General features: G+C 46.3%; 2 protein-coding genes and 1 non-coding gene across 4 annotated transcripts; 2 read left to right on the top strand and 1 right to left on the bottom strand.

The window, feature by feature from the left end:
* Positions 1 to 37735: 37735 nt before the first annotated feature.
* On the top strand, positions 37736 to 46268 carry LOC123070626 (nuclear pore complex protein NUP85). Its single transcript, XM_044493906.1, has 18 exons — positions 37736 to 38263; positions 38673 to 38775; positions 38882 to 38992; positions 39099 to 39182; positions 39379 to 39450; positions 39532 to 39588; positions 40379 to 40498; positions 42293 to 42493; positions 43176 to 43286; positions 43373 to 43410; positions 43507 to 43663; positions 44555 to 44656; positions 44736 to 44792; positions 44972 to 45118; positions 45253 to 45323; positions 45415 to 45502; positions 45637 to 45693; positions 45849 to 46268. Exons 1-18 carry the CDS (start codon positions 37842 to 37844, stop codon positions 46044 to 46046), a joined length of 2196 nt encoding a protein of 731 aa, XP_044349841.1. The 5' UTR covers positions 37736 to 37841; the 3' UTR covers positions 46047 to 46268.
* Positions 46269 to 46933: 665 nt separating this feature from the next.
* Positions 46934 to 53392, top strand: LOC123070627 (dolichyl-diphosphooligosaccharide--protein glycosyltransferase subunit STT3A). 2 transcript variants are annotated; one of them, XM_044493908.1, is made up of 20 exons: positions 46934 to 47253; positions 47327 to 47389; positions 47783 to 47838; positions 47926 to 48016; positions 48541 to 48627; positions 48872 to 48975; positions 49129 to 49224; positions 50308 to 50428; positions 50513 to 50593; positions 50673 to 50801; positions 50897 to 51145; positions 51222 to 51365; positions 51442 to 51628; positions 51722 to 51819; positions 51991 to 52070; positions 52153 to 52240; positions 52349 to 52441; positions 52570 to 52736; positions 52821 to 53032; positions 53156 to 53392. In XM_044493908.1, exons 1-18 carry the CDS (start codon positions 47116 to 47118, stop codon positions 52624 to 52626), a joined length of 1962 nt encoding a protein of 653 aa, XP_044349843.1. In that variant the 5' UTR covers positions 46934 to 47115; the 3' UTR covers positions 52627 to 52736; positions 52821 to 53032; positions 53156 to 53392. The 2 variants fall into 2 exon arrangements, with proteins under 2 accessions (XP_044349843.1, XP_044349842.1); XM_044493907.1 differs by having other exon boundaries at positions 52570 to 53032.
* LOC123072965 (U2 spliceosomal RNA) lies at positions 53278 to 53473 on the bottom strand. Its single transcript, XR_006435503.1, has one exon. It is a non-coding gene; the product is annotated as a U2 spliceosomal RNA (small nuclear RNA).
* Between the last annotated feature and the right edge of the window lie 18107 nt (positions 53474 to 71580).

The following is a 71580-nucleotide window of genomic DNA, read 5'->3' as shown; positions in this document are numbered from 1 at the left end:
CTTTAGTGCGGCGCACTTTGACAGGCCATCAGCAATGTCATTCTGAGCTCTTGGGATATGTTCCATTTGCAGGCCGTCAAAGTGCTCTTCTAGCTTCCTCACTTCATCAACATATGCTTCCATCAACGGACTCTGGTAGTTCTTGTTCACTTGGCGGACGACAAGCTGTGAGTCACCCCTGACAATGAGCTTCTTGATCCCAAGGTCTACTGCGATTCTGAGTCCGGCAAGCAATCCTTCATACTCTGCAGTATTGTTGGTTGCTTGCTCCTTGGGAAAGTGCATCTAGACTACGTACCTGAGGTGCTCTCCGGTGGGTGCGACAAGCAGCACGCCTGCACCGACGCCTCGCAACGAGAAGGCACCATCAAAGTACATCAGCCACTCTTTGCTTGCCTCTTTGACGGGGATGGTTGTTTCTGGAATTTCTTCATCTGGGGTTGGCATCCATTCTACTATGAACTCTGCCAATGCTCTGATTTGGATAGTTGAAGTGCTCTCAAACTTGAGGCCAAAGCTTGACAGTTCCAGCGCCCACTCGACAATCCTGCCCGTTGCTTCTGGATTTTGCAGTATCCTCTTCAGTGGAAAGCGAGTGACGACTGTGATCTCATGTGCTTGGAAGTAATGGCGCAGCTTTCTCGAGGCCATGAGGAGGCCGAAAAGCAACTTCTGCACACCAGACTACCTTGATCTAGCCCCCTGCAGAAGAGAACTGACAAAGTAAACTGGGCGCTGCACCATTCTCCTTGGCATCTTATCATGTTCCTGCGCAAACCCATGTTTGTCGGGACCAGAGCTTGTCGGCGAAGCCCCCTGCTTGTCGCTGGATGGATCTGTCGTGGTTGCTGGCTCATCATCCGCCTCCCTCTCCGCCACTAACGCAGCACTAACCACTTGATTGGTTGCCGCTATATACAGCAGCAACTTCTCTTGCGGCTTAGGTGCGACAAGCGTTGCAGTGGAGGACAGGTATCTCTTCAAGTCCTGCAGCGCAGCCTCCGCTTCCGGAGTCCATTTCATTGGACCTGCCTTTTTCAAAATTTTGAAAAATGGCAGGGCGCGCTCAGCAGATCTAGAGATAAACCTGCTGAGAGCAGCCACGCAACCGGCAAGTCTTCGTACATCCTTGACGTGCTTTGGTGCTTCGATCTGCTCAATGGCTTTGATCTTGTCGGGATTGGCTTCAATTCCCCGCTGAGACACGAAGAACCCGAGAAGCTTGCCGGAAGGGACTCCAAACACGCACTTCTCGGGGTTAAGCTTGAGGTTGATCTTGCGCAGATTTGCAAATGTCTCGTCTAAATCTTGAATCAAGGTCGCTTTGTTCTTGCTCTTGACCACTATGTCATCCATGTAAGCTTCCACATTTCTGTGCATTTGCGGCTCAAAAGCATGGTGGACTACCCTTGCGAATGTTGAACCAGCATTCTTCAAACCGAAAGGCATCCGTACGAAGTAGTACATGCCACACGGGGTGATAAATGCGGTTTTCTCTTCATCTTCTTATGCCATGAAGATTTGATGGTATCCTGAGTATGCATCAAGAAATGAAAGCAAATCACATCCGGTTGTGGAGTCAACAATCTGGTCAATACGCGGCAAGGGAAATGGGTCTTTGGGACAAGCTTTATTAACATCAGTGAAGTCAATACAAAGTCTCCATTTCCCGTTAGCCTTGCGCACAACAACAGGATTGGCCAACCACGTGGGATGGAGTACTCCTCTGACAAGGCCTGCTGCTTCCAACTTCTTGATTTCTTCTGCGATGAATTCTTGGCGCTCTACTGCCTGCTTCCTGACTCTCTGCTTGACGGGCCGCGCATGAGGACAGACGGCAAGGTGGTGCTCAATTACTTTCCTGGGAACACCGGGGATATCAGACGGTTGCCACGCAAACACGTCGACATTCGCCCGCAGGAAAGCAACGAGCGCGCTTTCCTATTTGGGGTCAAGAGTGGCGCTGATGGTGAAGGTACCACCAGCGCCATCCTCCTTGGCGGACACCTTCTTGGTCTCAGGTGGAGCTGCCATTGCCTTCTTACGCTTGCCGGTGGAGCTCGATGGTGCGTCCTCGATGGTAGAGCAGCACTCCGAAGAGGTGCGCTTGCCGGAGTGGGCATCAGAGCTCTTGCCGGACTTGGTCTTCTTCTTCCCCCCGGGAGCTTCAGCGGCAAGTATCTTGCGTTCTGCTGCAGCTGCTGCTTCCCGGTAGATCTTGTCGGCACAGATAAGAGCATCCTTCTTGTCGCCAAGGACAGAGATGACACTTATTGGGCCTGGCATTTTCAGTACGTTGTACACATAGTGAGAGGCTGCCATGAACTTGGCGAGTGCCGGACGGCCAAGGATTCCATTGTAAGGTAATGGAAAGTCGGCAACGTCAAACGTGACCCTCTCAGTCCTGAAGTTCAGCTCGCTGCCAAATGTCACCGGCAACGTGATTCTTTCCCTTTGGCTTGCTCCTTCCCGGGTTGATTCCTTGAAATGTGCCGGTCTCTTCGAGCTCGCTGTCAGGGATCTGGAGTTTCTGGAGCACCGCGGAGGAGATCAGGTTCAAGCCGGCCCCGCCGTCAACTAGCATCTTAGTGACCTTGAGGTTGCGGATTGTTGGTGAAACCAACATCGGCAAGCACCCGACCGCAATTATGCGATCCGGGTGGTCCTCAATATCAAAGATGATAGGCGTGACGGACCATTTCAGAGGCTTGCGTGACTCGACGGGTGGTTCTGCTGCATTAACTTCTCGCACCCACTGCTTGAGCTGGTGGTGCGAGGCATGCAGAGAAGCACCACCGTCAACGCACAGGACCTCTGTGGCTTTCTGGAACTCCTGCTCATCAGTCTCCTCATCATCCATATCTTCATCGACGTCGTCATCCTCATCCTTGTCGCGGCCGCGAGGAGGTCTGTCTCCTTGCCGCTGCTTGGCCTTGCCGCGGCGTCCTCCTCGGCCGGGACGTTTCTTGTCGGATCCACCAGCTCCTTCCTGGGCCTTCTCCTTGTTGCGCCGCTCGTATTCAGCTTTTTGTTGCTCAACAAGCTGTTCGACTTTCTTACAGTTCTGGAGATCATGGCCCTTGGTGCGGTGGATCTTGCAATATTGCTTGTTGGGGCCGTCCTGCTTGTCGGCGACCGCTGCTTCCGCGGCAACCTCCTTACCGGAGTCACCAGCCTTGGCTTCCTTGGCACCGCCACCGTTGCCGGACTGCTCAACAACTAGCACTTCTTTGCCTTTCCTCCTTCTGTTGTTCCGCCGCCGGTTTTTCCTTGTCGGGGCAGCATCTTCACTGTCAGATCCTCCCGCTCCTATATTTTCTCCGGGGAGTCTCCTCCCTTCCTCAGCACGCGCACACTTGTCGGCCAGTGCATATAACTCACTGACGTCCCTGATCTTGCACATCGCCATTTCCTCCCGCATCCTGCGGTTCCGCACGTTCTGATGGAACGCGCTGATCACCGCGGCAGGGTGGACATCTGGGATGTTGTGCTGCACACTACTGAATCTCTGAATGTACTTGCGCAGGGGCTCTCCTTCCTTCTGGGCGAGCAGATGAAGATCACTCTCCTGGCCATGAGGCTTGTGTCCGCCTGTAAAGGCGCCGACAAACTGATGGCACAGATCAGCCCAAGAGGATATGGAGTTGTCCGGCAAGTGCATGAGCCAAGATCTGACATTGGGCTTGAGCACCGGCGGGAAGTAGTTGGCAAGGATCTTGTCATCTCGTCCCCCGGCAGCTTGCACCGCAATGGTGTAGATGCTGAGGAACTCTGACGGATGCGTCTTGCCGTCGTACTTCTCCGGTATGTCTGGCTTGAAGTTCTTTGTGCTGGGCCACTGGACTTGCCGCAGCTCACGAGTGAACGCAGGACAACCTACCGCGTACGGCAGATCGCCTGGTTCCCCTGGCGCATGCATGTCAATAGAGGGCCCAGCGCGCTTGTCGGATTGACGTCGCGCTTCTCTTTGGCGCTCGATGCGGGTTCGAGCGTCTTCTTGTTGTCGATCATGAAGAACTTGGCGCTGATCGCGACGAGCTCGTGGATCCGACGATGCAGTGGAGTCACTGTCGAGGTGGATCCGGCGAGTTGGCGATCTTGGCCTTCGGGGCGTTGATTGCATGGTAGTTGCACCTCCGCCCGTTTCGTCGCCACCGGCTCGCGTCCGGCGGCCCTGCCGCGGCGGCGATGCGCTCGGCCGCCGTGGAGTGTCGCCGTTGGCGTAGCCGATGAGACTCTGAATGGTGGCTCTCCATTCGTCGATCTTGTCCGACGTCGGAGGGTAATCTAGGAGAAGTTGAGCTCGTGCCAAAGCCTCTGCTGGAGTGGTGGGTAGCAGTGGCGGACGGCGCGAGGAGCGGGACGTGCTCGAACTTCTAACTATGTTAGAAGGAGCAGTATCCCGTCCAGGCGACCGTGCCCCGCTTGTGCCAGCACGCTGGCGTGCATGCTGGTCTTGAGCGCCCCGAGATCCACCAGCTTGGTCTTGGCCTATCATGCGAATGGCACTGCTAGTGCCATGACGCTGTTGATCTTGCGCCTCCTGAGAGTGGCGCGGAACATGTACAGTTGCCGAGGTTTGTGCAGCCTTGTTCTTGGACCTGGCGGCATCATGAGCTTCTTCGTCGACGTCCTTTCTTCCGCCAGCGTCCATCCCACCACTCGTTTGCTCCAACGGTGGCGGAAGTGACGTGGACGGAGCGGCTGCCGCTGAAGTCTTCTTCTTCAGTGGCATGTTGATGAAGGGAATAAAGATCTAGCTCGTGTGAACGCTGGATCAGGTTCACACAATCTCGACGCCCCCTACCTGGCGCGCCAAAGATGTCGGGGAAACTGATCCACGAACACCTATGGGGCCGGCGGACCGGGCCCCTTTCGGTTCGGCGGGGGGCGGAGATCACACGAAGAGCAGATCGAGGCGAGGCACACGAGCAGTTTACCCAGCTTCGGAGCTCTCCGGAGAGATAACACTCCTACTGCTGCTTGTCTGGTTGTATTATCTGGTGTTCTTACTCTCGAGCCAGAGAGTGTGATGTTTTCTGGGCTACGAATGAATTGAAGCAAACTGTCTGAACCCCCTCTACGTTGCGCATGGGCCTCCTTTTATATGCTAAAGGGGTCACCGACAGGTGGCAACGCAGAGGAGGGTAAAAACGTAAAAAGCGAGGTAGTTGATACAGTTACTTGTACAGTGCACCCTACCTAACTCTGACGGCAGGGGACAAGGGCATTAAATGCCCGTCTGAGTCGCCTGAACAGTGCAGAAAAGGACCGTTAGGGGTGCCACCGTTCGCCACGATGGCGATCTTGTCAGCTTCGCATGCCACTGCGCACCGCTGGCTGCACAGCCTCCCGCCACGTGCGCCCGGAGAAGCCCCCAGAGCGACACGTTGGTGGATGCGCTGGAGCGTGGGCGTAGAGTGGCTGCCTGCCGTGGCAAGCGCCTTGCCGCTGCTGTTATCTTGTCGGGTCCAGAAGCTCGTCGCTCACCGGGCCTCGGGGTGCCTTGTTTAGTCTTCCCGGCAAGCTCCTCTTGCCGGGGCCTTGTTGCCTTGCCGGAGCGCGTGGCGCGTCGCGGCAAGTTCCTTGGAGCGCCTTGGTTGGCCTTCCCGGCAAGCTCCTCTTGCCGGGGCCTTATCTCCTTAGCTTAAATACTTTATTCTTGGATGGCTCCAAGGGAACCTTGGGGGATCTTGGCGTTCGCCCGGCGAGCCTTTGCCGCGGGGTGCTGCAACTGCCCGTGCACAAGTTTGGGGTACTAGGGTACCCCTATTCTAGTACACCGACACTGAGCATCCCTGATGGCAAACATATTGAAGAAGTGTGATTAGAATAATAGTACTGGCACTAGTTCATGAGACATAAACTCATCACAAGTTGAAGCCGGTAGAAGTAGAGAAAGATCAACATGGAGATGGAGGTACGTGGGGAGCTGCGGCAGTGGAGCAAGTCGGCTCCAAAAGGAAGATGGATTACCTGGGTTTTCTCCCTCGTCGATGTCGACCGCGTCTACGTAGAACATTGTTCCCTTCCCCCAGCTATGGGATCAGGCCGGATATGTGACCAACGGTGTGGCCACCGTTGTTCTATGCTTGTGAAGAGAGCAACCCAAGCAAGCAGGCTTGTAGCTTAGGCTCCTGCTAGTGTATATATAGTGGTTTTCTTTTTCTCTCCATGTCAACCATTTTATACTGTGTACGTGTCATTGAAGAGTGAAATGATGGTTGCTTCTTCCGACTAACTTACTGTGTGATTTGACTGCTCCTTAGTGGCCCCTACACGTACTCCCCCTACGTGTATGCAACAATCCCACGTACAAATGGACGCAAAAACGCGCGCGACGCCCTAATGCATGCATGTCCGAGCACACGACGGAACACACACGGTCACGCTCAAGTGCTCAACCTACACGTGCATGCACACACATACTCAGCCAGGGTGAGCTAGTGACCATATAAACACCGGAAAATGTATATAGTGAGCGCAATAAGCGTATTATGAAGTTCACTGACCGTATTTTTACAAATATACAGTGATAGACAGTGTATTTATCTCGTTTAAAATTAAGCCATATTAACCGGAGAGGAGGCAGTATGGACTAGCATTACTTTGTTGTGTCCCGTCAACTTGCCGAACGAGGAGAAGCTTGCAGGACGGGAGAATATTGCGCGCGGTGGCTCACAGGACAAGAAGAAACTTTTGACTAATGCAAGCTCTCCCTCGCTCAGGCGATGGACGTGCAACAGTTAATTCGGTGTCAGATTGCGAGAAGCATGCACTATACTAGTACTATTATTGTTCGACTTCCCGAAGAGGCGAACAGCCAAGCGCAAAGTTTACTAGTACTAATACTACTACTATAGTCTATAGAGGTATGTACTATACTAGTACTAGGAACCAGATGGAGGAGCGTCTGCACTCTTATTATATTTTTAAAATGTGATAAAGCAATCTTCAACACATTTGGTTCTCTTCGAGGGTTCTCGCATATGATGATGGAAGTTGATTGCATGGAACACTCGCCACAATTCTCGCTTAATTCTGGCTCATATCCTGTTACAAATAGGAGTGCTCGGTAATATTTCCTCTTTTTTTGTTATTCAGCATGTAAACATGTCAACAAACCTTGTGGCGCATCTTTGTGCGAACCGTGCTTGCTGCACTTTGAATGTGGCCGAGAGTTGGCTTGATGAAACACCTCGCTTCCTACTTCTTTTTTTGCGGGGTACCTCGCTTCCTAGTGACCAGTGTCTTGGCTGATCGTCCTAAGAATGCTTATATATGAATAAAGCTCTCTCATTTACCCGCAAAAAGATTAAGCCATATTAACCAGAAAGGAGGGAGTATGGACTAGTACTACTTTTTGGTGTGTCCCGTCAACTCGCAGAACGACGAGAAGCTTGCAGGACAAGGTGAAGCTCTCTTACGCCTTTTGACAAATGCAACCTACCCTCGCCCAGGCGGTGGACATGCATCAGTCCATTTGGTGTCAGATTGTCAGAGGCATACACTGTAGTACCCAACATGCGGAGTACCATCATTGTTCGACTTCATGAAGAGGCAAAGAGCCAAGCGCAAGGTTGAGTAGTACGAGTAGTACTACTACTAGAACCGCATGGTGGAGCATTTGTACTCTTATTTTTTTAATCTATGATAAAGTACACGTTTATTCCGGAGAAGGGCGGAAAACGGCAGCCCAACATGTAATGATGATATCGATCAACCATGCTCGAATATATCTTCGCCTCCGTGCGAGCCCGTCTGTGTGTTCTCGCTCCTCACCTCTCTCAAGGAATGGCGGGTTGGCCATTTTGCCGTCAATTGAGATCGGTTTGCTCACACTCCGGTCCCACATGTCAGTGATATGCTAAGAGGAGGTGCATTGACCGACTGTCCATACGTGTACTTGGTTTTGCACCTTCATACTACTCCTCCCTCCATCATAGTTTAAAGGGCACGCTTCATTATGATGCATTTCTCTCAATGCATTTCCACCACCAGAGAGACTTTAGACGTGTTTGGTTTAATGCTCTATTAATTAGGGCGTGGTAACCGCAACCAAGTCCACAATTTTCTCTCGATGTACTACGGAGTGGAGTAAGTGCATGCATGTGTGTACCCGGGGTGGAAGCACTGCATGCATGTGTGTACGCATTATTTCCTCTAGTAATAGATGTCGTGCTATAACTACCAATGCTATTTTTCAGGCCGATCGCTAGTCGCCTTGGTCCCACAGATTTTTTCTTTTTCTGAAGCGTGCTCTATAAACAGTGACGGATGGAGTAGTATGAGCGGATTCAAAGAAGAGTGTATTGATGGTTGCTTCTTCCGAGCAACTTACAGTGGGAAATGTGGGGCTTATGATTTGATTGCTCATTACTCACTATTAATGCGGCACAACGACCAGGCTGAGTCTCCCATGCGGTTGTGCACTACCCCCTCGGTTCTTAAATATACTCTGGATTATTTGTCTTTCTAGATATTTCAACGAGTGACTACTCAAATATTTGTCTTTTTAGAGATTCAAATGGACTACTACATACGGATGTATATAGACATATTTTAGAGTGTAGATTCACTCATTTTTCTCCGTATGTAGTCACTTGTTGAAATCTCTAGAAAGACAAATAGATTATTTAGGAATCGAGGAAGTACACATACAAAGCAAAATGAGTGAATCTACACTCTAAAATATGCCCATTTGAAATTTGTAAAAAGACAAATATTTAGGAACGAAGGAGTATAATTTTGTGCATGGCACATGGACCCGGATGCTGAAGAGGCTTCTGGCAATGCTATCAAGCTTCCATCATTTGTTTACATAATTGACGTACTATACAAATAATTTTCCAGCGACATGAAATTGTACAATGGTGTGAGCTTTCAGCTTTTGTTTCGTGTGTCTTGCCATCGATGCTCTTTCGGAAACAATAAAAAACTAACTTCTGTGCTAATGCATCTCAATTATTAGCAAATCAGAGCTAATATTTACATCACAACTGAAGACAAAGTTGTGAGAAGGTGTTAAATTAAAATTGATCCATGCTTTCATTGGCAGCAACGTCCCCCTAGCTTTGTCTAAATCAACAAGGCATGTTGGGGAAAAAGTAGCTGTCTGGAGCATGCAACATTCCGATCATTTTGTGCAGTTCCACTAAAATAGAGTTGAGCGTCCCTGTTCCAAAGATATTAAGTGTGATTACGATAATAGAGGACCGCTGATGAAACAATAAACACACAAATAGAAGCCGGTCACCTTTGCAGTCTCTCTTAAGACTAACTAGTTGGAGAAGATTAGGCTCGGAGTTGGATGAGGAGGATAGAGCAAAACAATCTCCCTTTGTGCAGTCGCACTGAAATGTAGAGACGTTACCCGTGTGACATTTTAGTACAACTGCACAAAACACTCTTAAGAAAAAAAGTGATTTGTGTAGTTCACCAAAAGGTCGCAATAGCAACGAGGTGAAATGGATAGCCCTGTTTGCAAAAAAGAGGTAGAAAGGAAACAATTATTGGCCAATAATAGTTGATGACACATGTGACGACAAAAAAGAAGCATATTCCTTGTCCTAAGGGAAGATAACAACACGGTTGTGTTTGTCTAAAACGGTGTGAGGACGATTGCTATATGGAAAGTACGCCAGACGAGCTACGTTTTGGGAAAAGAACTATGGAAGATCCACATGCAGCGACATGGGAAGACGAGCAGTGGAGCAAGCCCCGAGGGGATACCTGGAGGTCGTCGGGATGTAACTAGGTGAGCGGCGGCGGGCGGAATCTGCCCATACCGCGGCAGCGAGCAGGTGGCATAGGCCCTACCGCGCTGGAGCTTGGTCAAAGAGAACGACATGTACCGCAAATCGGGACGTGCTGCCTCGGCGCCGTCGAACAGAGAAACGATGCACATCCTCCCTTTCCGCCGGCGAACGGGATGCGGCCGGATCAGTGACCAACGGTGAGAGAGAGAGGCCACCGCAGCCTTGTGTGAGATACTCTAAAGAGAGACAAACCAGGCAGGCAGGCTCCATTGTATATAGTGGAGCGGACTACTTTTTTCTCCATAAAAATCGTTTTATATTCTATGTACGTGCCATTGAGCGATATAACTTTATTTAAAAATAACGCGCCAACGCATCAAGTAGAACTTTGTTTCGTGCACGCGTGGTACACGACCTCCGTAGGTAAACAACCGCTACACGCGTTCAAATTAGCACATGGGCTGCCATTTCGTACAGAAATGAGCTCCACCGTGTACCCGCACGGGTGTGGCTGGGCACAAAGCGTGAGTACGTGCACGGTGCACCTATTCTCTTCTTGTATACGCACACCACCTACGTGGGGTTGTGTTAAAGAGATACAAACATAGAGAGATATAGTGTGTGGGTTCGTGAGAGTTTTTTTTGGGGGGGTCAATCAAAAAATGTAACATATGCAATGTGTGTGAAATAGAATCCTGAATATATCATATAGAGAGAGAGGCGGCAATCCACGAGAAGAGAGTGGAGGTATCATCGGCTTGAGGTGTCCATAGAATCGAAGAGAGGGATAATGTGTGTGTGTGCGCACGTGATTGATAAAGAGTGCCATCAAATTTGTGTGTGCCCACGTCAAAGATATAAAGTGGTTGGCCTACTGGAACGTGAGAGGGGACATGTGCAGTTTGTCTCTGTTGCATGGATACCTACCTACAGCGCTCGACTATCGGTGTGTGGTGGGGGGAGGCCTAATTAACTATAAAGGTACAATGGCTGGTATATGTGTGGAGGAGGAGAGAGGCCTACCTCATGTATTAAGGGAGATCGATCTACCTCATGTATTAAGGGAGATCGATCAGCATCCATGCATATGTGTAGGAGAGGAATAAGGTTGGGAGAGAGACAGGGCTATTGTGTTGGAGGGGCTGGTAGTGGACTTGCTTCTAACAAATGGTGGGATAGGCTTGCTAGACAAACGAAGGGCACACCTGCAATATCAATAAGAGAGGGGATGGCTGCCTGTCTGTGCACGTGCGTGTGAGAGACGACAGGAGGCATGCACGAATGATGAGGGGGACGATATGGTTGTGGTAAGCAGACGTAACTACATAGGAAGATCAATCGTCCTTTGTCAGAGAAATGAGAGACATAACTTGTGAGGTACGTTGATCGATGGGGAGGAATAGTTAAAGTCGACCTAGGTATATGTTGGGAGATTGATTGGTATGCATGCATGTGTGTGTTAGAAGCAAATGAGGCACGGGGAGAAGGATAGAGAGAGAGGGATGCATCTAGGAGGTGGTGCGAGAGGCATACTATATCAAGTGGGAAGGAGTGTGCGAGTACGAGATCGATGAAAGAGTGGTGGGAGTGAGGCATGGACGGTGATAAGAGAAGAGGGGAAGCTTGTGTTTGTGCTAGGCACACCTGGCTTGAGAGGCATATCGATCGATGTGTGCCATAAAGGAGCTGGGGGCCTACACACACCGTGGGTGAATGACCTAAAGTGAAAAGATGAATTTGCACGATGGAGCTAGAGAATGATGAGGGAGGGTGAGAGGGATGCGGGCGTGTGCATGCATGAGAGAAAGTTAGTGCTAGCTACAAAAATAAGAGGATTGTGTGGGTGTAAAAGACGAATAGAGATCATACTTCATTATAAAAAGCAAATTCAGATATTTGAAGAATTTATCATAGTGTTTTAAATCGACGCATGTGTGAATATATATAATGGTGATACACATGGTGTGGTTATGAACATGTTATACTACATATAATATATTTTATCTCTACTCTTATAAAAAAATGGAGTTGTTGATGATGGTGTGCCTGCCATCCTGCAATATAGGCCGTCCGATTTATATCTGACGGATAGGAAGGAAACTATGGCAATTTTGAAAAAAGATACCCACACCCCTCTCCATATTTGCAAATTAGGCCTCCCCTTGATCATGTTGATGTTCTGTGGAACGCATGGGCATCTTGCTAGTACTACGTATAATATATAGAACATTGATTATAATTTGGGCTAATGTGTGGCTTTTGCAGCTTGGGTCTAAATACTTGTCATAATGTAGGGGGCGGGGCACTATACTTTGTGTGATAAACACGGTGTACGTATGGAACATGGTTTAGAATATGAATATATAGTTAGTACATCAAATATACTATTATTTGGAATCAACATCAAGTGTATTCAAAAAATAGAATTCGAGTTCATGTAGTACACATAGTTCATATCTATCTCTATAGTAATCATGTGGTATGTTATTAAGGTAATACACGAATGATGGTTGAAGTTGGCAACAATCATGATTGTAGATTCTTATTGAAATAGAGAAACGAATTCAAATTTGGTTCAAATTGCAGCGGTAGTATAGACATTTGGAATGCACTAAAATGTTGGTATGAGTAGGTTACATGCATTATACAGCAAGCGAAAAAAATTAATTGGACATAACATGTATTAATACTCCCTCCTTCCATCTATATAGGGCGTAATGAGTTTTTTAAGACCGCCTTTGACTATTGACAAGATTAATAGTACATGACATGCACAATGTGAAAATTATATCATTGAAAGAACCTTTCACAAACGAATTTAACGGCGTGCTTTGTGTAAGTTGCATGTCAAATATTATTACTCTAATATTTGGTCAAAGTTAGCATCGCAAAATGCATTAGGCTCTATATAGATGGAAGGAGGGAGTAGCTTTGAATAGCATTTGTATAGTAAAACGGGGCAAGACTCTCTCTTTGTGTGGTGTGAATAGTTTTTTTTCATTTTCTTTTTGGTTGAGGGAAGTGTGAATTGATTTGGTACGTACAAGTACAATATTACTACACGTTAGGCTTGTCCCTAAAATTCAACCTGCGCCTTGTTATATCCCGAAAATTCAGATATCGTCCTCCCAAAACTGGCGCCTTCACAACTCGCGCCTTGCTATCCCGAAATTACAACGCGCGTGAAAGCTCCCTCCAACTGCCAAATCCCGACACACGAAATCCCCCTTCTAACCCTGAGCTGAAAGGGCCGCTAGTTCAAATCGGTGGGGGGTACTTTTGTAACACACCCTACATTTTGGATAAGCGCGTCCCTAAGTCATGGTTCACCCCCTCCCATCGCCCCCTTTTCGCCATTTGAAATCCCAGGCCGCCATAACCTCTCCGCTCCAGTCACGAAACCCCACCCTCCTCCGTCAGCCACCTCACCGCTGCCTAGTCGGAGCCTCTTCCCCGACGATGTCGTCCATCGCAACAGCTCGACGTCCCTCGTCCACCTCCCCGGATGAGGATCCGTCGTCCATCTCGTCGTCCCGCCGGTTAAGACGCCTCGTCCCCCACCTCCAAGGAGCTGCTCCGACGATTGCCTCGTCTATCGCGGCTGCTCCATCCCCACAGTGCCGCCTTAACCTGCTCCACCGGAACCGCAGCATCCTCACCAACTCCTCGGACGAAGCTGAGGCCTACTCGACGCCACCAAAGAGGTTGTACACTCATCGCATCACACCTTCTCTTTAACTCGACCTCCCGGCGTCGACGGTGCTCCATCCCACACCCCCATGAAGCGACTACCTTGAAGCCGGCGCCGCATGTGACATCTCCATGACGGCTCTCCCCCAGTGCGAGGCCCCTTCGGTGGTGGCGTCCATACCAGCCGGATCTGCTGCTGCTGCTCCGGCTCTCGCTCGCTTGCTCACGCTGCTGCTGCTGCTCCGGCTCTCGCTCGATCGCTCGCTCGCCCAGCTGCTGCTGCTCCAGCTCTCGCTCGCGCTGCTGCTGTTGCTCCCCCCCTCGCTCATGCTGCTGCTCTGCTCTGATTTAGCTACACTTCAGTCGACTGAATCGACTGTTGGGTCAGTTGATTTTCGGGGGGGGGGGCACACCAGAGTTAAGGAAGAACCACCCGCAGCGGGGACGGGGGCTCGTCGGAGAGGTGCCCCACTGTCTATCTTAGGGTTCAGGGTGGGGGCAGGGGACCTAGAGGGCTGGCCGGGGCGGCGGCGGACCGGCGGTGGGGAGTTGTTTCGTGGCAGCGAGGCGGCGCTGAGGCCAGCGGTTCGGCCGATTGTGGCTGGCGGCTCAGGGGGGTGCAGGTTGAAAATGAACTGAAGGCCCTCCCTAAACTACATGTCAAGTGCCTCTCTGCTACCATTGCATTCAGTTTCGACAGTAACATTCAGATTCCACAGTAAATTTCAGTTTCGACAGTTAAGTTCAGAGTCAACAGTTTTTACCTCATCTGTGTTAGTCAGGTGGTTTTTGGTGATGTAAATTTTACATCTATTTTACATCATCTATTGGAGATGCTATTAGAATCCCACTTGAGATTGACGATGTTTGTCTTGTGCTGCTTCAGCCTTGACGTCTTACGGCTCACCGGAGCTGCTCCAACGACAGAACGATCCATCACAACAGAGCAGTGCCCTGGACTCCGTCTACAGATTCCTCAGATCTTCCTCCACACCTCCGACAGCCACCTCTGCCTCAACTGCTTCAGCGACCAACCCAATGATGTTGAGGTCATCACGGCTACGACAAAGAGGTTGTACACTTGTTGCATCACTTATTACTATACATTCATGTTGGTCCATTAGGCTATTTTGGTTCAACGGAAAAACATAGCAATAGGGAATTTTCCAATGGCACTCTACTATTCAATTATTCATGCATTTTGTTGAAAGGAATTAAGCAAAACATCCACCTGGACCTAATTTTCAAAATCCTATGCATGAAAACAAGACCAAGTGCATTAGTGACAAAATAACATTCTAACTGTACACGCTTTCATATGGTTTCACTTTATTTTGGCCATGTTTCTTTGCATTCCTATGCTCTTCCAATTCCTATAAACCAAACATCCAAGTTGACAGAAATCCTGTGTTTACAAATGCTCAGTTTACCATGTGCATTCCTATCCTATTCTGATGTTTTTACTATCCCTGGGTTTTTAGAATCATGCAAGCCAAATGAGCCCTTACAGAATTACTTCAGTTACAGGTAGGTGTCGAAGGGAACTTTGTGTGGTTTGTCCTACTCCTGCCGCGATGTCGTCCACCTCACCTGAGTTGCTCCATCAACAGAAGCATCCACCAAACTAGACATCACGACTCTTGGCCGTCTTTCGCCGCCTCAGATCTCCTTCCCTGCGCCCGGCACCCACCGCAACGGCATCACCATCATCGACTCAGCAGATGAACCTGAGGAATAGACGGGTCCACAAGAGAGGTTGCACTCATTTGTTTCTGCTTATGTTATGCATTGCTTAAAATTACCTGCTACTTTATCGTCCTGTTCACCTCTTGGACTCCAAGTCAGGTCCAAATTAATGTTCAAACTTGAGTTCTAAATTATTTGTGGGGCACATATCGAGGCAGCAATGAATAGTATGTCTGTCTAATATCTGGTTCACCTAGGGTATGCCTATGTTGTTCATCTTGGGTGGGAAACAAATAGAAAAGCAATCATCATCTCTCTTTTTATTAAATTAAAGCAATCATCAGCCTACTATCATTATTTTTGGATCCATCCACTGGTTGTTACCATCACTCTAAATTTTTGCATGCTCTCCTTATATAATCTCACCATTTTTTTGTATGCATGTCAGATATTGTACACAGTCATGCTGAACATGTAGAGAAAAAGAGAAGAGTTTTGCGTGGCAATACAATGTCATGCACACATCGCTCCATGGTGGGTTCAATGGCAAACCCTCCCCACCCCTCTCCAGATTGTAATCCAGAGGAAGATATCTATTCTGAGGCGGATTCAAACGCCGTTGACCACTCCTATTTACCCCCAAGGTGTTTGATCTACCTTGCCATGATGATGTTAGTCATATGATGCATATGTTGCCTTGTAGTGCCTACTTTTGACATCATATATGTCATCTGCTTAGTTTAGACATGTTCTGTAATGCCACCTGTTTAGTTTTTGTATCATATATGGGAATTATGCAGTCTCATGTCTTTTAGCCAGCCATAATATATGTGAAATGTGCAATGCCATCTTGTTTAACCAGGCATCATATATTTGAATGATATCTTGCCCATCCATTTCTTCATTACATTTCCATTTGTCGACAATGTTTGTACATTAAACTACTCTTCCTGTGAATCAGCCATTTGGGTGGGAGATGGAAAAATCTGGAGTGAAAACAAGGCCTTCAGAGCAGACAGTGTTACCTGTCGAAGCAGTTCTCTTGTTGGGTCCCGATAGCTCCTTAGAGATGGATTCAAAGACATATGACCAGTCATATTCCCCCACCGAGGTGTATGATTTAACTTGGCACAATTATACTGCTCATATCATGCATATGGTGTCTTGCATTGCATAGTTTAGACATCATATACACAATATTCAACACCATGTTCTTAGTTCAGACATCATATCGAATGCCCTCTGTTTAGCATATAAATCACATATGTGAATTAAATGATGTGGTCCTGATTACTTGGATAACATGTAGGTGAATTATGTCATGCGATCCTGTTTAGTTATTCATCATATCTTTGAATTATGTTATGCTATGCTATCCAGTTTAGATAGACATCATATATGTGAAATTATGTTATGCTATATGTTTTAGTTAAACCATATACATGTCAACTATTTCATGCCCTTTTTTTCCACACTATCTATTGCACCTGTCTCTCATACAACGTCTGTACATTCAACTATGTTTCCTGTTTATCAGCCATTTGAATTGGAGCGGGTGATGCTAGTATCTAGCGGACTAAAAACATGGTCTTCAAATAAAACAGTGCTACCTCTTGGTGGAGATAGCACCCCGGTTATACATGCACAAGAACCAGCCCTACCACACATAACCCAAACTCTCGCAGATTGTACCCCTACTGCGATGGACAGAGAACCAGCTTCACCCAATCTAACCCCAACCCCAGCAGATAGTAACCCAGTTCCTGTTAACACAACACCATCTCCACCACAGAGCTCCCAAACAAGAGCAGTTAGTAAGGCAGCTCTAGTGCCCAAAGGGCCACTACTACCACGGCGAACCCCAACTCCACCAGTTAGTATGCCTATTCTTGTGGAGGAAGCACAACCAGCTAGTCGTAGTTTAGCATCTATTGCATTTTATGTTGTTAAATCGTATGTGCGTATCTTCCCATCTTGGAAATATTATATTGAAGATGAAGGAAAATGCCAGTTGCAGGTGTTTGTCTAGGAGTTATGTGTAAGTAATGTTATTCATGGCAATTACTTTGCTTTGTCCCATACATCCTACCTCCATGATGGTTATAATACAACAAATTTTCCCATTTTTCTCTATAGAGAAGGACCGATTTGGAAACTCGGGATGAGGTAACCTGTGCTAATACCTCTGCTATCATCAAGAATGCTTGGTGGCAGTATCGGAATTACCTGAAGAAAACGTACTTCACCGGCAAAGAAACTCATCAAATTCCCTTACGTTCTCCTGAGACACATTTACTGGACGATGACTGGGAACGCCTTGTTCTGTACTGGTCCTGAACCAAGAATGTGGTAAGGTCTATGAGCTCATTTCCTATTTTTAAGTACTATATTCTTGCATCTTACTATACTCTGTTCATCTAGAACAAGTGCCTAAACTTGAAGAACAACTATTCTAATTTAAGATTCCATTGCTATCATAGTTCAAAAAAGCGCTAGGCGTTAATTGTGCGTTTTGCCACCACCTTGCACTTTACTGACCAAAGCGCATGCTTATGCACAGTTATGCACAGATTAAGCGTAGTTATGCGCAATGCGTTTTGCCAACGCCTAGAGCCTAGGCGCGCCTTTTTTAACTATGTTTGATTTGCTCTTGTATCACTGTATTTACTCATACAAACTTATTTTTAAATTGAAGGATCCAATCGAAACTCCAATGGCACAACAGGTATGTTCACACATGTTTCTTTAACAGGTTGGCTCTTATCAATAGCTATGTTGATTTATATAGTTGACTTCTCATATCATGCACATTACTAGCATCACAACAGAGCCAATAGTGTTGTTGTACATGTAGACCCGTGGTACCCATCTGAAATCTTGCTGTGCCGTGTAGTTTCCCACACTTTGTATTCTTTCACTGCTGCTTTATCTTGAACTGATATGATTTGAACCGTGTCTCTATTTTGATTTGGCAAGACAATGTAGTGACCATAGGACATAGATATATGTTTATTTGATGCTTTTATTATGTACTAGTACTTGGCAATAGAAGACGTGGTAGTTTAATCATGTCCACCTTACTAATGAACTGGTTCACCGAAATGAGTTTCATATACTAGTACATGCTAAACTTGTTATGTGTCTGCTTGTTTCTTCTTTTAGAATGCTGATAGAATATTGGGGAAGAGTGGCTTATTAAGCAATCGTAAAGGAAGTAATGCAGATAAGGTTCAGGATAGTGACACAGCCTTGTTGGTCTCCAACAAAGCTGATACAATAGCTAAGGAAGACTATCTTGAAGACAGTGAGACAACCCCAAAGTCCTGTCTTGGTTTAGTGTTCGAGTTACTGGCCACTACCTCTTGCACAAGCTATTCAAACTCACTGTCTGAATCAGTTCGGTTTCTTGAGTCTTAACTACAAGCTGAAAGACATCGATCAGCTATGCTGCGATAAGAAGCGGAAGGACTGCGGAAGTCCCTGGAGCATTCAGATGCATACTTTCTGGTGCAACAACAAGCGTTGGAGGATTTTAGCGCCAAACAAGACAAAGCTGATAAGCTTGCTAAGCTTATTGTCAGCATGGTGGATACCCAGGATAACGTTTCTTGAGCTCTTCTGAAGTTGTTTTAGTTATGCTCTTGTTTTGCTGCCGCATTTATTTGCACTGGTGGCCATGTTTGACGGCTAGTGTATGTAATATGCTGCTTTGTTCCCTATATTTGCACTGGTGGCGAACTTTGATGCCCAGTGGATGTAATATGTGTAATAGCGGTAATAGGCTAGCGTTAATTGCTTGCTTATTTATTTCCTTATTGTCTTGTTTAGTTGTTTGCTTGTAGTCATTACAGTTCTTTTTCTGTATTTTTCTAGTGGCCACAGTAACCTATTTTTGGTAACTAGGCCAAAATAATCATGGCAACACACGGACTGTTGTAACCATGGGCCTACTGCGGGTTGTATGATCCATGGGCCTTCTACGGGTCGTAGGATCCATTGGCCTTCTATACGGGCCGTAGGATCCATGGGGCTTCTACGGGTCGTAGGATCCATGGGGCTTCTACGGGCCGTACGATCCATGGGCCTTCTACCGGCCATATGATCCATGGGCCTTCTACGGGCCGTACGATCCATGGGCCTTCTATGGGCCGTACGGTCCATGGGCCTTCTACGGGGCGTATCATTATTTCGCCAATCATGGGTCGTACTATTCGTGGACCATAACGGGCCGTTAATAGGCCGTATTTGATAACTCTATGAAAACAGCCCAACGGTTTTTTTACATGAAAACGGCCCAATGTATTAACGGGCCACAAACGGGCCAACTGTAACGACGGGCTGAATTGGCCCGCGAGCAGAAAATGACAGTAACGGGTCGGAAGTAACCGAATGCTGGAAATGAGCCCAAGAATAAATGGGCCGTGAGAAGGCCGGAAGATAACTTGGGCTGGAAACGGCCCAATGGAATAATGGGCCATTAATGGGTATAAAGTGATACACTGTTCATTACGGGCTAGTTTCACCACGGGCCGTTAATGGGCCAAGAGTTACAAAGGGCCTCATATGGGCCGAAAGTCGTCATGGGCCATACATGGGCCGGAAGTTAAAATGGGCTAGAATCATATTGGACGGCCCAAATGACGCTACTGGGCCTGATTCGGATAGGTCCTAACGGGCCCTGGGTTAGTGGGCTGTAAATGGGCTATATGCGAACATGCCGTTAACAGGCTTTCCGTGGGCCGGCTCGCCACCTTTTGACCAAGTCAAACGGGCTGGCCTTTTCACATGAATGGGCCTCTATTGGGCTGTGCCACGTGTCGACGTATCATAGGCGCCTTGTGTCCAATGAGTGGACGACATCTGTCCCAGTAGTGAGCCGACACATGTTTCTTCCAGCCAATGATGATTTTACACATGGAAAATCCCCATTGGTCGGGGCTGTTAACGGGTTATCGGATTCAAAACTAGACCCGATAGCTTAACGGCGTTCCGTTATGGTGGATGCCACATGTCGGTCACCCTTGATGAAAGCACTTCTGTGACGCGCGATTTATCGTCATGGAAGTGGACACTTCCGTGATGATAATTTTGGTAATGTCATGGAACACTTCTACGACAGCACATGTATGACTATCTTGATTCTGTCATAAAATTGTCATGGATGTACATGCATGACAGAAAATGCGACCTACTGTGACAAACATGTATCATCACAAAAGTGTATTTTTTTTGTAGTGATAATCCTCAGATCACGTACCTAGTCCGCATCATTGCTACTATCATCTTTCAACTTATTTTTCTCTATGAACATATCAAAAATAGGGAAGCTACATTGCGAGCTATTGATCTACGACATAGATTTGCAAATACTATCAGGACTAAGTTCAATTAATCAAATTACTAATGAACTCCCACTTAAATAAGCAACCCTCAAGTTATCTAAGTGATACGTGATCCAAATCAACTAACCCATGTCCGATCATCACGTGAGATGGGGTAGTCATTAATGGTGAACATCTCTATGTTGATCATATCTACTATATGACTCATGTTCGACCTTTCGGTCTCCAGTGTTCCGAGACCATGTCTGTACATGCTAGGCTCTTCAAGTTTAACCAAAGTATTCTGCATGTGCAAAACTGTCTTACACCCGTTGTATGTGAACGTAGAGTCTATCACACCCGATCATCAAGTGGTGTCTCGAAACGACGAACTGTAGCAATGGTGCATAATCAGGGAGAACACTTTTACCTTGAAATTTAATGAAGGGATCATCTTATAATGCTACTGTCGTACTAAGCAAAATAAGATGCATAAAAGATAAACATCACATGCAATCAACATATGCGACATGATATGGCCATCATCATCTCGTGCTTTTGATCTCCATCTCCAAAGCATCATCATGATATCCATCATCACTGGCTCGACACCTTGATCTCCATTGTTGCGTCGTGTTCGTCTCGCCAACTATTGCTTCTACAACTATTGCTAACGCATAGCGATAAAGTAAAGCAATTACATGGCGTTTGCATTTCATACAATAAAGAGACAAGCATAAGGCTCCTGACGGTTGCCGATAACTTACAAAACATGATCATCTCATACAATAACATATATCACATCATGTATTGACCATACCACATCACACCATACCCTGCAAAAACAAGTTAGACGTCCTCTACTTTGTTGTTGAAGTTTTACGTGTCTGCTACGGGTTTCTAGCAAGAACCATTCTTACCTACGCAAAAACCACAACGGTGATTCATCAAGTTTGTTGTTTTAACCTTCTTCAAGGACCGACCGTAGTCAAATTTGATTCAACTAAAGTAGGAGAAACAGACACCCGCCAGCCACCTTTATGCAAAACTAGTTGCATGTCAGTCAGTGGAACCGGTCTCATGTGCGTGGACATGTAAGGTTGGTCCGGACCGCTTCATCCCACAATACCACCGAATCAAAATAAGATGTTGGTGGTAAGAAGTATGACTATCACCGCCCACAACTTCTTTGTGTTCTACTCGTGCATATCATCTACGCATAGACCTAGCTCATGATGCCACTATTGGGGAACGTTGCATGAAAACAAAAAAAATCCTATGCTCACGCAAGATCTATAAAGGAGATGCATAGCAACGAGAGGGGAGAGTGTGTCTGCGTACCCTCGTAGATCGTAAGCAGAAGCGTTTCGTAACGCGGTTGATGTAGTTGAACTTTCTTCGCGATCCAATCGACCGAGTACCGAACGTACGACACCTCCGCGTTCAGCACACGTTCAGCTCGGTGACGTCCGTGCCTTGTTAATACAACAAGATGGCGAGGTAGTGGATGAGTTCCGGTAGCACGACGGCATGGTGACGGTGATGGTGAAGTTATCTCTGCAGGGCTTCGCCCAACCACTACGAAAATATGACCGGGGGTGTAAATGGTGGAGGGGGCGCCACACACGGCTAAGCAATTGTCTCTTGTGTGCTAGGATCCCCCTCCCACATATAATATAGGTGTGAGAGAGGGAGGAGCAGCCAAAGGAGGCACCCAAGTAGGAGGAATCCTACTTGGAGTCCCTCCCAAGCCGCGCCCCCTGCCTTATATAGGTGCGGCGAAAGGCATGGGAGGGTGGCGCCCCCCCCCTCTTTCCTTTCTCCCATGAGAGGGAAAGGCAGGAGGGGCTAGCCCTCCCCTTTTCGTTCCCTTAGGGCCTGGTGTCCAAAGAAGGGGCGCACCAGGGGCTGGCATGTTCCCCCTTTGGCCCATTAGCCCCATATCTTTGCCGCGGGTGCCCGAAATCCTTTCCGATGACCCGATAAGTACCATGTACCCTGCCGAAACACTTCCGGTGTACGAATACCATCGTACTATATATATCAATCTTTACCTCTCGACCATTTCGAGACTCCTTGTCATGTCCGTGATCTTATCCGGGACTCCGAACAAGATTCGGTCACCAAATCACATAACTTATATACTACTATATCATCATCGAACGTTAAGCGTGCAGACCTACTAGTTCGAGAACTATGTAGACATGACCGAGACACCTCTCTGGTCAATAATCAATAGAGAAACCTGGATGCCCATATTGGTTCCTCATTATACGGAGATCTTTATTGGTCGAACCGTTATGACAACATACATAATTCCCTTTGCCCATCGGTATGTTACTTGCCCGAGATTCGGTCGTTGGTATGTCTATACCTAGTTCAATCTCATTACCGGCAAGTCTCTTTACTCGTTCCGTAATACATCACCTCATAACTAACTCCTAAGTCATTTGCTTGCAAGCTTATGATGTGTATTACCGAGAGGGCCCAGAGATACCTCTTTGATACTTGGAGTGACAAACCCTAATCTCGATCTATGCCAACTCAACAAACACCTTTGGAGATACCTGTAGAGCATCTTTATGATCACCCAGTTACGTTGTGATGTTTGATATCACACAAGGTATTCCTCCGGTATCCGGGAGTTGCATAATCTCATAGTCAAAGGAATATGTATTTGACATGAAGAAAACAAGAGCAATAAAATTGCACAATCATTATGCTAAGCTAACAGGTGGGTCTTGTCCATCACATTATTCTCCTAATGATGTGACCCCGTTATCAAATGACAACACATGTCCATGGTTAGGAAACCTTAACCATCTTTGATCAACGAGCTAGTCTAGTAGAGGCTTACTAGGGACACGGTTTTTGTTTATGTATTCACACATGTATTTAAGTTTTCAATCAATACAATTCTAGAATGAATAATAAACCTTTTTCATGAATAAGGAAATATAAGATAACGACTTTATTATTGCCTCTAGGGCATATTTCCTTCACAACCAAGTGTCATGTGGTATGGCATGCAGAGTACGCAAGAACCGCCAACTGTGGTGTCTATCTTTGACACGGGGCGTTCCGTAAAAACTAGCAAATCTCCAATAGGAGAGTTTTGAACTTTGTTACGAACCAAAACATCAATGTGACAAGGATTGAAATTTTTGAGTTCAACAGAAAAATCCTGAGACCAAAAAAGACCAATGTCGCCACTAAGGCCGACACTGTCTACAGCAAAACAACCACCAAAACCTAAGTTATTCTTTAAATCCTATACTCTTTTTGCTTTGATTTTTGTTTCCATTAGGAAGAACAGAGAGCAGGACCTTCCAGCTTCACAATGTTGCGAAGGTCTCGAACTGCCTCGGGGTTCCGAAGCCCCCGGTAGTTCCAACTGATACAACTCATTGGGACGGGTAGGACCGCGTCGCGGTCTCTCCCAAATTTTCAAGAGTAGGTTTCTTCTTCTTAGGATCACGGACAAACTCATCGTCCTCTTCTGTGCTTGATGTTGTTGTACCAATCTTAGTCAGACTAGTCCCACCATCAATAGCCCTTGGTCCTCCATCCGTAAACAGCAAGGTAGACTTTGCCACATGCCGATAGACTTGATTAGGTGCATCCTTCCGCTACTTTGTTGTTTATTTTTGACAGGAGAACCAACTTCCTCAGCAGTATCTTTATTAGTGCTCGAGTTCCTGGTAGCACGCTTGGTACTGGCACTTGAGTTTTGTTCTCTGGAGGAATTTTCTAATTACACAGCCTTTCTGAATTCATCCGGCGCGCACAGTTTAGGTCCAAAAGGGAGCTCTCCTTTCTCATCCCAAGACCCCAACGTTGGATAGTACAATTCAGAGTGTTCCAATCCGCCAGAGGAGAAACAAAAACATGGAACCTGCTCATACTGAATATCATACATGTCTACTTTCTTCCTCCTGGCAAAGTCAATTAGGATCCACCGTCGTAATGGTTTATCAACCTCGACAGTGATCTGAGCTCGCAAGAAACCACCATTATGGTAAAAACCTACAGACTAGGCATTCTTGTCCATCTGTTTATCTATTGGGATCCACCAAGATCCATCCCTCAGGTTGTAGGGTAGATCCACTAGCCTGGCCCAGATTTGGAGCCGGTCGAACTTGAGTTCATCCGGCCACATACATTCATCAAACTCCGCTAACACCATGTCATTCTTACTAACATGCCATGGATATCCATCCCATACTCGATCTCTGCCCCGCTGATTTTCATATTATGCCACAAACTTATTACGACCAGCTAGTCTGAATTTCAGTCCTCGTGGGTTTCCCCATGCGGGCCAGAGGGCATTGGTGATAGTCTAGATATGGAATTGATTTTGATGAAGAATTTTACCAGCCAGTAGCCACTTCATTGGCCCTCCCTTGACGCGATCGTCGATCACCAGGGGGCAGTGGCGGAGCTGGACAGGACATTAGGGGGGGCAAACACGAAATAGGCATGTTTGGGGGGGGGGGGCAAATGCTATACTTTTTCCAAATCTAAGCAGCCTCCAAAAAAATTCTTCATTACTTTTACCAAGGACGGGGGGGCATGCTGTTGGAAATATGCCCTAGAGGCAATAATAAAAAAATTATTATTATATTTCCTTGTTCATGATAATTGTCTTTATTCATGCTATAATTGTATTATCCGAAAATCGTAATACACGTGTGAATACATATACCATAATATGTCCCTAGTAAGCCTCTAGTTGACTAGCTCGTTGGTCAACAGATAGTCAGGGTTTCCTGACTATGGACATTGGATGTCATTGACAACGGGATCACATCATTAGGAGAATGATGTGATGGACAAGACCCAATCCTAAGCATAGCACAAGATCGTGTAGTTCGTTTTGCTAGAGCTTTTCCAATGTCAAGTATCTCTTCCTTAGACCATGAGATCGTGTAACTCCCGGATACCGTAGGAGTGCTTTGGGTGTACCAAACGTCACAACGTAACTGGGTGACTATAAAGGTGCACTACAGGTATCTCCGAAAGTGTTTGTTGTGTTGACACGGATCGAGACTGGGATTTGTCACTCCGTATTACGGAGAGGTATCACTGGGCCCACTCGGTAGTGCATCATCATAATGAGCTCAAAGTGACCAAGTGTCTGGTCACGGGATCATGCATTACGGTACGAGTAAAGTGACTTGCCGGTAACGAGACTGAACAAGGTATTGGGATACCGACGATCGAGTCTCGGGCAAGTAACATACCGTCTGACAAAGGGAATAGTATACGGGGTTGCTTGAATCCTCGACATCGTGGTTCATCCGATGAGATCATCGAGGAGTATGTGGGAGCCAACATGGGTATCCAGATCCCGCTGTTGGTTATTGACCGGAGAGCCGTCTCGGTCATGTCTACATGTCTCCCGAACCCGTAGGGTCTACACACTTAAGGTTCGGTGACGCTAGGGTTGTATGAATATGAGTATGCAGCAAACCGAATGTTGTTCGGAGTCCCGGATGAGATCCCGGACGTCACGAGGAGTTCCGGAATGGTCCGGAGGTAAAGAATTATATATAGGAAGTGCTGTTTCGGCCATCGGGAAAGTTTCGGGGTCACCCGGTATTGTACCGGGACCACCGGAAGGGTCCCGGGGGTCCACCGGGTGGGGCCACCTATCCCGGAGGGCCCCGTGGGCTGAAGTGGGAGGGGAACCAGCCCCTAGTGGTCTGGTGCGCCCCCCTGGGCCCCCTCTGCGCCTAGGGTTGGAAACCGTAGGTGGGGGGGGGGCACTTGCCTTGGGGGGCACTCCACCCCCTGGCCGCCGCCCCCTTGGGAGATTGGATCTCCCAGGGCCGGCGCCCCCCCTGGGGGCCTATATAATGAGGGCAGGGGGGAGGGCAGCCGCACCCTGTGTCTTGGCGCCTCCCTCCCCCTGCTACACCTCGTCCTCCTCCCGCAGCAGCTTGGCGAAGCCCTGCCGGAGTTCTGCTGCATCCACCACCACGCCGTCGTGCTGCTGGATCATCATCAACCTCTCCTTCCCCCTTGCTGGATCAAGAAGGAGGAGACGTCATCCGCTCCGTACGTGTGTTGAACGCGGAGGTGCTGTCCGTTCGGCACTTGGTCATCGGTGATTTGGAATCACGGCGAGTACGACTCCATCATCACCGTTCTCTTGAACGCTTCCGCACGCGATCTACAAGTGGTATGTAGATGCAATCTCTCTCCCATGACTCGTTGCTTAGATGAACTCATAGATGGATCTTGGTGAAACCGTAGGAAATTTTTAATTTTCTGCAACGTTCCCCAACAGTGGCATCATGAGCTAGGTCTATGCGTAGTTCTCTATTGCACGAGTAGAACACAATTTTGTTGTGGGCGTAGATCTTGTCAACTTGCTTGCCGCTACTAGTCTTTTCTTGCTTCAGCGGTATTGTGGGATGAAGCGGCCCGGACCGACCTTACACGTACGCTTACGTGAGACAGGTTCCACCGACTGACATGCACTAGTTGCATAAGGTGGCTAGCGGGTGTCTGTCTCTCCTACTTTAGTTGGAGCGGATTCGATGAAAAGGGTCCTTATGAAGGGTAAATAGAAGTTGACAAAATCACGTTGTGGTTATTTGTAGGTAAGAAAACGTTCTTGCTAGAACCCAATTGCAGCCACGTAAAAGATGCAACAACAATTAGAGGACGTCTAACTTGTTTTTGCAGCAATTGTCATGTGATGTGATATGGCGAGAAGTTGTGATGAATGATGAATGATATATTGTGATGTATGAGATCATGTTCTTGTAATAGGAATCACGACTTGCATGTCGATGAGTATGACAACCGGCAGGAGCCATAGGAGTTGTCTTTATTTTTTGTATGACCTGCGTGTCATTGAAGAACGCCATGTAAATTACTTTACTTTATTGCTAAAAGTGTTAGCCATAGAAGTAGAAGTAGTCGTTGGCGTGACAACCTCATGAAGACACAATGATGGAGATCATGATGATGGAGATCATGGTGTCATGTCGGTGACGAAGATGATCATGGAGCCCCGAAGATGGAGATCGAAGGAGCTATATGATATTGGCCATATCATGTCACTACTTTATATAATTGCATGTGATGTTTATTATGTATTATGCATCTTGTTTACTTAGAACGGAGGTAGTAAATAAGATGATCCCTTATAATAATTTCAAGAAAGTGTTCCCCCTAATTGTGCACCGTTGCTAAAGTTCGTCGTTTCGAAGCACCACGTGATGATCGGGTGTGATAGATCCTTACGTTCACATACAACGGGTGTAAGACAGTTTTACACATGCAGAACACTTAGGGTTAACTTGACGAGCCTAGCATGTACAGACATGGCCTCGGAACACAAGAGACCGAAAGGTCGAACATGAGTCGTATGGAAGATACGATCAACATGGAGATGTTCACCGATGATGACTAGTCCGTCTCACATGATGATCGAACACGGCCTAGTCGACTCGGATCGTGTAACACTTAGATGACTAGATGGATGTCAAATCTGAGTGGGAGTTCATTCAATAATTTGATTAGATGAACTTAATTATCATGAACTTAGTCTAAAACTTTTGCAAAATATGTCTTGTAGATCAAATGGCCAACGCTCATGTCAACATGAACTTCAACGCGTTCCTAGAGAAAACCAAGCTGAAAGATGATGGCAACAACTATTCAGACTGGGTCCGGAACCTGAGGATCATCCTCATAGCAGCCAAGAAAGCATATGTCCTAGATGAACCGCTAGGTGAAGCACCCATCCCAGAGAACCAAGACGTTATGAACGTTTGGCAGTCACGTGCTGATGATTACTCCCTCGTTCAGTGCGGCATGCTTTACAGCTTAGAACCGGGGCTCCAAAAGCGTTTTGAGAAACACGGAGCATATGAGATGTTCGAGGAGCTGAAAATGGTTTTCCAAGCTCATGCCCGGGTCGAGAGATATGAAGTCTCCGACAAGTTCTATAGTTGTAAGATGGAGGAAAACAGTTCTGTCAGTGAGCACATACTCAAAATGTCTGGGTTGCACAACCGCCTGTCCCAGCTGGAGATCAACCTCCCGGACGAGGCGGTCATTGACAGAATCCTTCAGTCGCTCCCACCAAGCTACAAGAGCTTTGTGTTGAACTACAATATGCAGGGGATGGTGAAGACCATTCCTGAAGTATTCTCAATGCTGAAGTCAGCAGAGGTTGAAATCAAGAAAGAACATCAAGTGTTGATGGTCAATAAGACCACTAAGTTCAAGAAGGGCAAGGGTAAGAAGAACTTCAAGAAGGACGGCAAAGATGTTGCCGCGCCCGGTAAGCCAGTTGCCGGGAAGAAGTCAAAGAATGGACCCAAGCCTGAGACTGAGTGCTTTTATTGCAAGGGGAAGGGTCACTGGAAGCGGAACTGCCCCAAATACTTAGCGGACAAGAAGGCCGGCAACACTAAAGGTATATTTGATATACATGTAATTGATGTGTACCTTACCAGTACTCGTAGTAACTCCTGGGTATTTGATACCGGTGCCGTTGCTCATATTTGTAACTCACAGCAGGAGCTGCGGAATAAGCGGAGACTGGCGAAGGACGAGGTGACGATGCGCGTCGGGAATGGTTCCAAGGTCGATGTGATCGCCGTCGGCACGCTACCTCTACATTTACCCACGGGATTAGTTATGAACCTCAATAATTGTTATTTAGTGCCAAGTTTGAGCATGAACATTGTATCTGGATCTCGTTTAATACGAGATGGCTACTCATTTAAATCCGAGAATAATGGTTGTTCTATTTATATGAGAGATATGTTTTATGGTCATGCCCGATGGTCAATGGTTTATTCTTAATGAATCTCGAACGTAATGTTACACATATTCATAGCGTGAATACCAAAAGATGTAAAGTTGATAACGATAGTCCCACATACTTGTGGCACTGCCGCCTTGGTCACATTGGTGTCAAGCGCATGAAGAAGCTCCATGCTGATGGACTTTTAGAGTCTCTCGATTATGAATCATTTGACACATGCGAACCATGCCTCATGGGCAAAATGACCAAGACTCCGTTCTCCGGAACAATGGAGCGAGCAACCAACTTATTGGAAATCATACATACCGATGTGTGCGGTCCAATGAGCGTTGAGGCTCGCGGAGGATATCGTTATGTTCTCACTCTCACTGATGACTTGAGTAGATATGGGTATGTCTACTTGATGAAACACAAGTCTGAGACCTTTGAAAAGTTCAAGGAATTTCAGAATGAGGTAGAGAATCAACGTGACCGAAAGATAAAGTTCCTACGATCAGATCGTGGAGGAGAATACTTAAGTCACGAATTTGGTACACACTTAAGGAAATGTGGAATCGTTTCACAACTCACGCCGCCTGGAACACCTCAGCGTAATGGTGTGTCCGAACGTCGTAATCGCACTCTATTGGATATGGTGCGGTCTATGATGTCTCTTACCGATTTACCGCTATCACTTTGGGGATACGCTCTAGAGACAGCTACATTCACTTTAAATAGGGCACCGTCTAAATCCGTTGAGACGACACCGTATGAATTATGGTTTGGGAAGAAACCTAAGCTGTCGTTTCTAAAAGTTTGGGGATGCGATGCTTATGTCAAGAAATTACAACCTGAAAAGCTCGAACCCAAGTCGGAAAAATGCGTCTTCATAGGATACCCTAAGGAAACCATTGGGTATACCTTCTACTTAAGATCCGAGGGCAAGACCTTTGTTGCCAAGAACGGATCCTTTCTGGAAAAAGAGTTTCTCTCGAAAGAAGTAAGTGGGAGGAAAGTAGAACTCGATGAAGTACTACCTCTTGAACCGGAAAGTAGTGCAGCTCAGGAAAATGTTCCTGTGGTGCCTACACCAACTGGAGAGGAAATTAATGATTATGATCAAGGTACTTCGGATCAAGTTGCTACTGAACCTCGTAGGTCCACAAGGACACGTTCCACACCAGAGTGGTATGGCAACCCTGTCCTGGAAATCATGTTGTTAGACAACGGTGAACCTTCGAACTATGAAGAAGCGATGGCGGGCCCAGATTCCAACAAATGGCTTGAAGCCATGCAATCCGAGATAGAATCCATGTATGAAAACAAAGTATGGACTTTGACAGACTTGCCCGATGATCGGCGAGCGATAGAAAACAAATGGATCTTTAAGAAGAAGACGGACGCGGATGGTAATATTACCATTTATAAAGCTCGACTTGTCGCTAAGGGTTATCGACAAGTTCAAGGGGTTGACTACGATGAGACTTTCTCTCCCGTAGCGAAGCTGAAGTCCGTCCGAATCATGTTAGCAATTGCCGCATACTATGATTATGAGATATGGCAGATGGACGTCAAAACGGCATTCCTTAACGGGCATCTTAAGGAAGAACTGTATATGATGCAGCCAGAGGGTTTTGTCGATCCTAAGAATGCTAACAAAGTATGCAAGCTCCAGCGATCCATTTATGGGCTGGTGCAAGCATCTCGGAGTTGGAACATTCGCTTTGATGAGATGATCAAAGCGTTTGGGTTTATGCAGACTTATGGAGAAGCCTGCGTTTACAAGAAAGTGAGTGGGAGCTCTGTAGCATTTCTCATATTATATGTAGATGACATACTTTTGATGGGAAATGATATAGAACTTTTGGACAGCATTAAGGCCTACTTGAATAAGTGTTTTTCAATGAAGGACCTTGGAGAAGCTGCTTACATATTAGGCATCAAGATCTATAGGGATAGATCGAGACGCCTCATAGGTCTTTCACAAAGCACATACCTTGATAAGATTTTGAAGAAGTTCAAAATGGATCAGTCCAAGAAAGGGTTCTTGCCTGTATTGCAAGGTGTGAGATTGAGCTCAGCTCAATGCCCGACCACGGCAAAAGATAAAGAAGAGATGAGTGTCATCCCCTATGCTTCAGCCATAGGATCTATTATGTATGCCATGCTGTGTACCAGACCTGATGTAAACCTTGCCGTAAGTTTGGTAGGAAGGTACCAAAGTAATCCCGGCAAGGAACACTGGACAGCGGTCAAGAATATCCTGAAGTACCTGAAAAGGACAAAGGACATGTTTCTCGTTTATGGAGGTGACGAAGAGCTCGCCGTAAAGGGTTACGTCGACACTAGCTTCGACACAGATCTGGATGACTCTAAGTCACAAACCGGATACGTGTATATGTTGAATGGTGGAGCAGTAAGCTGGTGCAGCTACAAGCAGAGCGTAGTGGCGGGATCTACATGTGAAGCGGAGTACATGGCAGCCTCGGAGGCAGCGCATGAAGCTATTTGGGTGAAGGAGTTCATCACCGACCTAGGAGTCATACCCAATGCGTCGGGGCCGATCAAACTCTTCTGTGACAACACTGGAGCTATTGCCCTTGCCAAGGAGCCCAGGTTTCACAAGAAGACCAGGCACATCAAGCGTCGCTTCAATTCCATCCGTGAAAATGTTCAAGATGGAGACATAGATATTTGCAAAGTACATACGGATCTGAATGTCGCAGATCCGTTGACTAAACCTCTCTCGCGAGCAAAACATGATCAACACCAGAACTCTATGGGTGTTCGATTCATCACAATGTAACTAGATTATTGACTCTAGTGCAAGTGGGAGACTGTTGGAAATATGCCCTAGAGGCAATAATAAAAGGATTATTATTATATTTCCTCGTTCATGATAATTGTCTTTATTCATGCTATAATTGTATTATCCGGAAATCGTAATACACGTGTGAATACATAAACCATAATACGTCCCTAGTAAGCCTCTAGTTGACTAGCTCGTTGGTCAACAGATATTCATGGTTTCCTGACTATGGACATTGGATGTCATTGACAACGGGATCACATCATTAGGAGAATGATGTGATGGACAAGACCCAATCCTAAGCATAGCACAAGATCGTGTAGTTCGTTTTGCTAGAGCTTTTCCAATGTCAAGTATCTCTTCCTTAGACCATGAGATAGTGTAACTCCCGAATACCGTAGGAGTGCTTTGGGTGTACCAAACGTCACAACGTAACTGGGTGACTATAAAGGTGCACTACAGGTATCTCCGAAAGTGTTTGTTGGGTTGACACGGATCGAGACTGGGATTTGTCACTCCGTATTACGGAGAGGTATCACTGGGCCCACTCGGTAGTGCATCATCATAATGAGCTCAAAGTGACCAAGTGTCTGGTCACGGGATCATGCATTACGGTACGAGTAAAGTGACTTGCCGGTAACGAGACTGAACAAGGTATTGGGATACCGACGATCGAGACTCTGGCAAGTAACATACCGTCTGACAAAGGGAATAGTATACGGGATTGCTTGAATCCTCGACATCGTGGTTCATCCGATGAGATCATCGAGGAGTATGTGGGAGCCAACATGGGTATCTAGATCCCGCTGTTGGTTATTGACCGGAGAGCCGTCTCGGTCATGTCTACATGTCTCTCGAACCCGTAGGGTCTACACACTTAAGGTTCGGTGACGCTAGGGTTGTATGAATATGAGTATGCAGCAAACCGAATGTTGTTCGGAGTCCCGGATGAGATCCCGGATGTCACGAGGAGTTCCGGAATGGTCCAGAGGTAAAGAAAACTATATAGGAAGTGCTGTTTCGGCCATCGGGGAAGTTTCGGGGTCACCCGGTATTGTACCGGGACCACCGGAAGGGTCCCGGGGGTCCACCAGGTGGGGCCACCTATCCCGAAGGGCCCCGTGGGCTGAAGTGGGAGGGAAACCAGCCCCTAGTGGGCTGGTGCTCCCCCCCTTGGGCCCCCCTTGCACCTAGGGTTGGAAACCCTAGGTGGGGGGGGGGGGCGCCCCACTTGCCTTGGGGGGCACTCCACCCCCCTGGCCGCCGCCCCCTTGGGAGATTGGATCTCCCTGGCCCCCCTTGGGGGCCTATATAAAGGAGGGGGGGAGGGAGGGCAGCCGCACCCAAGTCTTGGCGCCTCCCTCCCCCTGCTACACCACGTCCTCCTCCTGCAGCAGCTTGGTGAAGCCCTGCCGGAGTCCTGCTGCATCCACCACCACGCCGCCGTGCTGCTGGATCATCATCAACCTCTCCTTCTCCCTTGCTGGATCAAGAAGGAGGAGACGTCATCCGCTCCGTACGTGTGTTGAACGCGGAGGTGCTGTCCGTTTGGCACTTGGTCATCGGTGATTTGAATCACGGCGAGTACGACTCCATCATCACTGTTCTCTACGCTTCCTCACGCGATCTACAAGTGGTATGTAGATGCAATCTCTCTCCCATGACTCATTGCTTAGATGAACTCATAGATGGATCTTGGTGAAACCGTAAGAAATTTTTTATTTTCTGCAACTTTCTCCAACACATGCATGGTTGAACGTAGCTCCGCCAGTGCCAGGGGGTAGCCTTTCTTCCAAGATCTCAAGTTTTTCCAAGGCCTCCTCCATCTTCTTCCTGGACACGCGACTCGCCTGATCATCATCTCCTCCCTCCGCTCCCACGGCAACGTTGGGAACAACCATCGGTTTCCGCCTGCAGCGTCGTTAGCTCTCAGCCCCGGCGACGAATCCCTGATGTCTACTACGCAACCTTCTTCTTGTAGACGTTGTTGGGCCTCCAAGTGCAGAGGTTTGTAGGACAGTAGCAAATTTCCCTCAAGTGGATGACCTAAGGTTTATCAATCCGTGAGAGGCGTAGGATGAAGATGGTCTCTCTTAAGCAACCCTACAACCAAATAACAAAGAGTCTCTTGTGTCCCCAACACACCCAATACAATGGTAAATTGTATAGGTGCACTAGTTCGGCGAAGAGATGGTGATACAAGTGCAATATGGATGGTAGATATAGGTTTTTGTAATATGCAAATATAAAAACAGCAAGGTAACTAATGATAAAAGTGAGCGGAAACGGTATTACAATGCTAGGAAACAAGACCTAGGGTTCATACTTTCACTAGTGCAAGTTCTCTCAACAATAATAACATTACTGGATCATATAACTATCCCTCAACATGCAACAAAGAGTCACTCCAAAGTCACTAATAGCGGAGAACAAACGAAGGGATTATCGTAGGGTATGAAACCACCTCAAAGTTATCCTTTCTGATCGATCTATTCAAGATTCCGTAGTAAAATAACACGAAGCTATTCTTTCTGTTCGATCTATCATAGAGTTCGTACTAGAATAACACCTTAAGACACAGATCAACCAAAACCCTAATGTCACCTAGATACTCCAATGTCACCTCAAGTATCCGTGGGTATGATTATACGATATGCATCATACAATCTCAGATTCATCTATTCAACCAACACAAAGTACTTCAAAGAGTGCCTCAAAGTTTCTACCGAAGAGTCAAGACGAAAACGTGTGCCAACCCTATGCAGAAGTTCACAAGGTCACTGAACCCGCAAGTTGATCACCAAAACATACATCAAGTAGATCACGTGAATATCCCATTGTCACCACAGATAAGCACATGCAAGACATACATCAAGTGTTCTCAAATCCTTAAAGACTAAATCCGATAAGATAACTTCAAAGGAAAAACTCAATCCATTACAAGAGAGTAGAGGGGGAGAAACATCATAAGATCCAACTATAATAGCAAAGCTCGCGATACATCAAGATCATGCCAAATCAAGAACACGAGAGAGAGAGTTCAAACACATAGCTACTGGTACATACCTCAGCCCCGAGGATGAACTACTCCCTCCTCGTCATGGAGAGCGTCGGGATGATGAAGATGGCCACCGGTGAGGGATCCCCCCTCTGACAGGGTGCCGGAATAGGGTCCCGATTGGTTTTTGGTGGCTACAGAGGCTTGCGGCGGCGGAACTCCCGATCTATTGTGCTCTCGGATGTTTTCAGGGTATATGAGTATATATAGGCGAAAGAAGTCGGTCAGCGGAGCCACGAGGGCCCCACGAGGGTGGGGGGCGCGCCCTCCTACCTCATGTCTGCCTCGTTGCTTTCCTAACGTCCACTCCAAGTCTCCTGGATTGCGTTTGTTCCAAAAACGATTCTCCCGAAGGTTTCATTCCGTTTGGACTTTGTTTGATATTCCTTTTCTGCGAAACACTCAAATAGGCAAAAAATAGCAAATTGCACTGGGCCTCCGGTTAATAGGTTAGTCCCAAAAATAATATATAAGTGCATAATAAAGCCCATTAAACATCCAAAACAGATAATATAATAGCATGGAATAATAAAAAATTATAGATATGTTGGAGACGTGTCAATCCCCGGGCGAAAGGCGAGTTCCACGGTCAAAACCCTAATCACCACAGGCACCGCCAGAGGTTTTAGGGTTTTGGGGAAAAAGATGCCGGTGTTGATGGTTGCGAAGATGACGAGGGCTTAGGCGCCGTTAAGCAACGTCCCTTCTTCTGATATACTCCCCCCGTTCCTAAATATTTGTCTTTTTAGATATTTTAAATGGACTACCACATATGAATGTATATAGACATATTTTAGAGTGTAGATTCACTCATTTTCCTCCATATGTAATCACTTGTTGAAATATCTAGAAAGACAAATATTTAGAAAGTACCGCAAAAGCGTAATTCGAGATCTACGTACCCATACGGACAATGCGGTAGGAGACAGTTTTTTTTCGGGCAAGAATAGGAGTCGTATTTCGTTTTGTACCACCGAATAAGATAGCAAGAAATCAGATCAAGAATGGAACCTGTGGACCCTCCGACAGTACGAGCCCTTGTTCGCTTGGTTGCTCAACCCCTATCTCCCAGGCTACGACCTATCGCCATACGGTACTTCACTTATCTATGCTTCAGGCATTCCGCTTTCATCTTGTGATACCCCAGACCTGTTTCTTTGGATCCTTAACTAAAAAAGTAAGCACCTCCCCTAACTAATTAGTTAGTATCGAGAGACTAAAAAATCATTAAAGTTGAGAAAGGTACTCTTGCCGATGGAAGAAATTCTCCTCCAGCCACTTTGACAGTAAACAAATGTTTCTGACTCTCATATCAGTGAAGCCCACACCACCATAATCTTTAGGGGTGCATAGGTGTTCCCATCTGACCGAGCTATGAAGCTGTCCCGGGTAGGAAAGAATCCCTTTGAGTTCATATTGCTGCAGGAGAAAGAGAAGGGCACAAAGCTCTTTCATTTCAAAAAAGTTATTCTTCTTAAGAAGCAAATAGCGAACATTTGTTCGCTTTATAGGTACCCCCGGATCTACTAGTCATCACCTTTGAGCTGGGAAAAGCATTTACCCTGAGTCGGCTATTCCTGATTCAGAAAGGAAAGGACTTTTCTCGCGGAATGCTATTAATGTTGGAAAAAACACAGCTCTCAAACTCACCCTCCGGGTGATAGGTAGAAGCATTAGTACCTAACGGAGCGGTATCTAACCAAAAAGGGAGGTGATGTTCTTTTTAGAAACAGGATGGAGCATGGCTTCCTTTCTTCTTAGATACATTTCATTCATTCCATTTCTCTATAGTTTACACCAGAACATATTGCTAATCCTGACAGATCTCGAAAAGGGTGGGGGCGTAGCGCAACGGCTTTCGCGCTCATCCCTTGCTCCAAAACTACAGGTTTTAGCCCTCCGTTTGCTGGTCGCCAAAGACGAGAGCTTCGCCTTTGGAAGCGCCAGGAAAGGGATTTTCTAATGCTATCCGAAGACGAATCGGAATACGGAACCGGAAGCCGTAGCCCAGAACCTTTAGCTTGAGCGGAAGGGGAGGAAACCGGCTATTCGAACTGGCGGGTGGGTGGATACCCTAGTCAAAAGTGCCGGGGTTTGGGTTTATGTCATTGCTAAACTCACGTTTCTCGTTCTTACGCCGGGTCCGTGACCTTACAAGGGCATAGAGATAAAGCATGCTCTTATATTTAGATAAGAGAGAGATTTTTCTCAGCGCTTCCCCTTATCGGCTTGATCTTCTTCTGCCCCTCGGTAGAGTGAGTCTACTTAGCGAACTGGCAGGAAAGGGCTAGTGGAATGAGGCTGGAACCCATCAATATCGCTAAACCGGGAGAGTTGCTTGTGTTGGGTTCAAAGTTTCGCTCTACCAAGGCAAGATATAATATGCATCCAGCTTTAGCCGAATATCGTGAGTGTTCAGCGAAGTCTGCTAGCCATTGGCCTTACGTTCAGGATACTCCTTTCTGTCTTTGCGATGTTTGGTTATAAGAGAATGTTGCTCTCACCATTAACCCGTCAAAAGTTAGTACACACTGCTAGATTCTGGAAATAGCTCATTATCTGATAAGCACACGAGGATGCATCACATATATATGTGACATCCGCAACCTCAGATTTGGGTTTAGCATTTACCTGCTTTTTTTTTTTTTATAACGGTAGGAGACGGAGCTTGGTTGTTTCTTCCCCACGCCGCCCCAAATCCTCCCCGCCTTGCCCCTCCCCCCAAAACCCTAGCTCCTTCTCGCCGACGATGCCGGGCATGCCGGCCGACAGCGGGGGCGCCATAGTCCCTTTCTCGGGGGAGCCAAAGCACGCGGCGTCGGCACCGCCTGTGCGGCCCATCCGCCACGGCGTGCCGCCGCCCATCTCCCGCGTCTACATCTCCTGGTCAAGCGGCAACCTCCTGCAGGTCGCCTGCCTCCGGCCTCCGGGTCCAGAGGAAGGCGCCAGACGCGGCCCGGAGGAGGTCGGTGGGAGGGTGGTGGAAGTGAACCTCGGCGTCGGCGCTGGCAATGGCAGCACGGAGGTCGAGGAGGAGGTCGATGAGGCAGAGATGCGGCGGATCGAGTACGGTTCGGTACCGGCCTTTGCGCTGCTGCAGAGCAGGAAGAACGCCCTCGCAGATGCTGCTGCTATGCAGCACATGCACTCAGTCTCAGAGCACGCAGAATGGTGAGCATTTTTGGTTTTCATTTGGTCGCTGCTTAACGCAATTTGGTTTTGATTAGGGATTGATTTGAGTACCAATTGTAACAGTGAGCTCTATTTCACATTTCTTACGGTTCAGAGGTCCAAATCGCTTGAGTTTGTTTCACAACTTATGCTTATATAGGAAATGGGCATTACATGTCTATTCAAAATCTTTAACTTTCGCAACCAATGTTACAATTGTAATGACTTTGGCAGCTATCCATGTGCTATAGGAGCTGTAGTTGTACCTCTCAGACGTCCGGTCTGAATTCCGATGCATATATTCATCATGCCTGCAAAAATAAACCTTACTGGGCAGTCGTATCACAGGTAGAACCTTACAAGTTACTGTAAAATCTGCTCATGTTCTTATTGATTCTTTTTTTATTAGGTGGCAATATGTGCTCGAATACAGCAAAACCATCGGTAATCTTCTTGGCAACCAAGATTGTCTTCCTGCTCTCATGATTGAAAATCCGAGGGCAATTCTTAAGGTGACCGTCTATATGTGTTACAAACTTAGAATGCTTTCTTATCATTTAAGTTCACTTATATTTTTATTGTTTCCAGTAAGGAGTAGCTGTTATATTTAATTTATAGGTCAGAGAGAAGTCTACTAGTTTAAAGGCTGCCTGGGAATTGCTAGAAATATTTTATGTTGACAAAGAGTTACACAGCTGGCTTCCGGAGCGGCTCGTTGATTGGTTAGCCGTAATGCTCTTTCTGTCAACAATTGCCTTGTTATACCTTATTAAGTCCTATTTACTGTCAGATGCCTGGACTTATATCTCTCTTATTATTCCTCTTTTGGTATTAGGATTACGACAGCCTCTTGACCAAGACGGATGGCACGGTGTATTTCAAGCTCAACAATTTCCAGAAAAAGCTAATCAACCTGCAGGTTGATTCTTCTATTCTTTGTGATAGTATATAGGGGCCATTCTGGTATACAAACTTTAATAACTGGCCGCACTGTTGAGTTGATGCTCTGTTATATTTTATCTATTTACTTCTGTTAATATGTATTACTTCCATGGTCCAACCCTTGTACCTTAATATTGGTGAGAGTGAACTGACAATAAGAGGTATTTTTGTAGATTGTTGAAAATGATGATGATTACTGGAATGGATTATCGGCAGCACTGTCAGTTGGATGGCTTGATGTCGTGGTATGTCTATATGTTTTGCATGTCTTTCATAGGTTTATACTCTTGTGTGTAGCTTGCCATCTGAAGTTGTTTTTCTTGCAGGTGAATATGCTACGTTTTCATGGATCATACCAATTGGATCAGATGGACAACCGTGAGGTACTTAGGTTGTTGCTACTTTCAGGCCATTCTTGATTTCTTTGTCACTTTGTCAGTGATATTGATCTTGCAAAAAAATATCATTCTGGTTTGATAAGGGCCTAGATCATCGATAATTGTATTGCCCTATTTGCCTTCTCCTTTTACCAAATTAGAATTTAAAACTACCCCGATTTTCAAGTGCAGAATTGCAATGAAAAATGCGCACTCAGTTTGTTCCTTTTTTTTTTTCTGTGAAGTTCATGTGGTTCAGCTATTGCAGCAAGTGCAGTTATGTTATATTGTTAGCCGTATACATTAAAAGTTTAATCCTATTTAAAATATTGAACAGTAGCCTAGAAATAGTATGCTCCCACCGCCCTCCTGTTGATACAGCTATGAAGAGAACAATTAGGTGGCAATGATGAATGGATCCATTCTAATGCATAATTTTGTTAACATGATTGTGGGAAGAGAGTGATCTGTAATGCAAGGACTCGTAATTTCTCTGCTCTGGGATTTGACTTACCTTCATATTTTGCTCGAATAATTTTGATTCACGAATAAGATAGAACAAGAAAGTTACTCTGCTATATTTTCCTGATCCATTCTTTGATTTTGATATCATTTGTGCTAATTTACTTGCGGTTATCACTCGGACATAGTATTTTATTTATACTTTTGCAAGTTACTTGTATATGGGGCATGTATTTCCTTGTAGCTTTGCCCATATAATATGAAATTATCTGCTGTCAGTATGTTTTATACAACTAAACCTAACATAAACGGCTTTCGTCCTTTGGTCCATCAGACAGAAAACGGGTTGGTTGAGGCTGTTGCAGTTCTTGTCTCAACAATGCCGCGCATGAGACCGGATTTACCAAAGGGTAAATTAGGCCAGTGCTGTAAAACAAGACCTGATTTCATCAAGGTATGCTTTATAAATGTTGCCATCTTTTTGAGCACTTTACCATTTCTTCTGTACCCCTATGAAAGTTGGATAGATCTAAGCCACTAATGACATGATCATTTTCCCCTTATCCTCGCAAAATCATAACAATGTTAATTATCCTGTTTTTACCCTCATTGCTGCTGCACAGTACAAGCTATGCCTTGCATGACCACCATGATGACTGGTTACTGCTGCTCATGAGAGTGCCTCCGTACCACAATGTTATAATTATACTTCTGCTTTCTCATGTTCAATTTCCACATGATGGTGCTGCTTGTACTGTTAGGTAGCACCATCGCTACTTTCCATGCTGCCAAACTTATTTTGCATTTTTTTATTCTACTGTTTGCAAATGATTGCTGGTGCTTTTGGCTCCCTCTTCATTACTTGCTGCTGCTTCCTTGGGCTGCAACTTGCTTTGTGCCCACTGTTGAAATATGAGTGCATTACCACCTTTCCTCTAATGTCTGGCGAACTGTTTTGTGCATGAAAGTTTATAGTATCAGAAATAAAAGCGACCTGGCGAGCACTGAATATAAAAAATTCCAGCCCATGTCGAGTCCATGTCATAGGCCCAAGGGAGCCTATATGTGTGGGTTGAGTATTAAGGGGCTGTTTGGTTCTAGGCCTAGCATTGCCACACTTTGCCACATATTTTTGCCAAGTTTGCCTAAGGTTAGTTCATCAAAATGAGAGCTACAAGTTGGCAAGCCTAAGGGAATCTTGCCACATTTTTTATGTGTATGCCACGTGGGGCCCAAGTGGGCTTGCCTAAGATGTGGCTTCAACCAAACACTCACCTAAGTTGGTCAAACTTGCCTAACTTTTGGTGTGGCAATCTTTGGCAAAGTTAGTCACAAACCAAACAGGCCCTAAGTATGAGTATAGTCCTCACCATTTGCCACTACCTTTAAGTTTTGGGAGAACTGATTGCTGCTCGAAACTCATTATCCACCGAGGTTCAAGGAGAATTATTTGGGGACAACTCTCTAAATGGTGTAAAAAACACAAATACTTGCTGGGGGTGGCGTGTCCGTATTGGATACCGTATCGCACATGGATTTGTCCCCGATACATATCAAGGGAGTATCAGCTGATTATGCATTAAAATTAACGAATTTTAATCCCGATACCTCACAGGTATGTTTCCGATACGACCCAGCCCAATGACTAGCGTATGTCTCAACCCTACCTGTAGCGAAACACATCCCCGATCCCTCCCTCTCCCAGATCCAAAATGTCACAACCTAACAATCAGAACAACTATCCAAAACACACTACCATAGCTCGGACAGTCCCGAAAACAAAACAGAAGGGAAAACGAACGCAGCTGTCTCTCATAGCCCTGTCTTCAAAATGCTATCTTGCACCCATCCTCTGAAGCTGAATAATGAGGCTCTGGATCTTATCTTGCATGTCCCACACGTTTCCCGTCGTCCTTCTGCACATCTTTTAATGTGGCACATATGCTCTTTTATTGGAGTTTCATTCCTGCATTCGGTACCCTGAGATGCAAATCTTGACCTTAATGGTAATATGACACATGGTTCAAAGTGAAATATGTGATTCCTTGGTAATACTTCTAATTGAAACGGTTTTACCTTGTTACTCATCTGTGAAACTGGGTAGTGTACTGGTTGGGCTTGGTGAAATTGTTATGTCAATCTTCCATAGTCATTCTTTTTGCCTTCATAAGCTTTAAACTTGTGTGTTAAAAAAAGTTGTCCCAGTTGAAGTTCACAGAAAGATTTGATGAGCTACTTGTATTTGCAGGCATGGGAAAAATGGCGAGGTCAAGTAAGTAAACTGGAGTGTAGTGCATTTTGGATTCAGTGCAGTCACCAAAAAACTCGTGATGGTTTGAAGAATCTGCTTCACATCATGATGGGAAACATAAAGGATCTCACTGCTGCTACATCCCATTGGCTGGAGCTATTCGCTTCTCATTTTCTTTATATAAGGCCATTTACGGTGGTTCGTCTCATACCCATGCACTTGCCTCTTGTATTGTCAGTTCCAATGCTTTGTGGTTCATTTGCGTGAGTAATTCTCAGTTTTCCTAAATACTTCTCTGACATTCCTTGATTCCTAATGCTTGCGTAAAGATGTCCCAGATGCCCTTATTTCCCTATTACCTAAGGATTTGCATGCAGTTTCCTCCCATGGTTTTCAGTTTCATGATTGCTATTAGAGCAACCCCTTGTCGACAAGATCATTTTACAATTGAATGTGTGCTCTAATCTGTTACATGACCCCAGGACCCATTGTATGAATGCCACCACCTGCTCTAAACAATGGCCAGCTATTATGGTTACTTAGAGCTCTCACTATCACAGTTCTACTGGCTAGGGCCTAGGGCACAACAACTGCATCTAGCTAACATGGGCTCGAGTCCTCATCTTCTTTGGAATGAAAAGCTGGGGAATGTGGTCACACCTCTCGGTCTCATTCTTTTATTATGGTTATTGATTTTGAATTGTCTTTGTGCAATAATTTGTGCTTTTAAGATGGCTAAATATTTGCCCTGACCGAATTTCCTGAAACCTCTTATCTCTCGTATGATGCAACAGTTAGCTTTTAATTTAATATATACATGTGAACAGTAAATCAAGGAGTCTTTGTGCAACAGTTTAGCCTTTTCTCTCCATTGTTTCAGGGCTTTGAAGGGATGCATCACTTAGCACAGAAATGCATACAGCTTAAGCCGTCTTTCGACACTAATGGATTAACAGGCCTCCTTAACGGCATCCTTTCAGAAAATCCAGAGGTTGGCAAGCAACATTATCCTGGCGGACTCCATATAACCCTTGTCTTTCCTTTCTTGGTGATGTAACATTTCTTTTTCATGGTTAGGTTGTCTTGGCGGAATGCACAAAAAAATTTGGGCCTTGGTAAATGGACAATCTGTTACTCGGAGTATTTGATTTCTACTTACTGTCAACATTGAAACACTGTGGCCTAATAGATTTTGCCATCTGTGACCACAGGATGGTTACACACTGTATGGAGCTGTTGGCAGCTGATAATGACTATGCAGATATTATGTTGCATGAAGAACGACCTAACTTTGGTGGCATAAGCATAGAAGAACTGCACCGGCTAGTCTATGCTCAAGTTTTGTGTTCTCATTCTTTAACTTGGCAGGTGAGTTTTATGTACTCAATGCACTACCAAATGACTAGAGCAGCTTCTGCTCTGTTCTGTGGTTTTAAATATTGAGAAAAGTCCATTTTGAACCTTGAACTATTGTGCCTGGTATGACTTGAACCCCAAACTTTCAACTGTCTATTAAATCCTGAACTTTCTAAAAACCATTGAAATCAAACCCTAGAACGATTTTGAAAAATGGTTTTGTGTTAGTCTTCTAAAAAAGTATGAAAACAATTCATGGATGTCATAAGAAAATCATAAAAAATACTATCTATATCATGTGAAAAATGACGAGAGAAATTCATTTATCTTATCCAGTGAGTATCCCCACCGTATTCCTATTTTTTCGAAGTCAGGAAAAGGGAATTATCGGGGATATGTGTAGCCGAGTGTATCTCCGCGTCGCCTGCTTCATGGGGTTACGGCTGACCCAGCCGTATTGGTGCTTTCTAGTTTTCACATTTTTCGAAAACAGCAAAATGTAAAACTACTATCTAAAGCCAGGGTAGGGTTTGTTGAAGTGTATATGTGGATTGCCTAGCCCTTTCCATCAGTTTGGACTTTTGGTTGCGTTGGCTAGTGCATGAAGCTTAACAGGGTTGAAGTTAAATGGCGTTTAATATGGATGGTTTCATAGTTCAGGGCTTTATCGGACTTTCAGCCATGGTTCAGGGTTTACAGTAGACTTCTTTCTTGAATAATATTCTGATGTATGTGGGTCTGAATGTTCTAGTGTATGTATGTGTATGTATTGTGTAGTTTGCTACCATCCGTTGTCCACTTTGTTGTATCAGATCTATAGAACCGATGTTGTCTATCTATGCTAGGCGAAATGTCTTATTTTGATGTTGTTGGTAATGGCCATCTTGCATGTTTGGTACTCAGATTGCACCGACTTATCTGTCCTCGTGTCTGAACCAAGGCCTAGGGCTGCTGGAGATTCTACTTCTCAAGCAACCCATACAAGATAACCGTCTAGTGCTGAAGGTACGTTTATTCAACTTGATATTTACTTGTGGCGTTTCTGTATTTTTGTTTGTCACCTAAAACTCGTTTCTGTGAGCAGACTTTGGAACTTTGTCGTTTGTATGAACTGGAGAATGTTGGTACAAACATCATGAAGGTAAAATGTGGTTGGTAATACACGCGTGACTTTATTTTTAAGATAAACACAATTTTTCATGAGCATCTTGGGTTCTAGAATGGCTTATTCTTCAACTAAATATTCAAACTTAACTTTGGAATTCTGTATTTAACTGGCTCAAGATGTCCTGTCTAATAAAATTTTCTTTTTGGTTTCAGATTGCAGGCATTTACCATTGGAAGCATGGTAGAAAAGGAACTGGGGTTTACTGGTTTCAGCAAGCTCATGATAAAGTACGACTTGATAGAATTGCTCAACAATTGTTTGAACGCATTGGGAAGTCAGTCGCAGATGATAATTTTAAGGTGTCAAATTCTTCCCTCCTCCCCTACAGTTAGTTTGGTCTTCAGTATTAACCAAGTAAAATGGATCAAAATATGCAGACAATTTAGTAGCTATATTATTCTTGACAGTATCTAATAGTGATTTGCTTGGTCAGCAATGGGAAGGGTTGCTCGAGTTACTAGGTTCAGACATTGGTAGTGCAGGTGGTCTTGAGTTCCTTCACAGGTATTTATTTCTTTTTTGATTTTTTTCATCAAATTATTGTTTCTTTTCTATACACAAGTGTGACATCAGCTTAATGTATGCTTTTGCAAAGGTACCGGGATTTCAAGAGATCCCTTCAACAGGCACTAGAAGGAAGGACTGGCGAGGCTGCTCGGCAGACCGTGGAGTTTCTTATACAGGTAAAAATGTTCCTGCAGTTCAATACTTCAATTTAAGCCCACTGGTAGAAGATGTGCAAAAAAGCATGCACCTTGTAGAAATAATTATGTTCTCGTTTTTTTTTTCGTATACACATGTAATTTTTCTTTTGCAGCTAATGAGAAATCCTTCTACACCACAACGTTTCTGGCTGCCCCTTCTACATGACTCGGTAAGCTCCCGCTGGTTTGATTAGTATAGCACTAAGGATCTTCATTCAGCGAAATAGCTTAGCTAAATCATATTTCTTCATCTTATCTTAATCTGAATTAACATTTAAGAAGTTTGGAGTTTTGATTCCATTTTCTGTCGCCACCTTTTCTACAGGTGAAACTACTCAACTGCAAACCCTGCCCTTTACTGAATGTTGCTGAGACGACCTTGTTGCTCAATAAACTACAAGAGTTGTCCATGGCCAAGCTGCGTCCTGACTTCTGCAGTAATCACCTACCAAGCCATGCACTGAGCTCTGTCAGATTGGCTCTGGGATCAAATCTTGCCCGTGCCATTCTTGAAGAAGCTTGAACTCTGGTTGTATCTGGTGGAGTGTCAGCTCCAGTTTGGTGGCGTTGCTCCGCAGTTACATTGTCAGGCTCCATATTTTGTTGCTGAGAAAGTTCAGCGGCTCTGCTATAGATGTATCACATATTGTTTTTAGCTTTGGTGATCTCATCTGTCTGTTGTTTTTTTATACGAATCGGTGCTTGTAACTGTATTCTTGGGTAAAAAAACCAGCATGTTGTTGCATACTCCCTCCATTCTACTAAAATATAGTGTGCCCGCGTTTCCCGAGGTCCAACTTTGACCATAAATTCAACCAACAAGACCGACTGCGGCGGGAGAAAAAAATTATATAATTGAAAACTTCTTTTGAATAGGAATTCACTGGTATAACTTTTGCTCCTGTTGTAGTCGGTCTTGTTGGTTAAATTTATGGTTAAAGTTAAAGCACGGGAATAGAGGAAGCACTATATTTTGAAACTTGTTGGTTAAATTTATGGTTAAAGTTAAAGCATGGGAATAGAGGAAGCACTATATTTTGGAACGGAGGAAGTAAAATCTAGTGTGCTTATTTCTAACATGCACAGTGGACTTGTGGAAAAGAAAGTATTCCTTCCGTTCCATAATTTTTGTGTGGTTCTTGTTCAATGGAGTATATCTGCTAAATTTTTTTTAATCTGAACGACTTGGAATGTTTCTTCCTCCATAAATGTTTTTATAATTGGATAGAGCAAATCTTCTAAATTTGACTGGTTGTCTGGTGTGATTGTGAATACCATTTTTGTTTGTGTAGACAAAAGTCCAACGAATTCACTGGACTGAAGGCCAAGGCATTAGCCACTTTTTGGTGAGCTTTAGCAACTCGTAGCCAGCCAGCATATAATCGGATGGGCGTTTTCTTTTCTTTCTTTCTACATATAATCATGATGATCACCGGTGAATTCGATCTGAAAACTTGGTAGCGCCAAATCGCCCAAACAAGTTCACTACTCCACTGCTACGGTACGCAGCGGCCGACGGCAGGGCACCAACACAGCAGCTACTCCAACAGCCTTCGTCTGCTCCCCCAACTCCACTGCTCTGCTGAGCCGCCATGGCGGAGCTCGAGGCCGGGTCCATCTCCATGGCGGCCGGCGGCGGCGGCCGACTACGGAACGCCCTGAGCGGCGTGCTGTGTGCTTTCACCCTCCTCCTTATCGGCGTCCTCGCCTTCTCCATCCGCCTCTTCTCCGTAAGATCCACTCCAACGTTCTCTAGATCCTATGGCTAACTTCATGCCCGCCTCACATGTTGGTGTGCCGCAGGTGATCAAGTACGAGAGCGTGATCCACGAGTTCGATCCCTACTTCAACTACCGCGTCACTCAGGTCAGTTTTGGCGGCGTCACATTGCTGCCCACTGTCCGTTGCTCAGGTGCCTGTGGAGTGTAGCAGCACTGTGAAACTGAGCTCAAAGCGTAGCAGCACGCGTTGCTGTGTTTGCTCGGAGCGTTATTACATTCGAATTTTGGTAACTACGGCTGTAGGAAGCTTCGTTTACTTTCACATGGTAGTGGTATTAAGCGGCGAGAAAATTGGGACGAATATTGGTTTTATTTTCCCCAATGGGAAGGGCAAAGCATCCTGGCCTCTGCATATGATTGGGGACTTGGGATGTACTATTCTTTTGTGTAATTTGCTGCTTACGTTTTCGTACAAGTATTGGTGTTCCATAATGTGTATGTATTTTTAATCTCTATATGTTTCCCTGCCTTGTCTCAGTTTTTGTCAAAGAGTGGAATCTACGAGTTTTGGAACTGGTTTGACGATCGAACATGGTATGGTTGCCACTTGCCGGGACACATGAATCATTCAGTATGCGTTATGAATGTTCGTCGTTTCATACTGTTATTTGTATGTTATAGGTACCCCCTCGGACGTGTTATTGGCGGCACCGTGGCCGGAGAAGATGGCCGAGCTAGAGGAGGACGTGGTTCCTGGGATGATCGGTGGAAGGTAGGATCTGTCGATGGAGGATGGGTAGAGGCGAGCTGGGGATGGGTTTCTGTCGATGAAGGGTAGATGGGAACGAGCTAGACGAGGTGGAAGAGTCCTGCTCTGATACCATATTGAATTCATGCTCCAGCCAACTCCTTCAAAAGTCCGAACTGATGGAGGGAGGCGGGCAATATATTTCAACACTCCCCCTCACGTCTAGGCTATTTTAGTCCTTAGACGTGGGATCGGTGTAGGCCGCAGAATCGTTTTTATTTAATATTAATACTGCATTGGCAGGGTCTTGAACTCAAGACCTCTTGGCTCTGATACCATGTTAAGAATGGTTTAAGCGTCTCAATCACCGTAACATGGTGACCCGCATGTATTTGTATTGATATGACTTGGAGTACAAGGGAACCGATGGTTGCAGCCTAACCATACGGGAGAGATATACAAGGGATCTAGATAGAGATAGAATACAGAGATAAGTTATCTAACTAACTACCTCCCTTGATACGCTTGACAACAATATTGGTTAACAGGTTGTACTGGGAACACTTCTGGCAGCATTGGTACCTGTGGTTGGTTTTAATGCAATATTGACATCAGAGCACTTTGCATCATTTCTGGTACACCAATTGATTATCTACCTACGCATGTGTTCCTTTCCCCCCCTTAAATTGTCTGATTTCACCCAATTTTTGTATATCTGTTAAAAAATTGCTACTCCCTCCAATCCATATTACTTGTCGCTCAAATGGATGTATTTAGCACTGAAATACGTCTAGATACATCCGTTTGAGTGACAAGTAATATGGATCGGAGGGAGTAATTGCTTTCTCTTTATTTCTGAAAATGATGATTGAATTCCAGGTGTTTATAATCCTCCATGTGGTTGCTCTTGTGTATTACATCAAAGGACTTTTAACTCCTCGGCTGTTCAAAGTGGCCATGACATTTGTACTAACGGTTGGCTTGTAAGTTTCTGATGTCAAAACCAGTTAATGTGCGTTAAAAGACGTGTTACACTTGATACTGGTTCATAATATTGACAGACCAAACATTTGTTTCTCATAAGTCAAAACAAAGTAGATGTTCTGTACACATTCTAATATCAAGGATTCCTGCAGAGCCCTTTGTTTCGCTGTAGTAGCGGTACTTGCTGCATTGGTCGCATCTAGCCCAACAAAAGGTTGGAGTGGGCGCAGTTTGAGTCTACTTGACCCGTAAGTTCTCATAAAGTATTTGTTTGGCGCAAGACTTGTTCTTGTTTTTGTTTCACTGATAACAAAGCCTTCACTCTGGTTAACAATAAACATGACAATTTTAATTGGAACCACCTTTCCTCTGGATTTGGAGTTTCTAAAGAGATATGCTACCTTCTAGGTTTCCGCATTAGTACAAAAGAATTGTGATTTCTATTAGAGTGAATTCCAGTTTTTACTCCATACTCTGACATTTTTGACACAAATTACCCCATTTAACAGTTTTTCATCCGGATTACCCCATTTAGTAAAAGTTTTGCCCCCATTTAAAAAAATTACGAGTTTTTATCCCATTTAGTGATCTATCAGGTGAGCCCTGGTCATCAGGCACACATGGCGTGCCACATCGCATTTTTTTTCTGGCATCTTTTCCCGTGCCTGAACCGGTCAAATGGCTTAGCCGAACACAGTTTTTTCTCACGGTCGGCAGATGTACACACGTACCACTTTGCCTTGATAAATTACTTCTTCATGTCACGCAGCTCCTTGTTCATTGTTTCCACCTCATTCTTCTTCATGGCATTTGCTTCTGGAGCACTGATATATGTACGACAGGCCTTATCCGATATTTGTATGATGATTTGGATCTGACTTTGCAGCATTTGGGCAAAGGAAATAAAGACCATTGGATTTAGCATCGTGCTAGTATCGTACAAGCAATTATCATATGTGCAGTAGTTCTGTTGCTTCTGGGTGTTGCATCGTACTAGGCATAATTCCATTGATGCTTTGTATGGCAAAAGAACCACTGGAGAAGCTGTCCACAACCTAAAATACTTTAAATGGGGTAAAACTGGCAAAACTTTTGTCGCATGGGGTAATTCGAATGAAAAGCTATTAAATGGGGGTAATTAGCGTAAAAATATCAAAGTAGGGGGTAAAAAATGGAATTCACTCTTTCTATTACCTACGATGAACTGATAACTTGAAATTTATTCTGTATACAGGATGGACATAATTCTGATTCCTGTTTATGATGAATTCTTCTTCTGTTTCTATATAAGTTGATGCCTTGAATTCCTTCGCTTTGTTCCATTCTGACAGAACATATGCAAGCAAGTACATCCCTATCATTGCTAGCGTGAGCGAACATCAACCACCTACCTGGCCTTCTTACTTTATGGCTATCAATGTGCTAGCCTTCTTAGTTCCTGCTGGGATCATAGTAAGCATTCATGTTTTGTTGGAAAATGGATTTTACTTTGTGTTTAGCATGGTTTTAATTAATTTGTTGCAACACAACCTGCAGTCATGCTTCTTACCTTTATCTGATGCAAGCTCATTTTTGGTCTTGTACTTGGTAACTTCAGTATATTTCTCTGGGGTAATGGTAAGTCATCACTGCTAAGACATTTACAGTACCGTATTGCTTTATTTATCAGTTGATAGTGATGTTAGTGCAATGTTAGGTACGACTGATGCTTGTTCTTGCCCCTGCTGTGTGCATTTTGTCTGGGATTGCTCTGTCAGAAGCTTTTAATGTCCTCACACGATCAATGAAATTTCAGCGCCCAATATCAGATGATACCCTTCCAACTGTATGATTATTTCATTAGTACTATTTTTCTAATTTTCTTATCCAGATTTAGTTTCAACAAAAGGTTTACTGATGTACTGTCCTGTCAAATTTAAGGGAGGAGATAGTACCCCAGGGAGTTCCAGTACAGCCACTATCACAACTTCCACGAAAAATGCGAACATAAAAAAAGAAAAAATGGGGACTATTTCAAAGGAAAGATCATCAAAGAAGAGTCGGAAGGAAACAGAATTGGTGGGAAGTTCTCCTGTTAGGCCCGAAAAGGAGGAGAAGCTTTGTGTACTGCCTTCTGAAGCATCTGCCATGGGTATACTGTTCCTGATCATGCTTTGTGGACTTTATGTGGTAAGGTATCTGTTCTCACTGGAAGCAGCATTCTCATTAAAAGTGACGCTATTACTTAACGATGCCATTTTTGCAGATCCATTGTGTATGGGCAGCTGCAGAAGCATACTCTGCACCCTCAATTGTGCTGACATCACGTTCACACAACGGGTTGCATGTTTATGACGATTTCCGTGAATCTTATGCATGGCTGCGCCATAACACAGAAGTAGACGATAAGGTATGCCTTCGAATAGACCTACTCTGATCACTTGAATTGCATCATTCTGATAGAAAGATGGCAATGATTGCTGTAGGTTGCGTCATGGTGGGACTATGGTTATCAGACAACTGCAATGGCCAACAGGACTGTGATTGTAGACAATAATACCTGGAATAACACGCACATAGCGACAGTTGGGACAGCAATGTCATCCCCAGAAAAAGGAGCATGGGAGATCTTCAATTCCTTAGATGTCAAATATGTGCTTGTGGTCTTTGGAGGTTGATGTGTTTTGGACTTGCAGAAATAACAATATTCTAAACAAAGTGCTTCCTGAATCCCGACCCCATAAAACCTGACGATTTTATTTTCAGGGCTTAGTGGCTACCCAAGTGATGATATTAATAAGTTCCTCTGGATGGTTCGAATCGGAGGTGGTGAATTCCCTCACATCAAGGAACAGGATTACCTTGTGAGTGGTGAACTTGTGTTCTGCAACTATCGTGCATATCATTTGGTAGTGTCGTGGTAGAAAACTAAAAATATCAGTTTGCATTCTAGTATAACATGTGGAAGAAAAGCACCATCAACTATGTGAAATTTCAGACTTCTTCTGAGTTATTATGTTATATTATTTCTATAGAGGGATGGCAACTACCGTGTTGATGCTCAGGGCACTCCAACAATGCTGAATTGCCTCATGTACAAGCTTTGTTATTACAGGTCTGTCAGTGCAAGGAAGTTACCATGCTGAGGTATCACAATCATGGATTTTCTTTTGACATTTGTTCTCCTTTGCATCTAGATTCGCTGAGACTGATGGCAAGGGGTTTGACAGAGCGAGAAAATATGAAATAGGAAGGAAGCATTTTAAACTGACCCATTTTGAGGAGGTACAGTGCTATTACTCTTCCCTCCAATCATTTAGAAACCAGAATCCCCCTCACAGCTTTGCTTGACTGCACCTGCAACGTGTTCATGTACCATATTGCTTAATGCAGGTTTTTACAACCCAGCACTGGATGGTTAGGATTTACAAACTGAAACCGCAAAAGAACAGGGTCCGAGGAAAGTTGAAACTGAAATTGAAATATGTAAGCCAAACAACACTACAGCTTGCCTACAATCATGTATCCGTCCGATCCAAATTAATTGATGCAGCTTCAGTACAACTTTAGTACTTTTGAATCTTTAGCATCTTTTCCTTTCTTCTTGACTGCAGAGTTCGAAAACAAGTTTAATGCGCAAAGGGGCTGGAAAGAAGAACCCATGGCAGTAGTCGAATAGAGAACACATGCCCACTATTACCCTTAAAGAACACAAACTCACTATTTGGCTTGCCCAAAGTTCCCGATCTCGGGAAAATTACACGCTAACGAGAAGAACTTGGTTAGAGATATCCACATTTTTGTATACTTTGCCGCGTGTCACATTTCTCTCTCTTACACCTCCAGTGTGGTTCTGTGGTGCAAGGAGAGGAAAGAGGTATCCCGGATGCAGGAGATTCCATTTCCCATGTAGCAATTGAGTGAACAACAGAAATTTTGAATTATGTCAAGGAGCGAACAACTTGCTGTGTGCTGTATACAACGTTGCACCTCGGCATCATCGTCACCACTTCTCCCTGAGCAAAGCAAGTGCCTATGATACCTTGAAATGGTATGATTGGCACTATGTTACAAAAGGTATTGTTGGCACTCAGTTTTAGAGTTGGCCATCAAACTTCTGGATTAACTTCGCAGCTTATCCAGTTCATCTCTCGGCTTATTTTAGATAATCATTCCTATCTGACCTTTTTTTACCTGCAGTTATATTTGAAGCAGTGAGGTCCAAAAATATGAACCCTTTTATGAAAGGGAAGGAATTATTCTGTATGCAGCCTGGATAAGCTGGAAGCCTTGATATTATGTAGAGTTTGAATTAGTTTTGGTTGGGGTGTGCCAGGCCAGGGCAGTAGTGCAACGCCCAGACGACACATGTGAACCCCAGTAGCAAGCTACTATTGTGGACCACCCCCATAAAAAATAAATTTAATATCATTGTAAGCACATGGCCCACATATCAGATATTAAACTGATAAGAACAGATACTACACTTGATCTTAGCCAAAAGGCCGAGAAAGGTATGAGTTCTCTTGGTGCGCTGCCTCTCGTTTTATACACCTCTCCCGGCTCGCTCCGCTCGGCGTGGTTTTTCATTTTTTCTGAAGGCTGGGATCGGCGTAGCTGGGCTCTTCGTAACCAAATCTCCCAAGGCCAAGGCCCAGACCGTAACGCAACGACGACCTTGCTGCGAGTAAACGATAAAGCCCAAACTACACGCTTTGCGTGGCCTGAAAACAAAGCTACGTCGGAGGAAACGGACCGAAAAGATGGCTCAACCGGTGGGTACCATCGAGACCCAGGTATTGTGCGTCTCGTGTCTTAAAAAAAGAAAGGTATTGTGCGTCTCGTTTCTCAAAAAGAAGAAGGTATTGACCAAAACTATCCATGCTGTTTAGGTAGTTAAAAAAAACTATCTGTGTTGTTTAGGTAGTTCAAGTGAGCTCTACGTGTTGCATAGCTCGAAAAAAAAATCTCTATGTGTTGCAAAAATATATGTTGTTTCATGAGGAATCAACTTGTCAAGGATGCTACTTGTAAGTTATGTGCTGCAAAGTTCGCCGGTGCCTGGCAAGTATCCAATGTGGGTACTTGCAAATTCTAGCTTTGTGCAGCCCCACCTTCTGATTTCAAAAGGAAAACAGTGCAGTAGAATTTTGTACTCCCAAAATAACTATCTCAAGCTTAGTACAACTTTATACTAGAGCTAGTATAAAATTAAGGCACTTATTTTGGGATGGAGGGAGTATATGAGAGGCTACTTGGTTTGGTCCCAATACTTGGCATTTGTAGGCAAGTCTAAAATACAGACTACCAAATTTTCGTGCAATTCTCTACAAAAGTTGCCAACTTTTTGCAACTTTTGATTTTGCTAAACGTTGGCTTCCTAAAAGTTAACATTGCCAAATGTTGACATCAAACCAAGTAGAGGCTCATAGTTTTGTTAGTTCTCACTCGCCTCAACAACAACAACAAAAGCCACCCAAACAGGTTGGAGTAGGCTAAAGTTGAAACACATAAGATACTAAAATCAAGTCATGATTCTTCCACACATTCATGTCCATGACTAGTTCTTTGATGATATTGTAAGTGCATCTAGTGTCACCCCTAATTAGTTCTTTGATGACTTGACAACGTGGTTGAGGACTAATGTGTTTGTGAGATTTGTAGGAGAACACAGGTAGAAGTCCCTCACTGATTCGGTTTACCTATCGGAGATGACCCCTAAAAATGCATGAAGACATTGAAAACAATTGTGGTTCGTGAAGGCATTCATGTCGAAGATAATGACGTGTGAAGACATTCACTTGAAGACAATGGAGTGCGAAGACATATTTTCTTTCGTAGTTTCATTTTCTTCTTTCTTGAGTCATAGGAACCACCGAACTGTCAAGTGGGGTCCAAGTGAACACAGTCAGAAAACTGATGTGATGCTCAACCCAACTCCTATGTCTTCGAGTGAAGACACTGGGAGAAAATCTTATCCAGAGTTGGATGAGTCAGCTTTACTTGTAGCCCAAGTCTAACTGTCGCGTGTGTTTGAAATCCGACCGTTGGACACGTGTCGGTTCCTTAGTGACCCAGAGTCATTTCAGACATATCATGTCGGGTTGCCTCCTAGCTATAAATAGCCCACCCCCTACACCATAAATTGGTGGCTGCTTAGAGTTAGTGCACGGCTTTTATCGTTTGAGAGCAACCCACCTCCAAAGCCTTTGAGAGAAAATCTTTGCGAGGACAAACCCAAACACCCAAAGCCCAAAGAGTGTTGGCATCACTGAAGTCTTTCTGTCCGCGTGATATGAAGACTTATTACACTTGAAGACTGTGTATCTTCCAGTCGGTTAGGCATCACGTTCTGAGGATCCAAGAGTCATTGTGGATTGCCGGTGAACGAAGTCTGTGAAGGTTTAGAAGTCTACCTTGAAGACTTACCAAAGTGATTAGGCGAGTGTCGGTGTCAAAACCGGCGGATCTCGTGCAGGGGGTCCCGAACTGTGCATCTAAGGCTAATGGCAACAGGAGGCTGGGGACACGATGTTTACCCAGGTTCGGGCCCTCTTGATGGAGGTAATACCCTACTTCCTGCTTGATTGATCTTGATGATATGAGTATTACAAGAGTTGATCTACCACGAGATCGTGGAGGCTAAACCCTAGAAGCTAGCCTATGATTATGATTGTTGTCGTCCTATGGACTAAACCCTAGAAGCTAGGGTTACACAGAGTCGGTTACAGAGAAGGAGATCTACATATCTGAATCGCCAAGCTTGCCTTCCACGCAAAGGAGAGTCCCATCCGGACACGGGACGAAGTCTTCAATCTTGTATCTTCACAGTCCAACAGTCCGACCAAAGTATATAGTCCGGCTGTCCGGATACCCCCTAATCCAGGACTCCCTCAGTATCCCCTGAACCGGGCTTCAATGACGATGAGTCCGGCGCACAGGTTGTCTTCGGCATTGCCAGGCGGGTTCCTCCTCCGAATACTCCATAGAAGATTTTGAACACGAGAATCGTGTCCGACTCTGCAAAACAAACTCCACATACCACCCACTTCGTAGCCACTGTCGATGACTTAACCGACATGCTAGACTTCGACTCCGAAGACATCGATGGTATGGACGACGATGCCGGAGACGACCAAGAACCAGCGCTTACAGGGCACTGGAAGGCCACCTCAACTCACGATGTATATATGGTGGATACACCTAAAGGAAGCGATAATGAGGAACAACGGGACGCCGCGAAGGATAATTCCCTCGAAAAACAGTCAAAACGGCGGCGTAAGCGCCGCCCAAAGTCCCGCCTCGACAACGACAACACCCACACAGACCCAGCCATAGTGCAGGGTGAACCGGTGGACGACGAACATGCCCTCAAGCAACCATCCAAACAGGATAACTTGGATAAGCATCCCGTCCCCGGCGAAGATAACAGTCCGAACGATCTCACACCGGACAAGTTTTTGGAGCAGAAGAACCTCCACAAAAGGCTCGTCGCCACTGCGCGTAGCCTGAAAAAGCAGAAGCGGAAGCTCAAAACAGCGGAAGATGCACTCAGAATCAGATGGAGCAAAGTACTTAACACCGCAGACAAATACGGCGACAGTCGCCAAACAAAGAGCTACCCGAAGCGCAAACCACTACCCGAATTCGATGAGGAGGCCTTAGAGCCCCCGCAACAAAAGAACAATGAAGCCGCCCGGTCGGATGGACGACCACATGACAAGCATAGAGCGGCAAGCGGTGCCGCACACAATCCGGCACGCGAACCGCATAAGGATTCGCATCAAAAGGATGGCCCAGTTAGGTCCATCTACGGGCCAAGAAAGCAAGCTCTTTTAAGCAATGCAACACGCCAAGTATCCGAACATAACGGCACACCCAAATACAGGGGAGCCGCACACCCCCTATGTTTCACCGATGAGGTGCTGGGTCATGAATTTCCAGCGGGATTTAAACCCGTAAACATAGAGGCATACGACGGAACAACAGACCCAGGAGTCTGGATAGAGGATTACATCCTTCACATACACATGGCTAGAGGAGACGATATCCACACCATAAAATACCTACCTCTCAAGCTCAAAGGGCCAGCACGACACTGGCTTAAAAGCCTCCCCGAAAATACCATTGGAAGTTGGGAAGAGCTCGAGGATGCTTTTCAGGCAAATTTTCAAGGGACTTATGTCCGCCCTCCGGATGCAGACGATTTAAGTCACATAACTCAACAATTCGGAGAGTCAGCCCACAAATTCTAGAACAGGTTCCTCACCAAAAAGAACCAAATAGTCGACTGTCCGGACGCCGAAGCCTTAGCAGCTTTCAAACACAACGTCCGAGACGAATGGCTCGCCAGGCACCTTGGCCAGGAAAAGCCAAGAACAATGGCCGCACTAACAAGCCTCATGACCCACTTTTGCGCGGGAGAGGATAGCTGGCTGGCAAGATGCAGCACCAGCGACCCAAGTACATCCAAGGTCAGGGATGGAAACGGGAAACCACGACGCAGCAAGGACCAGCGCTGGACCAAGGGAAATGGTCCAAAGAGCACGACAGTCAACGCCGGATTCAAAAGCTCTCGGCAGAACAACACAAAACTGCCTCTCAAGGACAACAGCGACGAGCTATCCAACCTAAAAAAAATCTTGGACAAGATATGCCAAATCCACAGTACCTCCGGGAGGCCTACAAACCACACCCACAAAGATTGTTGGGTCTTCAAGCAGTCCGGCCGACTCAATGCCGAACAGAAGGGGCTTGACACACCAAGCGAGGACGATGACGAACCCCACAAGCAGAGCACCGGAAAACAAAGGAATTTCCCACAAGAGGTTAAAACAGTAAACTCACTTCAAGTGACAACAGGAAAAAATAGAGCGGCGCCCATTAAAGTACGCACCGCACGGTCCACCCCAGCGGAGTCCCGACACTGGATGTCAAAACCAATCACTTCGACCATCAGGATTACTCCGGAAGTATCCGGAACGCAGGATGGACTGCTTTGATATTAAATCCTATAGTCGACGGACTACAATTTACACAGGTCCTAATGGACGGCGGCAGTGACCTAAACCTGCTATATCAGGATACAATCCGCAGAATGGGGATAGACCCAACCAAAATACGCCATAGCAACACTTCCTTCAAAGGAGTGATGCCAGGCCCATATGCCCATTGCATGGTCTCTCTACTACTAGAAGTTATGTTCGGCTCATCTGACAACTTCCGTCGCGAAAAGTTAGTCTTCCACATCGCCCCATTTAAAAGTAGCTATCAAGCACTATTGGGACGTGAAGCTTTCACCCGCTTTAACGCAATACCGCATTATGCATCCCTTACACTCAAAATGCCTGGTCCACGCGGCATCATCTCATTAAAGAGAAACTTCGAGTCTTCCTTGAAAACGAAAGAAAGTGAGACTGCCTTGACAGCCACACACTAATCCGGCTTTGCTGATCAAAGCACCTTAACAGGTCATTTATATCCCTGACACGGTTAGGCGAGTCCGGCATAAATAAACAAGGGGCTTAATAGCCGCGTACCCCCTCACAAGGGGCTGCACGCATGTACAATAAGAGACAATATGTCTCAATTTTATTTTATGAATCATACTCTGTTTATACATTTTTCGCACGATCCTTTTTTCCAACTAAGTTCTTCCCTTTTACAGATGAACACCGTGCTACACCCGTCTAGGATACGGCACAACGGAGACACATGCGCAGACGTGCAGTAGGGACCCGTTGCAAGGATTCTTTTCAGATTAAGACCCTGCGTAAACCTTTCTTACTATCTCTTATTGATACACATCCCCCGGTTTCTTACTATAACCAAAGAGGAGGCTGGCGCTTTGGCATCGGCCGCGTCAGAAATTTTTGCGCGTACCTGGACACTAGGGGCTTAGGGCATTGTTCTGCCTGTTTTCATAAAGACCGAATACCTTAGGGAGTGTTCGGCGTCTCGAGTTAGGCCTTATATGCATCAGCTCCGAATCATGTCTTTGGTCAAATGTTGGGTTTGCCCGGCTCCTGTGTTTTGCTGCCTTACGTTCCGTTTTAACGGCTAACGCGACACCAGGAGAACTACTGCGATTGTGCCCCGGTTCGTCCTGGCGAGCACCTCAGTAGAGAAAGCCAAAAACTGACTGTCATGATATAGCGTGAGACTGGTCAACCACTCGATGACCCACAGGAATGTTTAGAATTCCTCCGCATTAACGAAGGACCATTTCCCGGTCAGGCACATACGCACCCCGAATTAGGGAGAGCGTGGTGCCCCCAGGGGCTATATAGTAGCCCCACCATCGAACTCCTATGGCTAAGTGAAAGTGATAAAGCATTATAGTCCGGTTGCCTAGTTTGCTACGCTATCACCTCCTTCACAGGACCAAGACATTGGATAAAGTGTGAAAATGCGCCTTTTTGCAAACACCCCCGCACTCTATGCGTGGGGGCTGAAGCCAAGGACCGCCATCTTTCAGGTTATATACATATACATTAACGGCCGCACAAGAGGTACTTTACTACTTGAACGCACAAGTATAAAAAGCCTTTATATTATATTGCAACATTGTTTTACAAATCACACATGTCATTCGAACATAATATCCTTCGAGCACTGCATCTCTATTACACGAGCGCCCTGAAGGACTTCCTCAAAGTAGTGCTCGGTAGGTAATTGGCTTCGGTCCGAATCCTGGGATGCAACGTCGGTGGCCTTCATCTCCGCCCAGTATGTCTTGACACGGGCGAGAGCCATCCGCGCACCCTCTACGCATGCTGACCGCTTCATTGCACTAATATGCGGCACCGCACCAAGGAACTGCTACACCAAGCCAAAATAACTCTTCGGCTCGGGCCTCTTTGGCCACAAATGAGTCACGACAGACTTCATGGCAAGTCCGGACAACCTATTCAGCTCATCCCATTCGGCCAAACGATCGGTCAATGGAAGCGGACGCTCTGGACTATGGAACTGCGACCAAAACAACTCTTCCATTCCGTGATCCTTTTGGCCTCGGAAGTGTTCGGCCGCATCCGCGGCACTCGCCGCCAAATCCAGATAAGCATCCTCCGCACCCCACAGCTGGCCCAATTGAGCATACTTGGGATCCGTGAACTTCCTTCGCAGCAGAAAAGGCTTTCCAGCCGCAATATCTTCGGCATGGCGTAGCTCCTCCTTCATAGCTCTCATCGCAGAGCGAGCATCCTTGGCCTCGACAGTGGCCTTCTTAAGGTCCTCTTGCACCACTCGGTCTTCTTTTTCAAGAAGCTGGTAGCGGTCGGCAGCATTCTTCAATTTCACGGCCATCTCGGCCATTTCCTCCCTGCTTCAGTAGTGAGCAGCCTGTTCGGCTTTTAGCTCTTCAGCCGCCTTCAAGGCAGCCGCATTACTTTTTCTGGCTTGCTCCTTGGCTCAGGCGAGCTCCGCCCAAAGCTCCTCCATAGCAGTGGCACCATCTGCATTATGCATACATACTGTAAGGCACGGGCGTCAAGCTCCCTTACCAGGTGTCCGCAGGGAAGGCACATACCTTGTGACTCGTCAAGTCACTTATTAACCAGCGTGATGTCCGCATCCGCAACGTCAAGTTGCCGCTTCAGTTCGGCAAATCCATCAGTCCAGCTGGCCACCGAATGCTCCGCCACATATATAGGAAGGGCGGCATCTTACAACTGAGATTATGATCCTTGGCACGCTGTCACCTTTGACAACGTACCGAGTCTCAGGGGCTACTATCTATACAGGGCACATTCTATATGCAAAACTGTCAGAAGGTATATCATTTTTGCGTACCTCAAACCCCATCAGTAAACTTCTGACGGCTTCATGCAATCCGCTCTCAGTGGATGAAATCCTTTCAATCACCGTACCCATTAACGTACGGTGATCTTCCAAGATAGACGCTCGCCCGAGCAGATCCTTCAGCTCCGCCGACCGTACACCAGTTGGCACCGAACCTTTCGGCCCCGCTGGGCTCAGGGAAGCCCTTCGCGACGACACCTCAGGGTCATCCGCCCCGCCTGATGGTGCAGCAGATGGAGGCGTTTCGCTCTCCATCATCTCCAGACGAAGATCCCCCGAAGATGAGCTCTGTTGAGAAGGGCTGAGATCCGAACTACAAGGTAAAACTTCGTTTATCTTCAGAAATAAAAACAGGGATATCGCTTATTACAAAACTCCCCTTTCTACTTATGACTCGCTAGAGGGCTGATTTCCTTGGGGAAATAGTGCGGCCGGGGCCTCTCCCGGCGCAGGACCCTCTGGTGAGGATTTCTTCCCCCCGCTTTGAGGCTTTGGCCTCCGGATCTTCGGAAGCGGTCCTCTTCCCCCCCTGGAGGGAGGGATTCTCGATCCCCCCTTTCTTGAGAGCCTCCTTAGCGGAGGCAGTAGTTTTCTTGTTCCCCCCTTCGCCCTCTTCCAAAGGCGCGGCCTCCAGCATCTTGGTTAACACAGGATCCGGCGTGGTCTCGGGAAGGGGGGCCGGACACCTTATTAGTTTTGCTTTTGCTATCCACTCCTGTTCAAGGGACAACTCTTTAAAGGGCAAGTTTATGATAAACATATGGACAGCGTGTCCGGGCACAGAACTACTTACTTGAGCATCCGGGCGATTGCAGCTCAGACCTGCGTCCTCGGTCAAGACCGGACACATCTCTTGTGATCCGAAGAACAGTTTATACATCTCCACGGGCGTCGCACCCATGAAGTATTGGAGAGCTCGCGGTCCCTCCGGATTGAATTCCCACAGGCGGAGAGGGCAACGTTTGCAGGGCAAAAGGCGCCGAATTAGCTTGACCTACGCCACTACAACTAGGTTGATCTCCCTCTCTTGGAGGTCTTGAATACGGCCCTGCAATAGTGGTACGTCCTTGGACGGCCCCCAGTCAAGCCCCTTGTTGACCCATGACGCCAGCCATTGTGGAGGGCCCGAGCGAAAGGCAGGTGGCGCCACCCATCTGGTACCCCTGGGAGTGGTGATGTAGAACCACTCCTGTTGCCACAAACCAAGCTCCTCTTGAAAAGAGCCCTCGGGCCATGGAGCGTCAACATTCTTGCTTATGGCAGCCCCTCCGCACTCTGCCAGCTGCCCCCTGATCATCTTCGGTTCCACTTTGAAGGTTTTGAGCCACAACTCGAAGTGAGGGGTAATGCGGAGGAAGGCTTCGCATACGACAATAAACGATGAGATGTGGAGGATAGACTCCGAATCCAAATCATGAAATTCCAGCCCATAATAAAACATGAGCCCCCTCGCGAAGGGGTCCATCGGGAATCCTAACCCCCGAAGGAAGTGAGACATGAACACCACGCTCTCGCCAGGCTTGGGAGTGGGAGTAACCTGCCCTTAGGCAGGCAGCCTGTGCACAATTTCGCCGGTCAGATACCGGGCGTCTCTCAGCTTCAGCACGTCTTCCTTCGTGACGGAGGAAGGCATCCACCGGCCTTGCAGGTCGGAGCCGGACATCCTCGGAGGTCCGAAGCGCCTGAATCTAGAGCTTTGGGTGTTGGAACTCGAGGCGAGGGGCGGATTCGATTGAGATTGAAAGAGAAGGAACGGGCCTTGGTCTCGTTATAAAGAGGTTGGATACCAAGAGCCCTCCCCGTGACCGTTCGGGACTCGCCTTCGATAGGGGGGGGGGGCGCCAACGGGCACGACTGGGTTACCCACGCCCGTATTGATGAGAATCCCGGAATAAGGGGACACGATCTCTGCTTCGACAAGACGTGCCGAGGAAACCGCTTCGCTAAACGTGCTGAGGTGGAACAATAAAAACAATTCGCATAAAGGCTTGGCCGTGGTATGACGTCATGCCACGAAATGCGTCAGCAGATTAAATTTGTGTAAAGATTATTCTCTCTATGGTGGTATGTGGAACTTACTTTGTAGAGCCGGACACTATCCTGGTGTTCAAAATCTTCTATGAAGTATTCGGAGGAGGAACCCTCCTTGCAATGCCGAAGACAATATGCGCGCCGGACTCGTCGTCGTTGAATCCTGGTTCAGGGGCTACTGAGGGAGTCCTGGATTAGGGGGTGTCCGGATAGCCGAACTATCACCGTTGGCCGGACTCCAAGACTATGAAGATACAAGATTGAAGACTTCGTCCCGTGTCCGGATGGGACTTTCCTTGGCGTGGAAGGCAAGGTTGGCGATATGGATATGTAGATCTCCTACCATTGTAACCGACTCTGTGTAACCCTAGCCCTCTCTGGTGTCTATATAAACCGGAGGGTTTTAGTCCGTAGGACGAACAACAATCATACCATAGGCTAGCTTCTAGGTTTAGCCTCTCTGATCTCGTGGTAGATCTACTCTTGTACTACCCATATCATCAATATTAATCAAGCAGGAGTAGGGTTTTACCTCCACCGAGAGGGCCCGAACCTGGGTAAAAACATCCTGTCCCTTGTCTCCTGTTACCATCCGCCTAGACGCACAGTTCGACCCCCTACCCGAGAACCGCCGGTTTTGACACCGACACCCTTGTTAACAGAGCTCGTCATCGGGGGATCTTCTTCCAAAGATGATGGAGAGTGAAACGCCTCCCCTTGCCTCCCCGCCCCATGGGGCGGATGACCCCTAAGTGTCGTCACGGAGGATTTCTCCTGATCCGCCAAGGCTAGAAGTTAATACTTCGAGCGCCCGAAGCCCAAAGTATTCGGCTCCCAAGAAGAGCGATAGGAAGAGTTCGGGTGTGTCCGACACACAGCCGGACACACTGATGGGTCTTATGGAGCAAGCGGCTATCCCAGAGGCGCATCGTACCTTAATGGGTACGGTTTTGAGAGGATTTTGTTCGCCAAAAGCAGATTGGATGAAGCTTTTACGAGCCTGCTCAAAGGCTTTGAGGTACATAAAATAATATGTATATTTTTAGCTGTACTGCACATGCTAGGTGTGCTCTGTGTAGATAGTAGCCCCTGAGACTCCGGTTGCCATCCAGAGGTGGCAAACAGAGGATCATAATCCCAGGTAATGACCGCACAACTTTTATGTACAGGCGACTAAGGGTCCGGCGGGTGACCGGACTGCTGATTTTGCCGAACTAAAGTGGCAACTTGACGTGGCGGATGTCTACATCGCGCTTGTGAACAAGCGGCTTGACGAGGCCCAGGGTATGTATTTTTGGCTTTGTCAGCAAATATTAAGAGGAGCATAATTCTAGTATCTATAATATGCTGTGACTGTAGATGGAGCTGCTGCCGTGGAGACCCTTAGGGCGGAGCTTGCCCTAGCCAAGGAGCAAGCCAGGAGAAGTGATGCGGCTGCCCTAAAGGCAGCCAAGGAGTTGAGAGCCGAACAGGTTGCTCATCATCAGAGCAAAGAAAAAATGGCCAAGATGGCTGTTGAGCTTAAGGATGCCGCCGGCCGTTATGAGCTCCTTGAAAAGGAAAATCAAGTGAAAGCGGCTGACCTGAATGAGGCCTTGGAAGCAGCTAAGGAGACTCGCTCTGAGATCAGAGCGGCAAAGGAGGAGCTTCATCAAGCCGGAGATATCACGACTGGGAAGCCCTTTCTGTTGCGGACGAAGTTCGGAGATCCGAAGTATGCCCCTCTGGATCAATTATGGAGTGCTGAGGACGCATACTTGGACTTGGCCAAGAGTGTTGCTGATGCAACTCAACATTTCAAGGATCAGAAAGATCAAGAGGCAGAAAAGTTGTTCTGGTCGCAGTTCAGTGCTCCAAAGCGTCCGCTGCTATTAAACGAACAAATGGCCGAGTGGGCCGAGCTCCATAGGTTATCCGGGCTTGCCATGAGGTCTGTCGTGGATCATCTTTGGCCGGAGGGACCAAGGCCGGACAGTTACTTTGGTTTAGTGCAACAATTCCTTGGTGCTGTTTCGCATATCAATGCTATGAAGAGGTCGGCGTGCATAGAGGGTGCGCGGATGGCTCTTGCCCGTGTCAAGACATACTGGGTAGGGATGGAGGCCACTGCTATTGCGACCCGGGGTCCGGCAGGAGGCCATGACCCAGCCGAGCACTATTTTGAAGAAGTCCTAGAAGGTGCCCGCTTAATAGAGGCGCAGTGCTCGAAGAGTACCGTGTTTGAGTGACATGTATCTGAATTGTAAGAACAATGCGATATTGATTATAAAGGTTGTGTTTATACTTTTGCCTAGAAGTATTATAGTGCCTCCTGTGCAGCCGTTTATGTATGTATGTATATAACCTGAAAGTTAGCAGTCATCAGCTTCCGCCCCCACACATATAATGCGGGGGTGTTCAAAAAACACGTAATCACACTTGATCCAACGTCTTGGTCCATTAAGGAGGTGATAGCGCACGAACCAGGCAATCGGACTATATAGCTTTAACACTTTCACTTAGACATAGGAGTTTGACGGTGGGGCTACTGTATAGCCCGTGGTACATTCGCGTTCATCCGAATACGGTGCACGTACATACATGACCGAGAAACCGGTCCTTCGTTAATGCGGAGGAATCACGAAGATTCCGCTGAGTTATCGAGTGGTTGACCAGTCTCTCGCTTTATCATGACAGTCAGTTTTCGGCTTTCCGTGCTGAGGTGCTCATCCAGATGAACCAGGGCACAATCGCAGTAGTTCTCCCGGTGCCGCCTTAGCCGATAGAGCGGAACGTAAGGCAGCAAAACACGGGAGCCGGGCAAACCCAACATTTGACCAAAGACAATGATTCGGAGCTGATGCATATAACGCCAAACTTGCGACGCTGAACACTCCCTGAGGTATTCGGACTTTATGACATATACTGGGCTGATTAACACCCTCGATAATGAGCCATGTGTTTCCAGATATATGCATTAATCTGGCGTGACGAAATGTCAAGAACGCCAGTATCCCTTTCCGTTAAGTGTCCGGAGGGTATGAAGCAACAAGAGATAGTAAAAAAGGTTTATGCAGGGTCTTAATCTAAAAATAAACCTTTGAGCGGGGCCCTGCTGCACGTCTGCGTCTTTATCTCCGTTGTGCCGTATTCTGGAAGGGTGTAGCACGATGATCATCTGTAAAAAGGGAAAACCTTGGTGAAAAAGTTCATGCAAAGAGGTGGTTAATCTAAACAAACCATGAGAATGCATTATGTTATTATAATAATAGGGTTGAGCCGAACTATAGGCTTCTTCTTGTGAGCAGCCCCTAGCACCACCTATAGGGGTATATCTATCAACCCAAGCTTAGGTTCATCTGAGGTGTTACACCTGGTGGGGCGCCGGACTCATCTAACCGTGTTCGTGGTCCTGACGACCAATTCTGGTTGGAGGGGCCGCTTAGTGTTCGGCTGCTAGAGCCGCCACATATTCTTCCGCACGTAAGGAGCGCTTGGTATTTCCGCTAACTGTAATGACGCCACGTGGACCGGGCATCTTAAGTTTAAGATAGGCGTAGTGCGGTACTGCTTAAAATGAGCAAAGGTCGTTCTCCCAAGTAATGTGTGATAGCCACTTCGAAATGGAGCGATGTCGAAGATTAGTTCCTCGCTTCTGAAGTTGTCGGGAGAACCGAATACAACCTCTAGTATTAGAGAGCCCGTGCAGCGGGCCTCGACGCCTGGTATCACTCCTTTAAAGGTAGTATTACTTTGGCTGATTCTTGACGGGTCTATCCCCATTTTGCGAACAGTGTCCTGATATACCACGGTAAGACTACTGCCGCCGTCCATGAGGACTCAAGTGAGATGGTATCCACCAATGACTGGGTCAAGCACTAAGGCAGCCGATCCTCCATGACGAATACTAGTCGGATGATCCCTGCGATCAAAGGTGATCGAGCAGGCCAATCAAAGGTGATCGAGCAGGCCAACCAGGGATTGTATTTGGGGGCAACGGGTTCTGCAGCGTATATGTCTCGGAGTGCGGGTTTGCGCCTTCTCTTTGGAATGTGAGTTGTGTATATCATATTCACTGTTTTGACTGCTGGTGGGAATTTTTTTGTCCCCCAGTATTCAGCTGGCGGGGCTCATCCTCGTCTTCACTTGGCGTCTCCCTCCCCTTGTGTTCGGCATTTAGCTTGCCGACCTGCTTAAAAACCCATCACTCTTTGTGGGTGTGGTTTGCAGGTTTTTCGGGGGTGCCATGAATCTAACATAACTTGTCTAGAATCTTATTTAGGATGGACGGTCCATCCCTAATGCCTTTAAATGGCTTCTTCCGTTAACCGGGTCGAGAGCCCCTGAATCCGGCATTGACCATCGTGTTATCTGGGCTGTCTTCATTGTTTCGACGCTTGTTTTTATTGCGTCACGGCTTCCCGTTGCCATCCCTAACTTCGGATGTGCCTGGGTCGCTGGTGCTGCTACGGGCCAACCAGCTGTCCTCGCCCGCGCAAAAGCGGGTCATAAGGCTTGTAAGGGCTGCCATTGTCCTCGGCTTTTCTTGGCTGAGGTGTCTAGCGAGCCATTCGTCTCGGATACTATGTTTGAAAGCCGCCAAGGCTTCGGCATCCGGACAATCGACGATTTGATTCTTCTTAGTAAGAAATCTGTTCCAAAGTTTTCGGTCTGACTCTCCGGGCTGTTGAATTATGTGACTTAAATCGTCTGCATCCGAAGGTCAGACATAGGTCCCTTGAAAATTGGCCCTGAAAGCATCCTCAAGTTCCTCCCAACTTCCGATGGAGTTTTCGGGGAGGCTTTTCAACTAATGTCGAGCTGGCCCTCTTAACTTGAGGGGCGGGTATTTAATGGCGTGGAGATCGTCTCCTCGAGCCATGTGGATATGGAGGATAAAGTCCTCAATCCAGACCCCAGGGTCTGTCATTCCGTCGTATGCCTCTATATTTACGGGCTTAAATCCCTCTAGAAATTCATGATCCAGCACCTCATCGGTGAAGCACAGGGGGTGCACGGCTCCCCTGTATTTGGATGTGTCATGGGATGCTGTCGACGGTTGTTGTGTTCAGTGTTGATTCTGAGCTGGTATTCCATCGGTACAATCATTTTGGTGGCCATGATCCTACGCCACGAGCTCAGGTAAATCGTGTGCTGACTTGTGTGCGACATCAGTAGTCGCTTTGTCGCGGCCATGGGGTGGTCGGTCCGGCTGATCGACCGTATTATTTTTCGGCGGAATGGTATCTATGGCCTCATCGTCGAATTCGGGTAGTAGCTTGCGCTTTGGGTAGCTCTTTGTGTGGCGGTTATCGCCATATTTGTCTTCATTATCAAGCACTTTGTTCCATCTGCGGTTGAGCGTATCCTGTGCGGCTTTAAGCCTTTGCTTCTGCTTCTTCAAGCTCCTCGCCGTGGCAATAAGCCTTTGATGGAGGTTCTCTTGTTCCAAGTGTTTTCCGGGATGATGAATGCGTCATCGTCCGGACTGTTCTCTTCTCCGGGGACAGGTTGCTGAATTTTACCCTCGGGATCGGCGTCATCTGACGTCGGCTCTGGACTATGTTCATCGTCCCCTGGCTCATCCTGCTCCATCGCTGGGTCCATGGGGTCGTCGTTTCCATTGGAGTCGACCGGGGTGTTATTCTTTCTTGTGCTGTTTTTACTCTGGCTGGATTTAGAGCGGCGCCTACAACGTCGCTTTGGTGGCTTATCGAGGGGTTTATCCTTTGTTGTGTCCTCACCATCGCCTTCTTTTGGCGTGTCCACCATATATATATATATATCATATGATGAGGTGGCAGTCCTGCGCCCGGTGGGCGGTGGTTCCTGTTCTTCTCCTGCATCGCTGTAAGTACCATCGATGTCTTCGGAGTCGAAATCCAACGTGTTGGTTAAGTCGTCGACAGTGGCTATTAAGTGGGTGGTGGGTGGGGAACGAATTTCTTCGTCATCCGCTTCCCACTTGAGCCGGACATAGTTCGGCCAAGAGTCTCCTGACAAAGAGAGAGACCTTAATGAGTTTAGCACGTCGCCCAAGGGCGAGTGCTGAAAGATATCCGCGGAGGTGAACTCCATGACCGGTGCCCAATCAGATTTGATAGGCCCGGGCGTACGCGGTTTGGATCCTGTAGCCAGAGACGAGTCCGAAGGTCCGATGGCACTGACCTCATAGGAGGTGGAATGAGTGTTCGACTCCAAGGCTGATGAGTGTGCGTCCTCCGGGGCGGGGTCCATCCACCCGCCCTCGGATGGCACAATCTGCTCCGGATTATTTCCCGGGGCAGCCGCAGACGCGACCCCCCGAATACTGTCCGATGACAGATGTAAGTCATGCTTAGGTTCAGGCCCTCTCGATGGAGGTAATACCCTACTTCCTGCTTGATTGATCTTGATGATATGAGTATTACAAGAGTTGATCTACCACGAGATCGTAGAGGCTAAACCCTGGAAGCTAGCCTATGATTATGATTGTTGTCGTCCTACGGACTAAACCCTTCGGTTTATATAGACACCGGAGAGGGCTAGGGTGACACAGAGTCGGTTACAGAGAAGGAGATCTACATATCCGAAACGCCAAGCTTGCCTTCCACGCAAAGGAGAGTCCCATCCGGACACGAGACGAAGTCTTCAATCTTGTATCTTCATAGTCCAACAGTCCGGCTGTCCGGATACCCCCTAATCCAGGACTCCCTTAGCGAGGACTAAGTGTCCTTAGCTCAAGGGGAATAAGGTGAAGATGTGGTCTTCTGAGTTCAATCTCAGCCTCCCTAATCAGATGTACAGTTGTCACAGCAACTGGAACTGGTCTACCAAATCCATGTCTTTGTCAAGCAACTGGTTCTATCACTTTACCCTTTACTTACAGTTTTGCTTCGTGAAGTCGTTGCTTGCCTGCTCTGTTTGACTTCACTGTGTGAAGACATTCTTTCTGTTTGCATGTTTGGCTTCATACTATCTTCCTAGTCTGGTCCACTCTACCTAGCTGTTGTTTGTCTTCATGTTTACTCTGTACTATTTACTAGACTATGGCCTGGTTAGTGTAGTTTATCTTCCGTTGCATACTGTGTAGGTTGTATTTGGTTATCTGTCTTTAAAGACATTGTCTGTCTTGAAGACTTTCATAAAATCGCCTATTCACCCCTCTAGTCGATAACTAGCACTTTCAATTGGTATCAGAGCAAGGTGCTCCCATATTCTATGTGATTTAGTTTAACCACATGGAGTTTTAGCTATATCGACTTTAGGGATAATCAAGGTCTCCGCTACGTGCCCCGTCTTTGATGGCACCTATTACGCCTACCGAAAGAATAAGATGCGCATGCATCTTGAAGCCATTGACAATGACCTCTGGTATGTCATCAAGACTGGAGTTCCCAAAGTTGGTGAAGGTGTCACCGCGGCTGATGTGAAGAGATTCGCGCAACTGGACTCAACTGGCAAGAACATCATTTGTGTGGTCATCTGACCAAAGGACAATATGGCCATGTGAGTGCTCTGAGTCTGCGAAGCTAGTCCGGGCCTGGCTGTCCAAGGTCAACGAAGGCGTCTCAACTCAGAGAGACTCAAGAATAGATGTGCTTCGCAATCTCTTCAACCGCTTCAAAAGGCTTGACAATGAAAACATCCAGCACACCTTTGACCGTCTTACTGATATCACCAATGAGCTTTGTGCTCTTGGCGGCACTGAGATCACCAAGCATGAAGTCATGAAGAAGCTACCGAGATCACTTGACAGCTCATTTGACACTCTAGCAATGATGATCCAAGAACGTCCTGACTTCAAGGGTCTCAATCCATCTGACATACTTGAGAGGCTCAACACACATGAGTTCCAGCTATCTGAGAAGAGAGATATCTATGGTCCCAACTATGGCCAATCTCTTGCTTTGAAGGCAAAGGTTGTATCCACATGTGAAGAATATGACTGCAGTTCTGATGATCCTAAAGACTTAGGCAAAGAGCTAGCAATGCTTGTGAGAAAGTTCCAAAAGTTATCCAAGAAGAATCGCTTCGGAAAATCTTCAAGATCCAGCTCCAAGAATGACGAGGCTTCCACTCATGACTACAAGAAGAGAACATGCCACAAATGCAAGAAGCTGGGTCACTACATTTCTGATTGTCCTCGGTGGGAAAAGGAAACCAAGAAAAAGAAGAAGAGCAAGGAATATAACTTTGATGATAAGAAGAAGAAGAAATCCTGAAAGTCTTCTTCAAAGTCTTCATCTCACAAGAAGAGCTCATCTAGCAAGGCTCGCACATTCATTGGCAAGGAAATGGATTCAGAGGAGGAGTCTGCTTCTGAGGAGGCGGAGGTGGAGTCTGAGGAGGAGTCTGATTCAGGTGTGGCAAGCCTGGCTCTAGCTTCGACATTCATCGCCAAGTCCATCTTCAACACTGAAGACAATGGTCACGATGCCGACGCTGAAGCCAATGATGACGATGATTCTACTCCCACCTACTGCTTCATGGAAAGAGGTGCTAAGGTAAACTCATGTGATGCTTACTTTCAGACCTCCAGTGAAGATGACTCTGAATGTGAATCCAAACCCAGCTATAAAACTCTAAAATTGCAACTAAGCAACAAACTGCTATGGAAAATATTCAAAAATTGCTAGACAAAACCGATGACATGTTAAACGAGGAAATGAATCGAACTCGGTCCTTAATCGAAGACATAAAAAATATTTGTGTTAAGTATGAGGATTTTTCAAGTCGCCATGAAACCCTCTTAGATGATCATGAGAAGCTTTCGTATGATTATCTTCAAAGGAAGCAAGATCTAGAGAAACTGAAAGTGTCTCATGAAGATC

This window comes from Triticum aestivum, chromosome 3B, assembly GCF_018294505.1.
Source record: "Triticum aestivum cultivar Chinese Spring chromosome 3B, IWGSC CS RefSeq v2.1, whole genome shotgun sequence".
NCBI classification, from domain to species: domain Eukaryota; kingdom Viridiplantae; phylum Streptophyta; class Magnoliopsida; order Poales; family Poaceae; genus Triticum; species Triticum aestivum.
The sequence above is the reverse complement of the archived record's forward strand: the minus strand, read 5'-3'. Positions and strand labels throughout refer to the sequence as shown.

What these genes read in the sequence shown, in the direction of transcription:
- LOC123070627 (XM_044493908.1), top strand. Translation starts at nt 47,116, where the DNA reads ATGGCGGAGCTCGAGGCCGGGTCCATCTCCATGGCGGCCGGCGGCGGC. An exon ending in TCTCCATCCGCCTCTTCTCC is followed by an intron (nt 47,254 to 47,326) that starts GTAAGATCCACT and finishes GGTGTGCCGCAG; the next exon opens with GTGATCAAGTACGAGAGCGT. An exon ending in CCTGGGATGATCGGTGGAAG is followed by an intron (nt 48,017 to 48,540) that starts GTAGGATCTGTC and finishes ATTGGTTAACAG; the next exon opens with GTTGTACTGGGAACACTTCT.
- LOC123070626 (XM_044493906.1), top strand. Translation starts at nt 37,842, where the DNA reads ATGCCGGGCATGCCGGCCGACAGCGGGGGCGCCATAGTCCCTTTCTCG. An exon ending in CAAGACCTGATTTCATCAAG is followed by an intron (nt 40,499 to 42,292) that starts GTATGCTTTATA and finishes TTGTATTTGCAG; the next exon opens with GCATGGGAAAAATGGCGAGG. An exon ending in CTCATTCTTTAACTTGGCAG is followed by an intron (nt 43,664 to 44,554) that starts GTGAGTTTTATG and finishes TTTGGTACTCAG; the next exon opens with ATTGCACCGACTTATCTGTC.